This window comes from Solea solea, chromosome 4 (genome assembly GCF_958295425.1).
Source record: "Solea solea chromosome 4, fSolSol10.1, whole genome shotgun sequence".
Lineage (NCBI taxonomy): Eukaryota > Metazoa > Chordata > Actinopteri > Pleuronectiformes > Soleidae > Solea > Solea solea.
Genome location: NC_081137.1, coordinates 6,241,916 through 6,311,631, shown reverse-complemented (window position 1 = coordinate 6,311,631; position 69,716 = coordinate 6,241,916). Strand labels below are relative to the sequence as shown.

Below are 69,716 nucleotides of genomic sequence, written 5' to 3'. Positions count from 1 at the left end.
CGCACAAGCTTATTACGCCTTCTCTATAAAACTAAAAAAGAATGTTTACAAATTATTTTTTCAAAAGACACATAAAGTCAGTGCGATAAATTCACTACAGTGCAAAACAAGAGTAAAGAAATCAAAACAGGTAATTCAGTTGTATCCAATTTTTACAAAAGCTTCAGGTACAGCTCTTCTTTTCTTTACAATCCCCGATTTTATAAAGTCTGCCCCACACTAGAGGATTTTCAAATCTGACTTGATTTTAAAATCTTGGGAGATCCCAGACACAGACTTTGTAACCCATTTTTCATTCTCAGTTTAATCCTGAGCAGAGACGAGACCAGGGTTTCTGAATCCTGGTCCTGGGGATTTCTGCAGTGCTTGTTGACGATCTGAGCATTTGAATCAGGTGTGTTGGAGCAGGGAACATTCCAACACGCAGGTGCGGACCCAGGGGTGTCTCAAAGTTATCCCAGAAGTCACAACAAACTCTCCAGCACCACAAGTTACACACTGGGAATCAATGACATCAAACACACACACACAAAGTTCTGCGTCAGTGTTTGTCGATACACTGACAACTTAAGAAGCCACAGGGAGAACCTCTCACTACCTGATGAGTCAGCACAGAGCACTGCAGACTCAGGGTATATGAACACTCCCCACACCTGGGCGCCAATCAACGCCAATCAGTGCCACACACACCTGATTGCAGTGAGTTGATTCTGTGCGCCCTCCCATCAACATGAAATAGGAGCGCAAACACAGGCTTGACCAGTAACATTCATTTGAGGTAAGAGTTAGGTCACACTTAAATGCTTTAACCTGCAGAAGCTGAACAATTTCTTGTTTTAAAACTGCACACATCCCCTGCATTTTCTGGATGTTTTCCAATTGAGAAATTATACTACAGCACCATGCCATAAAAACATGATGTATTAATTAAATATCCACAAAATGTATGAGAGAGAGAGAGATGATTATTATTATTATTATTTTATAACATAAAATGAACTGGTTGCACCACTGTTATCAGTAAAGACAGTATTTCAGTTTAATACGTTTCTTTAATCTACATTTCTTACACCTTTAAAACATACAGATAGTTTGGATATTTATATATTTTTTTATATGAAAACCTTTTATTGCCTTGATGGTTGCTTGTTCAGTCAGGACTTTCTTTTTTTCATGAAATAATGAATTTTTTGTTCTTTCCAGTGTCTTTTCTTACTTGAGGTTGTTAATGTGTAATGTTGGCCCACTGAGGGAAGGTGTCCATGTTGAACATGAGGTTTCCCCACGTGTTGACGGCTAACGTGACGGTCAAAACTCCAATGATGTTCAGCATGAAGCCAGCTTTCACCTAGAGGAGCAGACACACAGTAAAGTTTCTCCGTGGGAAGTTTCTGTCTCAATAAAGACACACTGTGTCTATTAAAATGGCATTTTGTACAATTTGGCACTTGTAAAACTGCATATAGTTCTTCATAGTTCATAAATGGTCTAAATTGACTAATATCGAGTTTGGCTAACTCTTGTATATTTTGTCTGCTTTAATCTCTACTGGTCTTGGGTTTACTGTTTGTCATTGCATCAAAACACTGAATATCTTGTATGTTAATACCTACCTGTCAATGAAACTGATTCAGAATATATGTATTTTAACATCCTTTAATCTAAGAATTAGATCTCGCCAACTTGTAAACTGTGCTCATGTGAATTATACCTGCGATATACTGTAGTCATATCATGTATTGTGGATTATATACTGTATGTGTGGGTGAACCTCACCATGTCAAAGACTTTGAGGTTTCCAAAGGAGAAGGCAATGGCGCTGGGCGCTGAGGCCACAGGCAGCATGAAGGCCAGAGAGGCAGTGATGGTGCAGGGCAGCATCACATACAGAGGGTGAATCTTTATAGCTGTGGCCTGAAACACACAGCAAAACAACACAGTCTGACACATGCAGAGGAAGTAGGTGTTCACACGTGTCTGTGGACACCGCACTATTTTTATTCAGTTTACCATTGAGGCCAGTATGGGCAGGAACAGAGTGGTGGTGGCCGTGTTGCTGGCGCACTCGGTAAACGCGGCGACCAGCATGGAGAGCAGCAATGAGATGGCAGCGGGAGGAATTTCCTCCAGAGGTGACAAATTGTCTCCCAACCACTTGGACAAACCTGATTTCTGCAAATTGACAAGCAAACAAAGGAATTTGAATGATACTGTTAAAAGAAACATCAGAAATTCTTTCCTTTTAACTGATCAGACATCACAAAACACGTTGGTTTTTACCTCGCTGCCAGCAGCCAGCGCGACTCCTCCTCCCACCAGCAGGACGATGTTCCAGGGCATTCGCTCATGAACCACTTGCCACTTCAGCAGAGCATCCGGAGCCTTCACCATCTTACCTGTGAGGCCCAGAGGAGCTTTGACTACTACTAACATTATAGCACTATCATTTTTGCTTGGTTTCTATCACGCTTTGCTAGTCTCGATGACCACTCAAAGCTGCTTTACAGCACATTCTGGCCATTGACCCATGCACACCCAACCACACACAAATCATACCTGTTCACACGCTGCTGACACTGCCGTCAGGAGCAACGTGGGGTTAATAGCTTTTCCCAAGGAAAAGGACTTGAAATACAACTAGTGCTACCATCGCCACCCATAATGGGATCAGCTTAAAATATTTCACCTGCGTCGTTGTAACCATATAGCCTCCAATCCTTGGCAGCTGGGAGGGGATGACGAAGAAGAAGAGCGAGACAAAGATAGCGACGGTTCCATCTGACACAAACCTGAGGTACACATGATAACATCATCAGCAAATGTGCACTTATTGTGAAAACACTGCTGTGTTTTATGCTCATTTCAGTATTTTGGATCGTAGAAGGTACAAGTATTGATTGATTTAAAAATGTATTTGCCGGTTTTAACATGTTACCACATTCATCATCTAATCTCTTGTCAACAGAGGGAAGACAATGCAAGAAACTCACGTCTGTTCCTTATTGAAGAGCACTGTTGCCCAGCCATCAATGAATCCCGGCTCCCTGGTGAACCATAGGATCACCAGCAGTATGAAGATGGTGAGAACCGCGCCCTCAGCAAACTTCATACGCCCCAGCTTTAGGTACTCCTCCTTTATCACGACGTACGCCTCCCTGTCTCTGTCTGTCTTCATGCCACAGCCAAATGACTTTTTCAGGCTGAGGGGAAAAGTTCAAAGATTCAGAGTATTCTTTTATCTGTGGTTGACTGTGTGTTGTCTTACTTGAAACCCAGGAACATGAATTGAAGCCAGAGCCAGGACAACACCAGCATGAGCACCATGTTTGGAAAAGCAAAGCCAAACCAGCTGGCAAAGTTGATCACGTCACCGTTTTCAGGGAAAATCCTTCACAGAAACAAAAGATGATGCATGAGAAAAGTGAAGTCAACAGTCAGTTATTTGCATTACATTCCCCTGCTTGATGCCTTACTCATCCATTTGAGCTTTGAGGATGAGATTAGGGGTCGTGCCGGTGAGTGTGGCCGTGCCTCCGATGTTGGCCGAGTAACACACGCTCAAAGTGATGCCTTTGGTCAGACGCTCATACTTTGCCTCAATTGCTTGTCTCCTGGAATTTACTTCCTCTTTATCTGTAGTCCAACACACTCAGTAAGTTCACATTAATGGCAGAGGAAACTCTCCAGAAACCTATAAATATAAAATGTTTTAACTTACACTCAGCGTCCTCTAGTTGACTTTTGGTGTCTGGATGTTTCTCATCTGTCGTTTCCTGACCAGTTTGTCCCGTTAGCTCATGCATGTGTTTGCTCGAGTCCTCAGCTGCAGCCGGAGACTCTCGTTCATTCGCCTCGGCCTCGGTGGCTTTCAGCTGCTGCAGCACAGCGTGGGCAATGGGCAGCATCATGGCTGTTGTGGCCGTGTTGCTGATCCACATGGAGAGGAAGGCTGAGACGGACATGAAGCCTATCAGTAGCCTGTGTGACAGAATAATGACTATGAGAGAAGTTATCAGTATTAATGTGCAGATATAAGCACAATTTTCCTATAAGGTCTATTGTCATGTCATGTTTTCCTTATAAATGCTTGACAATGATTTTTTCAAAAATGTCCAATCTTCACCAAAGAAGACCGAAAACACCTGTTGCCAACAGCCAATGATAAAGAGTAGGTGGGACACAGGATGTAGCGAAGAAAAGATGAGTAGCAGGAATAATCATCCAGCTTTGTTTACCCCTTTATACTGTTGCTCTCATTGACATGGTCAATCTTGCAGGAGTTTGCATGAGAGTTTGACAAGTTCAGTTGACTTTAGCTGGCTTGACAAATCCTGTCGTCTGTGATCCCTCATCAGTTGCAGTCGATAAATGTGTAGTTCAGTTTTGTTTTTCGACTAAAGTGAGCACAGCTGAGCATTATCACAAGTCTTTCTTACAGTGAAGGACGAACGCCGATCAGCAGCAAAACCAGGAGAGAGATTCGCTTGTGCAGGTTCCAGTGCTCCACCGCGATGGCCACCAACAGGCCACCAATGAACAGCATGTTAGAGTCTCTCAGATATTCGATACTGACCTGAAAACACACAGACACAAACATCGGTGGAAAAGACAAACAAACAGACAGAGAGATAAAGCTACAACACACCATGAAAATAATTAACTTAAAGGTCAAATTTACACTGACCTGGTCCATCTGTTGTCACATTCCAATGTTGATGAGGTTTTGGCATTTCCACCAAAGGGTTATTTGCCAACTATACATTGCTAAATGTTCATTGATACTATCCAAGTTTTTCCTTCCAATTTAATAATCTCATATCCTTTGGCGACCTTCGGCAGAGTGCTTCTAAACTTGAAGACATTGAAAAATAAAAGAATGGTCTGATCTTATGACATGTTTCAATGATCAATACTCTAGTTTTGACTGTAAAGTCAGTTTTGGTTGACTGTTAATCTAGTAGTGATGCTTTAATCAATCACTTTTTTGCTGATGCCGCTCCATAGTGTGGGAAGTCTGATGTATACGCCTCTCAGGAGGTCGACAGCAGCCATGGTCGTTACTATATCTTTTCATTCAGTAATTGCGAGATCACATAATCATCTTGTATGATAGCATGAGATAACAAGGCTTGTTTTCTGGAAATACAGGCATATATTCATGTGTTATCTAAGATGATGAGATAATTCATCTGGTTATCTGGCGATAGTGATCCCACTTATCGCAAAGGTGAGCAGGATCACTGACACGTGATCGCCTGTAAATCTTTAGCCGGGATAGTCTTCGCCATAAATGACGAGGGGCGGATCTAAATATAATGGACAACAGAAAGATAAAGTGCCTAACACACTGCTTGGCCAATCCAGGGAGCATCTGAAGAGTGTCAGTGACAAGTCTTACTGTATTTCCACTTGTTGCAATAAAGGGTTTAATTATGATGAGGGTGTTTCTGACTGAAGTCAAATGCCAGGTTGTGAAAGTCCACTCCCATCTCTCATATCGCCTCTCTGTTCAGACCAACAGTCCTATATTGACATGTATCCTGCCCAATTATTTTGTTGCTTACTATGACAACCTCTGACCTCTCTAGGACTACATTTCTTCTGGTAATTTTCCTGGTGTTTAGTGCTTTGATTCTGGTCTTCTGTTTTCCTGGCGTCTTGGTCAGTTAACAGTTTTATTTTTGTAGTTATTTTGCTTCCAGTGCTTCTCCTGTTTCCCCTCCATTGTGATTGTCTGAGTCTGTCCTCCAACAAAACGTAAATATTGATCGTATGCAGGAATTACGACCCACGTGTACGTTTTTAAAATAGACGCCCCCCAACTACAGGATGTAAAACGACAATGTACAAGTGCGAATAAATGACGAACAAACACCACCGTACCGCTCCAGCTGTCATGATGCCCATCATAGGAAAGAGAACGACTGGCAGCAGTGCGGTCACAGCCAGAGGCATGCATTCTGTGCACCAGTACAGAGCCATGAGGATGATCACATAGCCACATTTCGCCTCCTGTAACCACAAACGTACACTTTTACGGTCTTAAACTTGTGGCCCGCAGGCCATTAGTGGTCCCCAATTGATTTCATGTGGCCCACCACTCAATATCAAGTTCAAATGTCTGTATTTGATATTTATAGATTCATTTGGATAATTGTTTGTGTGTGTGGACTATATATCACTCCATATCAATACTTTTATTTTGAAATTCTGAAAAAATATTCCTACGTCATGATGGAATGTGATATAATTAGAAGCTAACATCGCCCACCCCTTCTGTTTTTTTTCACTTTGGACTTTTTTTTTTTTTTAAATTGACGGGTCTCCTCCTGACCAGACTGGATGCTCAGTGGCCCATTTGAGTTTGAGACCCCTGCTGAAATGTATTATGTATGGTAAATATCACTTATGGATTTAGTAGGCAGAGAAAGTGTCGGGCAGAAATGTATTTTACTGTACTTTTCATGGACATTGCAAAAAAGTATTTGGAAACAAAATAATGGACATAGATTCAGACAAACTAACTCACACGACACACTATGAATGTCCACATCTAAGTCCTATGTCTTGTTTTATCTCGGGTCTCTCTTTAAAAAGCAATTACACACACACACACACACACAGAGAGAGAGCGAGAGAGAGAGAGAGATAGAGAGAGTAGTGGAGTGGTAACCCTTGATCACAAAGCAAACAGTGCCATACTTCTTGTCTCTTGTGATAAAATTTTATAGGTTCTCTTTAAAATCCTGACCGTTAAAATGACGAACACTCAGAATTTTCCATTGCCACTCGTACAATACGACTTACAGTTTTAACACATCAAGAGAAAGTGATAGTTAAGAGATACAGTTTGCAGGATGTGTGCATAGATAAGACAGTGGTGGCAGGAAAATTGTTAGTGTAGCAAAATACTGTATTGTAGTGAGTAAGAATCTGATGTTGTTGATCAATATTTGCTTTTAACAAATAAAAAGTAAGGTTCATGTACAACAACGCACTAAATAAAAAAAATCCCATCTATTCAGTACTGTCAAATTTGAGGGTTGTAATAACTTAATAAATACAGTAGGTTATGTGTTTCTCAGTAAGGTGTTAGTTGGAATATGACTGAAAACACAAAGTAGTGGCCACAAAAATTTCAGAAATTAATTCTACTGCTCAAAATGTCTGTTCATGCAGCAATTTGACGGGATAAAACCTGCCCCCAGCTCTGCTGTTGTATATATTATGAGCCCTTTTACAGTGTTTATGTTCATGAAAAATAAACAAAGGCAGAATAATACTGTGGCTTTTACAAAAGAAAAATGGAATATCCAAATTGTCGCCATTTAAGTTTGTGTTGTCTGCCAGGTAATAAACTAATAGATGAATCCTCTTACATTTACAGTACTGCTTGATTATTTGTGTCTTGAGAAATTACAGATTGCACAATTTGTGTAAGGTTGTCTATTTTTGACAGATTCCATATTGCATATATTTTTGTATTTATTCATATTCATATTCAAAGGCGCAGCTCAGCTCTGCAAAAGCCTGGTAACGAGACCAGGATTGAGAAGCTTTGAAGCACTGCTTTAAAATGTGTCAAATATAAACCTATTTACCCTGGTCTAGATTTTATTTTCTTGTTTTTCTTTTTCTAATCTTTATTTCTTTTGCTGTTTTTCTCTAAAATCATATGTGCACCAAAAAACATGGTTCTGCTTCTGCTTCTGAAAAGATACACATGCACCAAAGGATCCATAAGTCCTTTTTCTTTTATGGCCATTTTTTTTTTTACATAATAACAACATAATAAATTAGAGTTATTGACATCTAATATGAATCAAAGCAGGAAAAATAGCCCAGTTAAAAGTTACCAAAACAAGAGTGCACATAATACTCACTGATGTGTCGCAGATGAGGGGCAGAGGAAGGAGAACCAGTGGAGTGACGACAATGAGGATGAAGTTCCTGTGGTACCACAGCCACTTCAACCAACTCACCATGATTCTTCTCACAATTCAAGAAACAAAGAAGAATCAAACAAGACGTAAAAGTTTCCTCAGATGCCAGCTGATCAGATAACAGCAGCAGATAAAGAGAAGCGACGATGTTCTCCACCGAGAAACCACTGAGGCAATGAGGTGGACACAGCGTGAAATCTTTTCACTGCATCAAACATTAACATGACGAGGTGATGCTCGGTGACAGAGAGGTGCATGGTCACAGTAAACGTGCAGAGAGTAGGAGGGGCTGACACATGTGGAAAGGGAGTCAAACGGCAGGTGGGTTTGTCTGACACGTTTAACCTATAAGGTCAGCAGCAGCAGCAGATTCTTGAGAACTACGTCACTTGACGCTGATTTCAAGCGTGTTTTCTCGTAGGGAATATCCCACATATCCCATTTCCTATTTCCTAGAAAAGTAAAATAGCAAGAATGAATAAATAAAGAAGAGAGTCAATTATTTGCCTGTAAACATGTTTTTGTAAGACAAAACACTTTGTGTGTGTTCTTATCCATAGACTGAGTAGCCAGACAGTTATTTATTGTTTTGCAGAACAATGGCAATAAAAGTCTACTCTATTCAAGTTTATCATTTTAATTAGATTCATTATTCTGACTATAATTCCCTGATTATTTGCTGTTTTTTTCTTTATTGCAGTGTCCCGCAATCCTGGTCCTTGCGACCCACTGCCCTGCATGTTAGAGGGTTTCCTGCTCCCACACACCTGATTCAAATGAATGTCTTGTTACCAGGCTTTTGCAGAACTTGTTGATGAGCTGACACATTTGACTCAGGTGTGTTGGAGCAGGGAAACATCTAAAACATGCAGACAAGTGGGTCCCCAGAATGATAAAAATGTGTGAAATATAAATCTATTTAGACTCCTTTAGAAAATAATTAAAAGAAAAATGAACCATGACATTATCAGTGTAGGCGTAAGTAATATACGGTTTATAGAAAGTAGTTCAAGAGTCATTGCATTCTCTGTGATGAGTAGTTATTATACTGTCACTACAGTAGAAGTCCGAGTTTTTGTTCAAATTGCACAACAGTATTAAGCACAGAGTTTTAATGTCTCAGCTTTACTATGCAAAATGATTGTAAACCTCCACTAGCCTTTATAATGTGTCCTTAAAAAGAGATATTAACATTTTCTGTCTTCATTTTTGCATTGCATAAGTGCATACTAGCACATACATAAGGCATAAGTGAACTAGCGCCTGCTTGGGGCCTCCTGGTGATCAGGTGGTGATCAATAGTGTAGAGAAGGAAAAAACAACATTTTAACATATTAATATATATCTAATATCTAAATAGTGTTGTGCTCAATTTATTTGATTTTATTTTGGAGATGCTCATTTAGCTCCAAGTCTTAACTTGAATATGACACAACTATAATTTATCGTCAAACACCGGCGACTCTGACTATATCAGAGCCACAGGGCTGGACGTTCTTCAGTTTTACTTTGAGAAATTTTACTTTTATGATTGAACAGACCCTGTAAATTTCTGGATGTCAAGAAAGGGAAAATAAGTCTAAAGCTGAGACAATGCTTTGCTATTTTCAGCATGTGTTTCTCTTTGTGGCCATTAATCTTCAATTAATCCAGAATATTTTAGTCATATCCTACATAATAATCTTGTTGTGTTACTTTGTAAGCCACACTTTTAATAGGGAGAAGCCACAATATTTGCTTTCGGGTTGTTGTTTTTTTGAACACCAGATCAATAAAATGCTGCCCCAGTTACACAACGTTTGAGCGACATGTTCCGTCGCTCTCCAGTCGTCACACGCAGTGAATGCACTGCAGTTTCATGTCTACTTTGTTCATATTTCTGGTTTCTTTGTCTGGTTTCTGACGCATTTGAACCATTTTCCTTATTGTGAAACATTCAGCAAAGCAAACTAAAGGGATTGCAAAAATGTCGAGATGATGTTTGTGGAACAGAAAGGACAGAGATCAGCCGTGACAGTTTAATGATTGTCACAGTGTTGACCAATCGGGGAAGCAGAGACACCCCGGGGTCATCCGCTTCTGAAAACTATCTATTGATCTCATCTGTATGCAGTGCGGTGTCCTGCAGTGGAACACTCAGCTCGAACTCATTTCACCAGAGTAGGCTGGTTGAATAACCTGCGTTTCTATTTTGTTGCTTATTTTCAGGGAGTCAACATGAAGCCAGCAGCGGCTCTGCTGGGCCTCGTCCTTCTCCTGGACGCTGCCTTTGCTGCAGAGCGTAAGTCTTCCACATTGTTTGTTCTAATTAAAAATGTCTGATTCAGAATACAGATATAGAGTCAATAAGTTCACAAAGTTTCCTTTTCCTTTATGATACTTCGTTACACAACAAAGTACCGTATAGTACAACATATTAATGCAGTTAACGGGTATTCATCAACATTATATCAGTGACATGCTGTACTTCTGTATACTATACTTATTGTGACATATTGTAAACATGTGTGTGTTGTAAAAATGCACTTATAAAGTAATAAATAAATAAATAAACTAAGCAACTAAACCAAACAAAGACAGCATGATGTACTTTCCCTGTTGAAATAAAGGTTTTTAAAAACGTTAAAGTGATTAAATTAAAACTCAAAGGCTTGGTCCCACTGGATGTTTTTAGAATGCAGGACGACACATCTGTCTGTAGTTCATTTTTGGGGATTTTTATGATTCCGTGGGGTTTAATGATTAAGGTGGTGATCCTGAAAATTGCATATTTGATTATATTACGTATTTGGAGAGTATGCATGACTGCTGACGGTTTGTCTGTCACCGTGTTGTACTTTGCCTGCGGCCTGCAGCCTGTGGCCTCTGAAGAGCTGACCCGGCTCCTGACATCAATATAAAGGGCAACAACAACCTGTTTAAAACAGATTAAAGAAAAAACAACTCTTTATTATTGTCTCCTTAATTTATCCCAACATTTGACACACTGTGCCTTTAAATCTATCTTTGTTGGAAACATTTTGCATAAAATACTGAATGCGGAGTAAACCTTAATGATTGTAATAACAGTGTAACCATGTCATACTAACTAATACATCAGTACTACAGGGTTTTTTTTACAAACTGCACTTCCACAGAATCCTGTGTGGGTCTCTGCGGCTCCTTTGATCCACAGAGGAAATGTCAGTGCGACTCCAAGTGTGTGTACTACGGAAGCTGCTGCACAGACTATGACACCATCTGCCCTAAGAAAAGTCAGTGTAACGAATATGAATTGTATTTTACTGAATGCAATCCAGGCCTGGTATTCATGTCTCTTTTTGTTTCCTCCCTGCCCTCAGTTGCTCGTGGCGACACCTTTGACGCAGGAGAGGATGTGACAGAAGCAGCGACGACTTCTGCTTCACCTGTTGCAACAACATTCACCACAGCTGTACCGGTGCCTTCTTTCTTTCCCAGCACCACGGATGTTTTCACGGCACCTGTCGACCCAGACGCACAGCCGTGCAGTGGTCGACCCTTTGATGCGTTCCTGCAGCTGAAGAATGGCTCGATCTATGCATTCAGAGGTAAACCTGCACTTTGAAAGTCATTTAAGTACATTTTTTAGACCTTGAAGTTTGTATGAAGGTTGTAAAAAAAGTAACATTAGGGGAATGTTCTCGGAACAGAACCTTCATACAAAAGGTTCTATGAAGGTTGTGACAAAGTAATGTTCCGGGGAAACCAAATGTGCAACCAAAAACTAACGTTAGGGGGAACGTTAGGAAAACTTTCCATATCAACCACAGGTGAACCTAAGGGGGAATCTTCAGGGACCGTTCCCACAACCAAAAGGTAACATTCCCAGAACGTTCTGAGAATGTTCAGAATCAGGTCAGTCGCAATTTAAAGGTATATCATGTCTTAAAAAGGGAATAATAACTTCAAATAAAATAAAATCAGAAGAAGAAGAAGAAGAAGAAGAGTTGGTAATGGTCTGTATTTATATAGAGCTTTTCTAATCTTGATGAGCTGCTTTACACTACAGTTTTGTCCTATTTTGCCTTAAGTAATATTATAAAAAAGTGACTTCAACTTCTACCAAAGTCAAAGTCTGGTAAGATACTACTGAATACTACTCAAGTATTCCTTTGAGGTACTTTCTACAACCCTGTTAATCTGTGCCCTGTTTTTTTCTACTTCTAGGTGAATATTTCTTTGAGTTGGATGACACGGCCGTACTTCCCGGTTACCCCAAACTCATCCAGGATGTGTGGGGGATCCCCGGGCCCATCGACGCTGCCTTCACACGCATCAACTGCCAAGGAAAAAGCTACATATTCAAGGTGGAATCTTCTATTTCTGTGTAGCCTGTGAACAATGTGTGCTGCCAATGGTGGAAGGAGAGTAATTAAGGAGTAAATCTAGGGTAAATCAGAATTGTTAGAAAGAAAGAAATCCCTTTTTAATCCATATATATAACAGATGACCATTGAATCATTTGCGTCACATGAATGCTGCAAAAAAAAGGGGGGGGGGGGGGGAACAAAAAGGAAAAGGAGAATTAAAAAAAGAGAAAGTTCAAACAAACAATTAAATTCACTTTTTTGTCTCAGGGGAATAAGTACTGGAGGTTTGATGGAGATGTCTTGGACGAGGACTTTCCGCGGGACATTTCAGACGGCTTTGGTGACAAACCAAATGACATCGATGCTGCGTTTGCAGTGCCAGCACCAAACTCCCGAGGCAAAGAGAAGGCCTACTTTTTCAAAGGTATTTATATCAAGTGTTGACTGTAAGACGTTCCGTAAAGCAGTGATTTTTGCTATTTATGGTTGCAACGGAACAAATTGTGAGGTTTCTTTATTTGACTATTGCTTTTAAACCCCATCATTTAACGTGTACACCTGGAGCAAAGGCAAGGCAAATGTATTTATCTAGAACGGTGTTTTGATTTATTTGGACTTCATTTGGTTTCTTTTTACTTGAAGTTACTGGTATTGTGTTTTTGGCTTTGCTGGTTTTTGTAAATTTCCTGTTTTATTTTGACACATCCTGTTTTGTTTGCTTTCCCGCCTTCTAGATTACCAGTCCCACCCTAATTAGTTTCACCTGTGGCACTAATTAGTTTCACCTGTGTCTACTTGGCTCTCCCTTCCTTGTGTGTATAAGTACTCACCATTTTCCTTTTGGGCTCTTTTGGGTTGTCTGTTTTGCTGCTGGTCTGTTCCTTGTGTAGTGTTTCACCATGGTGTTGAATTTTGTAGAAAAAAAACCCAAGGTATTTACTTAACCCCTGTTCTCTTAGCTTGTTCAGTTCTGTTTTATTTTTGCTTGAATCTGCCTTTTGTGTTATATCTTTAATGCAAGTTTACCTGCACATACACCTGAGTTGTCAGTACGCAACATCTGCTTCCAGTCAACTCACTCTCATTGGTTATTGTATCAAACATGGCTAAAGCTTACAATTTAAAATCCGGAGACTCTGATCCATCCAGTGACGTTAAAATCATGTCTGTTAATCCCTCACACTACAGGATAATCTGTTGGCAGGGCCACATCAGGATCGAATTCTGGCCAATTATCCTCTAGTGTGGGGCAGACTTTAGTGAATGAAGTCCAATGTGTGTTTGTTTTCTTTCTTCAGGGGACCAGTATTATGAGTATGAGTTCAAGCACCAGCCTTCCCATGAGGAGTGTGTCGACATGAGCAGGTCCTCGCCCTCCGTGATGTTCAATCATTACACAGATCTCTTCTGTGATCAGACGTTGGAGGATTTCTTCGCAGAGCTCTTCGCAGACCCCAGTAAGAATCACCTTTTTTGTTTTTGACTGTTTTTCTACTTTTTTTTCTTTTTATGCATTACCTGTATAAAAGCCCAGATGTGTAAGAATCAGTTGATCTTTATGAATATTTATTGTTGGTCCAAAAAATGTAAGGTTCTCCAAACTTTCATGGCTAACAGCCAGGCAAAACAGACAAAAATTGATGTACGTCATATTACGCAGGAATGTGCATCGCAACCAGAGAAGAAATTTTTTGATGCAAGTTTTTTAACCAAGAACAAATGCAGATTAAGCACATTGCCACTCCCCAAAAAACAGTTAAAAATTGCATTTAATCTCCCACATTTTCTGACCCATAAGAAAGTGGTATGACAACAAGAGGATTCCTCTTTTCACTCCTTTCCCAAATGTGTCATGGAACTAGATTCCACTTTAAAAACACAAAACTCTCAATCGGTCTGTTGTGGCCTGTTTCAATCATGGTGCAGTTGAGAACGGTAAAGCCCTCAATCAGGATTGCGTTTCAACTGAGAACAGAACCTTCACTTGGTAGACGGGGTGTGCGATGGGCTTAATATGTAGCCTGACGTTGTGCCAACAATGAACGACATCAAACGCAACACAACAGACAACGGAGCAGCTCGTTTTTCTTTTCCGGCTCAATTTGTGGCTGTTTGTCTCAACAAGACATTAAGCTTTGTATGAGAAAAGACTGCCAGCGTTGAAGAAACACCACAAGGGAGTAGTGCTTTTCTGTCATCAATCAGCTGATCTTCGTGGGTCTTGCGCAGCCCATAGAGAAAGGTACCAAAAAAATGGCCTCTGTGCAGCAAGGTTCTTTCCTACTGTACAATAAAGGCTGGTTCTAAAGCAATTACTTTACCTCCACTTATACACACACTTATGGGTAATTTATTACATGTCTGCTAATACACCTTTGTAAATGTTACACACTGGACCTTTTTTAAAAGCAGTTTCAGTTTTTAAAATCATTTAGTCCAGTCAACTTATGTTGATTCTCTGAATCCCTTTTTTTTTTTCCTTTCCTCAGTCAGCAGTCATCACGCAGGCCCTCGCTTCACCAGTAGGGTCTGGAAGGGCCTCAAGTTCCCTGTAGATGCTGCCATGGTGGGGCGAGTCCACCTCAGTCCCCAGCCCACGGCACCAGTTCCTCCAGCAGCGAAGAAACGGGGCAACTGGAGGAAGCGGTTCAACAAGAAGCGCCGACAGCGAGGACGGAAGAGTCGCCAAGCGCTGTTTGACGATTTCTGGGGTTACGATGACTGGTTTGACTTCAGCTTCTATGGAGATGACAGTGAGGAGAGCACCATACAGGAGCAAAAGAGCACTCCGGTTCAAAATGTCTACTTTTTTAAGGGAGGTATGAAAACATGGAGTCACCTTGTATCAGTCTATATCTCTGTAAAGTAATTAAACATTGTAGCAAAAACTATTTCAGAAAATGATTTAGTATTTACAGTTTGTTTTTTTCTTTTTTTTATCATGAAAGATAAATACTACAGATTGAATCTGCGGACAAAGCGTGTGGACTACAACAATCCTCCATACCCGCGCTCCATTGCAAAATACTGGCTGGGCTGCAAGGATGAAGGAACACCTGATGAATCCAGGGCAGAGAAGAAGTAGACGAAGCCAGCTAGAAGGAAATAAAGAGAAATTCCCTCTGTGTGCATGCATCTGTATGTGAAAGTCAAGAAGTAATTACACAACATGAATGCATGGTTACTTACACTTGTTTTTGTTGCACTTGTTTTTGTTCATAATAAATATCCCCTCTTAATTTGAGTGACATAGAGCCCTCACTCGAATAGCATCATGTGCTCTTTTGAAGCTATAAAGCACAAGATTTTTTCTTGCACTAAATATGAGGTCAAATGACACAACAGCACATGTACACACTCTCCTTTGTTGGTCTTGGACAGGAATTCTGCTTACAGAAGCTGCTGGACCAAAAACAAAATTAATGAAATTATTATTTTACCATCAGCAGCCACTATATAAAAAAAAAAACAGCATGAGTGGCACAGATAGATGGAGTCTGGTCATTCTCTGGCATCAACACGGCATTTTCACTCAGAGAAATTACTGACATTTCCTCTGTACACATCGTTGTGCATGAAAATTCCTGCAGTTCATGAAGTACTCAGACCAGCCCATTCAGAACAAAAAGCATTTAATTCTGGATCCACAATCAAACACCAAGGTGAGTGCACAGCATGACACTGCACCCTGACCAACAGTCCTTCAAGCATTCCTATTTAACCTTTGGGATAGGGCCACCCCCCTTTCCCCGCCCCTTATTTTTTCTCACACCACATTAGGTGCTTTCCACAATTAGCTCGGATCAAGCTTATCTAATTGTGACTAAAAAATCTGTAAGGTGAGGGTTTGCACCCTCTTTGATTGGTTACATTGTTGCTGTGTACGCAGTTTTGAGACTCCTCAGCTTTCTAAGCCTGACATTTTGGATGATTCCCAAATACGTGCAGGGGCATCCTGACATTTTGGGTGATTTCCAAAAACTTGAAGGTGGCACATGGTACAACAGTCTCAGCTTCAGATGCTCCTTATTGTAGCACACGAACATGACCTCCAAACAAACTCTTCAGTAACACACTATCATTGTGAAACAATACAGAACATAGTACTTTCATAATATATCTTAACAGCCTCAGGCGGAAAAGGCACCGCTGGGATTCGAACCCAGGATCTCCTGTTTACTAGACAGGCGCTTTAACCAACTAAGCCACGGCGCCACGTGGTGGAGGGAGAAGAAAATACACAATATAAAGAAACCTCCGGCGCTGGATGCAGGTTGTGTTGTTTCTATTTCCTTTCAATGACGTGTAATATTAATGACGGGAATAATTTATATCTAAATTTCATCAGTTTTTGTGCATGTTCATGCCTTAAAAAATGATATATTTGGGCAAAAGGAGGGAGGAAAAAATACTAATCTGAGGGAAAAGTCATAAAGTCTTTGTGCTTATGTGTTCAGGCCTTAAATGTAAATAAAAACATATTATGAGGAGTACTTAAAAATATTTACAAATACTATTTGCATTTGTTTTGCATCTCCATTCAGTTTTAATGAATACCAGGCAAAATATTGTATTGTAATAGGGATGTCACGATTACTTGATTTCACAATTAATCGCGGTATTAAACGCTACGGTATATTAATTTCCTCAACGCCGTCAGAAAAGATTATGCCGGAAGCCCGGAACCATATAGGTAGTTCAGCGCAACTCAAACGGAACGAAAACAAAGTTACACAACAACCGCGTGTTACCGCTTGTGTTGCTTTGTTTTTGTTCCGTGCGAGTTGCATAATAGAGCCGTTCCCCAATGTTAAAGTATGACAGAAGAATAGTTATTCCCTCCAACAAAGCGGAGTTAAACGGCATTGACTTAACGTTACGTTATACGTAATGTGTTGGCCGTTTCAATTATTACAAATGTATTTGTGTCATTGTAATTTAAACATGACATAAACAAACCCCAATAATAGATACGTTTTATATCTGGCCACATACAAATAGATAAATTATGATTATGAACGATTAAAATAAACTTAAACATTTGGTATAGATGACAATTGATGACTTAAAGAATTTAGACATTTCCCCTGGGGGATTAATAATTGTTACTATATTATAGTGTAGTGTATTTGCTACATTATTTTTGTTATGTTGGCATCAAAAGATATAAATAAATGAAACTTTAAGACCTATAAGCAGTGTTCATGTGATTTTACACATTCATAGTATCAATTAACGCATAATAATCGTAATATCGCGACTAATTCTCTGACAATAATCGTAACAAGAAAATCTATCATCGTGACATCCCTATTGTAATATACTACATATTTGGGTTCCTGAATGTTAGGCAAAGTGTTGTGAGTTCTCATGCATGTTCAACTTCCCCAAAAATGTGATCACTTGATGGGCAGGAGGAGAAAGTAATAATAATCAGAGGAAAAACCACAGGGTTAGAATAATATTTTTATTTGCATATGCTGTGTAACCAACTACACTACAAAATGTAAATCTCTGAATTGCTGTATATATATTAACATCCTTCCTTATGAATAAAAAATATCTAAAATCTTATTATAGCTAAACCTATTTACATTGCAAACTTTTTCTTTTTTTTGGAATGTTCAACCCAAAATATAATCAATCATGGTCGCAGAAATGTCCAAATCAGACAGGTTGAAGTCGCCCAGGTCCTGGAGACACAGGTCAGACAGGTCATCAGGGCTGGACAAGACCTGCTGCTGGTCCAGCTGACTGTAGACGGGCGAGAGATCGTCCACTGCAGCACAGCGGCTTCCCACAGGCTGCAGGGCTTCACATGCATCCCCAATGAAAGCCTCAAAGTCCTCTGTGAAATCCCATTCACTCAGTGGAAAAACATCCTGGCAGTAACTCGTGAAGTCTGGGGTTTGGTAGTGAAAGTCCTGGTTAACTCGATCTTGTCCATTCCAGCAGGATGAAAAGGGGGATGTATGAGTGGGCTCAGACCTAATCTGACTCTCCAGGAGTGTTGAGAGCCGGGAGGACTGAGGTAGACTTGGAGCAGAATAACCAGGTGGAGAAGGTAGACTCGGAGATAAATCCTGAGGCATCGGGGGCTGTGATGGACTGAGAGCATGAGTGTAGGTGAACTGTGGACCGTGATGGTACTCTGAAGAGCCTTTGGAAACCTCTCTGCTTGGTTTCTTGCTCTTGAAATACCGTGCCCGTCGGTTTTGAAACCAGACCTGTTGAAAAGAACAAGAATAGAGGTTAATTTGGGGGGAAAAGTGAGTCATTATCCAAAAAGAATCCAGAGGATGCAAAACTCTGCCAGGGATGTCAGTTTCCCACAGTGTTAGTAAGCTCCCATGTGTTGCAGGTTCAGCAACTGTATTAATACTAACATCCTGTTCACATTTTATGTAGTCACATGAATAAATATTTAACTTGGCAAAGAATTCCTTCATAATAAGTGTGTAGCAAACTACAGATCTATTTAGAATGTCCAAATAACCTAACATTAATAAATTGCTCCGTAATAATTTACCTATAAGAACTGAAATCATAACAAATGATTTTAAATACTTTGTTTGACGTTTAATATAAAACATGCATCATAAAATCTTCACAAATACTATCTATTAGTATCAATATTAGTTCAGTATTAGGAAGTCTTCATCAGAAACAATGTAATCACTGTTTTCCTCCATGTTGCCCTTCTGCTCTGACTCATCCTCCTCCAAATCCCTATCCACCTCCTCATCTTGGAGGTCATGGCGCACGCATTTTGGGAGTGTGTTGCACTTCACATACCTGGATTTTAGACTCTGGCAGCCCAGTCAAGGAAGCGAGAGCCTCCTTCATCCTGATGTCCGGGTAGTGTGTGACAGCGAAGGCTCTCTCCAGCTCGCTCACTTGCACTTTGCTGAAAGTCGTGCGCTTCCTGCGGCGCTGGGTGTCCGAGCTCTTCCGATGTGTCGCAGCCTCATGATGCACTGCAGGGAGAGGACAAAATGTTACGTTTGGGTTATTCAGAAGCTTAGAAATAGGTTAATGCACTCCTTTTTTAAAAAAGACGTGTCTGAATCCGTTTAAAAATGGCTTAAAAAACACTCACCTTTGTTGGACTCCTGTGCGTAATCGTCCCTGTTGTTTAAATCCAAGCACGCACTGGGCCAGTAATGTCCCGAGTAAACAGTGTCCATCTCAGAAACGTTAAAATCCAAACCGAATGCCATTTTATCCAAAAGAGGTCAAAGACGAAGAAAATCCCTGTGACTGTGTTACCTCGGCTCTGTCTCCTCGGCACTGGTGACCACACAGCTGACCGCAGAGGTTTTTATACTTTTGACAGACAAAAAAAAAACGACCATCACCTTTCACCCCCACCCTGTGCCGCACCCATGCGCGTGCCTTTGAAGTGCTGTTCACCTGTTAATGGCTGTCCGGCTAATGGGTGTCACAAGACACAATAATGAACCCATTTCACTAAGACCAGGCTTGTCTTCACGCTCTTCACAACCTAAGAGATCGTCTAATAGTAATAATTAATTGTGCATTTTCTAAAAATCTTACAATAAAATAAAATCCATGCAATGGTTCAAGTCATGTCAGAGAAGCACCTACAATAATAAGCTTGTGGGGAAAATAGAAGGAAGGAGCAAATTGTTGCATATGAACTTACTGTGCCAACTTCCATCAGACTGGACAATGGCTGATATACACACTACACCAGTACCCTTTTTAGGACTCTTTATTGTTTTATGTAATACTTAAACAAATGATGCAAAGTCAACAGACATAACATTACAAAAACTAAAAATGATCCCAAAAAATCATGTTGATCAAATTCAACAAAACCACAAAGTGGAAATAAATACATGTAATAGATGAGATGTGGTGCATGACATGCACTGATGCTTTGACACAAATTCCTGATGGTTAAGTATATTCAAATTTGAATTTCAGATTAGATAAGTTGTTACAGCAGCACAAATGAAATGGAAATAATACAAATGCAGGAATATATTAATATAAATCATAAAAAGAATAACATATACATCCACTTAATAACGGGGACATGAAAATGAAATAAATTGTGACATGTACCGCTTATACTGGATATCATGTCTTTTCTGCATTTTCTATCTCTAGAAATATAATCTGCTGTTTTTTTTTAAACCCTATTGTAAATATTTATATACTTTTTAAATATAGCTGTCTAAGTCTAAGACTTGTATTGTTTTTCCTCTTCTTCCGGCCTGGTTCTCGCACATTTGGACTTACACAAGGCAGAAGAGATGGCTGCAGGTAAAAGCAACAGTCACATCAGTCTGTGAAACATCCTCTCCTCGACACACAGCGCTGTGCCTCCTGGTGCGCATCAGAGGGGGAACACGCACCGTGTGTGTTTAGTGGACGTGTATTGAGGGAGCTGTGGGAGTGTGAGGATCCAGGCCGGGTATAATAATGTGAATGTGTCGAGGTGACAAATCGGGCTACTTTTTCTCCTTCCGTGTCGTTTGCGCTTCCACTGATCGAGACTTCAAAACACCGGATGGCGCACAGTCCAAGCCATAAGCAGTAACAAGGGTCTGTAGTGCCAGACTCACAGAGGAGGTTTGGGCCATTCACTGGAATTTAAATCTCCTAACATTACACAGGACCAGAAAAAATATTTTTTATTTATTATTAACTTAGTTATTTAATTGACTTAGTTAGTTAGTTTGTTATTGCACGTTGCCAGATTATGACATAATTTAGATACAGTCCCAACATTTTAATGGAATAAAATAAAAATGCTCTACAGTACACATTAAAACACATAACGTTTGCACGGACTCATGCAACTTTTTAACTGTATTAGTGCTTCTATCTATCTATCTATCTATCTATATGTCTATCTATCTATCTATCTATCTATTTATCTATTAAAATTAATTTATCAACTACTGAGGAAAAACAGTATAAAAAGGGGTATGGGAAAACCAGCTATTTGGCTTATATGGTGACTTTGATTTTATATTGTATTTCAAGAAAGTTATTTTTTAAAACGAGTTAATAAGTCTGTATGTTACCAATGTATCCGTGGTCACGAGAAGAGCACGTGATATAAACGTTTATCGACAATGTGGTGGACGGTTTACTAACACGAGCAGCGAAGTGTTCCACATTCACTGCCACTCAGCCGAACAATGACGCCGCAGCTCACCGTCACATGACTTACACGCAGGACAGCAATATTATGTCGATACCAAAAATGAGAGCAACAGTCGAAACTGGGTCACGTGATTCCAGCGTGACTTCTGTCAATCCAGACAGACGTGATGCGTGTGCTTAGTCGCCAACCTCAAACCCCTGCAATCCTTTAACTCATAAAGTAAACTCCTGTATTTATTAATGTTATTATTTGAGTTATTTGTAAATATGCAGTATATAATAAAACTGCGTCTGTTGCTCTGGAGGCATGAGGAGTAAACTTTAACCACTAGGTGGTAGCACTAGGCAGTTGAATAAATATGGCACTCATAAAGTAAACTCATGCATTTATTATTTTAGTTATTAGTAAATGTACATGGCATGAGAAGTAAAGTTTATTCACTGGATAGATTGTATCCATACATTGTAATACATCAAATACCTTTATAATTATATTTATCTATATATATATATATATATATGTATGTAATATATACACTTATCTATCTATCTATCTATCTATCAACACAGGATGACTCATTCACAGGCCCTTCTTCGCTCATATTTGTAGTAAAGGAAGCACAAGACAAACATTGGCCAGCAGTGGAGGTCTCTTTCACTATTCTCCTTGTCACCTTCACTTAGATAATGATGTCATGCCAACAAGCTTGAGTGTAGAATCTGTAAATGAACGGGTGGGCATCTGCACACGTGTCTATCTGTGTCTGTACAGAAGTACAGAAGTATTACCTTATCATCTGAAGTGAAGACCTTACTGGGCCAGAGGTTTCTCTCTCTTTTATTGAGACATTTTATTGTTCCATCCACCTACATATAAACATTTATCTTCTTTATTGCTTTGTATATGACATGAATGTACAGAACAACACAGATAGCAGCTCAGCCAACGTGGAATTGGTTTTCATGTGTGATCATGGCCAACATGCATTAATGTTAATGTCAGCAAACAATAATGGATTAACTGAAGAGGCTGTATTTACTTAACTTCAGGTTTTTTTCTCCACAGTGACATGTAGAGGCGTACTGTTGTCTTTCATATTCCCAGCATAAATCCATAGCACACAAACATATACAAAGAATGCATAAACATGAATTCATAATAATAATAATAATAATAATACATATACTGTATGAATTATAATTGATCAAATACAGGAGCACCAGTGACTGCAACAACAACACAAAAATGTGTTGTTGTTTTTTTTCTTTTCTTATTTGTTATTGAGTCAACGTTATGATTCATTTTACATCACATTTTTGTAGTGACGTGAAGTAGCAATAATTGTCACAAAATAGACCGAGCCAAGTGAACTTTGGACTGTGACACATTTCCAAATTTCACACATTTTCACAAACATTTTTAGTACTTTTTGCTCAGGTTTGTTTATATAGCTGGTGGAAATTAATGTTTTTCTTTCATCAGATTGCCTAGGTTGGAAAAAAGCAGCCAAAACGCTCTGTGTTCTAAGGGTTAACTTAGTCTGAGTTAAACCTGAATAATTCAGTTTTCAGAGGTTGTCACCCTGCGCATAAAAACAAAAGATATGATTTCTTATTATAATATTCCCGAATGCTCCATAAAAAATACACACAATTCAAGAAGTGTCCTCTGTGGATCTGAATGCTGCAGTATAGGCTTCACAAACACAGGTGTGCACACAGAGAAACGCTGGTCTTCTGTGTCCACACTCCTCCCTAAGAAATCGGGATCGACACTCAGGTGTGAATGACGCTCTGCCTGCCTCTACCTCACCAACATCCTCGCCCCCTTTCTTTGCAATACACAAACACCATTCCTCGGCTCGCTGTTAGATGTGGAAACTGCGTCCACATTTCCTGTCAACCCGAGAGATTTTTGAGCCTTGTCCGTGGGCTGCATGGCCAAGGTGATGGGGTTTCTCCCCGCTTGTGTGTACTGTGCTGGAAAAGGCCTCTGAAAAATAGAAGATGAGTGTGATTCCAGTTTGGCTGTGGATGAAAGTGCTTCATATTCTTCAGGGAATGAAGAGGATGTTATAAAATAAATGGATATTATGGTTCAGGAGGAGAGGACAGATTCTGTCAGTGCCGTAAACGGCCCGATGATATAACACTTTGGTGTGAGTGGTTGGCTAGATTAAGTTTGATTTTGGAGGAGAAAGCAGGCATGCAGATGATATGAAGGATTTAAACAAATGTCATTTGTGCTTTTAAATAAAAATTAAATACCTTAAACAAACACTATTGTTGGCATAGGGCAAAAGACGAGGTACACCCTGGACAGGTCGCAACCATTCACTCTCACACTCACACCTACGGTCAATTTAGAGTGTCCAATTTGCCTAATCCCCAAATCTGCATGTGGGAGGTAACCGGAGAACACAGTGTTTGTGTGTGTGTAAAGTTCTATTTAAACTTAATATTAGTTATTTAGTAAGTTAAGAAGTTAGTTTGTTTGGTGTCCACTTATTGAAATTCATTTCACAGTTTTCCAGTTGCATACCTCACAGCAGAAAACATAAGACATAAAACATTACATACTGTATATGGCTCTGTTTTGTTTAAGGTGGAGATGGCTGAGATGGCTGAGATGGCTTTATTGCATTTCATACTTTTGAATCTCCTTCCTGAGTTGGAAATGATGGTTGAATGGATGTGTGGTGTCCTGCGATGTGCAATGCGTGTGATGACGTTGCTGTTTTGTTCTTGTAGGTTTGGAGTATGTCGACCAATGATTTTTGTGGCAGTTGTTTATCTGAATGTTTTCTGCGTATTGCTGAAAGTCTTTTCTTGCCTTTTTTCCTGGATATCTGTTGTGTGATGATCAAAAATTCCTTTTGTTTTGTTGACATTGAGGTAAAGGTGGTTCTGCTCACACTATTGGGTGAAATGAGAATCTGTGTTGTGATATCTCTGAATGGTCATGGTTTCCTTTTACACCACATACTTCTAGTCAAAGAGCAGCAACAATAGGAAGGTCATTTAAACTCACTGCACCGCAGTGAAAACAGGTTTTTAGGTGATATGGTGATCGTCCAGATCTGCCTCCCTAGTGTCGACTGCTTCTATTCATACTCTTCCAATTAAAGCAGTGACATTACATGTCTGACGAATAGGCAAATGTGGGCTGTCTTCTAATGAATCAACATCAGCCAATTATTTTATAATGAATCAGCCAATTATTACTTGAAATTTAAAAAATCAGTTTAGTCAGTAAAACTTATCTTATCTGACAACAATATACATTATGTTTTAGTAGTAACGCTAGTGCTACTACTTTTAAGTAGCAACACTATAAGTGCTACTACTTAATGCTAGAAGCAGTGCTTACTAAACATGCAGAAGCATCTTTACTCAAGAAATTTTGCGTGGCATTATTTTACTATTACTATTACAATTAGTTTACTGTTACTATATACTATTTAAAAAAACAGTATAATTTATTGGCCATTGGGTGCATGGATTGTGTTATTCTTATCAGTTTACCTGTTGATCCTATACATTATGTAATTAATTTAAGGGTTTTCTGTTCATAATCTGTAAAGCACTATGGCACTGGGGGGCGCTAGGGCAAGAGGTGTGTAAGTGGAAGGTGATTACACCCTTTCTGTAACACATATTTGTGTTTGGACCTGCTGGATGCTGCCTGACCTGAACTTAAAAGGACACTTGATCTCCTAACAGCCATTGCCACAGCAATCACACATTGTGAGTCCATCCGGTGCAGCTCCAAGTTGTGGAAAATGGGTGTTGACTAGAAGAGACCACACTGTGCAACTCTCAGGTTTGTGTGATCGCTGGAGCTGCTTCTTAGCTGCTTCACAAGCCTCTCCCTCATGCTTAACACCCCAGCTGGTCGATTTGGTGGACAAGCTCTATAAATGGAGGCGTACAGTGTTGCACCCCATATAGTACCTGTTATTTTGTTTTGTTTGAAGTGTTTTACAAGCCCCCTACACCTCAGACACTACATGAGAACAATTTGTTGCGTCGACCTGTGTCAATTAAATTAAACAATTGATTTATATGAATGTCCTGGGGGGGCGCTGCTTCTAGCAGCGCCCCTGTACTATTCATTGTACAAATACTTTGTTACTGTACAAAAGTAAGTACAAAATTCACGTACCTGTACTTTATTTTGTTATTTATATTTCTAGCACATTTTACTTCAATACATTTCCCATAACTGTCTTGTTACTATCAAATAAAATCAGAAGAAGAAGAGTTGGTAACGGTCTGTATTTATAAAGCACTTTTCTAGTCTTGATGAGCTGCTTTGCACTATAGTATTGCCATTCACCCATTCCAACACAGGGTTACAGAAAGTGTCTTGCTCAAGGACACACAATATGTGTCTATATTATAGACTAGTAGAGCCAGGAATTGAACCTTCAACCTTGCATTTGAACGACAACTCGCCCTACCACTGAGCAACCATAGCTCCTCATTTTCAAAATACTTTTACTTCTAAAACTTTATTTTTTTGTCTTATGTATATACCTTAAGACTTTTAATTAAGTAATATTGTAAAAAGTGACTTCAACTTCTACCAACTTTCTAGTCATTTTCTGGTAATATACTTGTACTTTTACTCAAGTCGTATCCCTTTAAGGTACTTTATTCAAGACATGGATATTAATGTAGCCGTGGCCTGTGATTTGGCCCCGCCCCTCTGTTGGTGCGAGCTAACGGGGAGGAAGGAGCCGGTTTTCCTCCTGTGGGCTAAAGGGACAACGTCCTGCTCCTGTGCTAGCTGATTCACTGTGGACGTCGAAGCGTCAACACCTCCAGGCATTAATCTTATCTGCAAACCAAGCAGGTAGGATTTTAACACATTTTTTAAAAGCAACAACTGCTTTTGTCTCTGTGCTGTTCTTGACGTATAGGTCTAACTGCGACGAGCGGAGCCGTGGCAGTTTGGATATCCGCGTATTACGATTAACTGAATTTGTTAAAGAAAAGAGTAAATAGACCGTTAATAACATACATTGACTAGTTTAAGAAACTAATTTGCTATTGTATGATAACTTCAGAGTAGTTATGGTTTAAGTACAATGTAATAAGGACACGTTTACTCGCAGACCGTGCAGCGTGTGTGTGTGTGTGTTTAAAGTGCAATCGTAAATATTATCTGTATCGGTTAAGGCTGCAACAATTATAGTTTCGTTGATTAATTTAACAAAAATAAATCCTTAAAACTGAATAATTGTATGTTTGTGGACAAAACAAAACATTCGAGAACATCATCATTTCCAGGTTTGAGAACTACTGATCAACATTTTATGACATTTTATGGACCAAACAAGTAGTCGATTAATCGAGAAAAATATCGATTATCAAAATTATAATAGTTGCAGCCCTAAACTCGGTGACCTTGTAATTACCATGGTTTCCTTTTACAACATATTGTCTTTTTTTTTAGTCAAAGAGCAGCACAGTACAGACAACAGTAGGAAGGTCATTCTATTCTACACTTATATACTTTTTATTAAATCAGTAACATTCGTGTTTATTTTTCTTCACTTAAGCTGTCAATACTGTGAGGAAAACTCCTACAAGGGGAGTTAGACAGACTAATTGTTAAATCGGACTGATTATTGCTGTATTTTATTAAGCTTTGTAGCTAATAAACGGCCGTTTATTTTATTATTAATCGTTGTAAAATCCTGCTTAGTCAGTGAAACTACACTAATTTGACAAAGTTAATTTTTTTATGGACTGCATCATGTACAGCATGTAATATTTAGCTTATACATTGTTTTTATGGAAAATTAGTGTTATTCGACATATGTTTATTTTAAACTGTTTTATATTTTGTCAGATGTTTGGGGATCCCATACAATAGGTCATTTTTTGGGGTGGTTTCTGTTCATAGTCTGTAAATCCCTATATGGATGATGAAGATGATAGTGATGATAATTGTTGTTATTAATATAATTTTCAAATGCACCTGTTACAAAACTGTTCCTGGTCTCTATCTCTCCTTTATCTTCTTCTCTCCTTCCCACTCTCCTCTACATCACTACCCCTGTTCCCTCCCCTTCCTTTAACTAAGGCTGTAAACTTAGAGTTTCCTTCCTGTAGGCAGCTTATTTATCTTTGAAGCAGAATATTTTTTCAATGGTTAAATCAATTCTTGAAGTTGCTTCAGTCCCTTCATCCTGGTGACTGCCTGAACAGATCCAAAGTGACACACTCACAGAAAATACAAACAGAAGTATACTTAATTGGAAATATTAGCGTTATAAACTACTATACACAGAACCGCAGTTAATGTTATTTCTGCCCAAACCCTAATTACACTTACGCTGAAAAACAGCAAATATTCCAATGTTTCTCCCAAAAAATGACAGTAACTTTGAATGGATTATTAATCCTTGGAATCCTTCCATTACAATATTAAAACTTATATACAGAGACTATATTATTGTGCAATATAGTATCTTATATCTTTAATTTAGCAAAAACCTATAGGAAATCTGATTAAATCTTTTTTTTTCCACTTTCACCAACTATATTAACAAACCTGAGCAAAAAGTAGTAAAAATTTGTGAAAAATTCTCTTCACTTGTTTTTATGAACAAAAATAGTCTTTTTTGTGACTTCAACACAACACAAATTTTACTACTCTGTGATATAGAGTTGACTCAGCAACACATAAGAACATGAAAAACTGCATTTTGTAGCCTGAAGATGTCACCTATAAACATACACCCCATGTCCAGTTGCCAGGCGGCAGGAGTTGGCAAAACATGCTCGAGTGAAAATCTCCACAGTCATCACCATTAATAATACAACAGGAAAATATGGATTAACCTTGTGTACTTGCCATTATATTTCTATTATTTTAAAGTCTCATTCCTAACGCGGTGTGTTTGTTTTTGTGCTCTGGCTGAGTTGGAGCATCACCTGAAAAATGGAATTACCAACAGCACAGTACAGAAGAGATAATAGCCCTCCAGAAAGCTTCTTTATCAATTCAGTGCAACTTATAACCAGGTCTAGTGTTTCTGTCACAGATAGAGTTGAGAGTGTAATAGAACAGGGCAGTAAAATCATTCTGTGATCTTTTAAATTTGCAGCCACGATGTCCAGGGAGCAGCAGGCAGTAGCACGTGCCAGAAAAGCCTTTGAAACAGGCAGGTCCAAATGTTTAGAACACCGCATCCGCCAGCTGAAGAACCTGAATAGGTTATTCACTGAGAGACAGAACGAGATATCGGATGCCCTCAAGAAGGATCTCGGTAGGGTGAGTATTGATTCTGAAGTCATCATTATCTGGTCTTAAATGAGTAGCGATGGTATATCGAGGTTTTGTAATTATGTATGTAATTATTTGTTTAAATGTATTTATTCTGTTCATTCACTAATGGATCACTCATTGCTGAACCTCTCACGCTTTACGCGGAGAATTTTGGAGGCAGAACAACAATTCATGATCCCACATGCTGCTTTCAATGTAATCCAACTAGGTTTTCTGATATTGTTTTGATTGAGAGAGCTCAATGACAGAAAATACAATATGTGTGTTTAAAAAAAAGTTGTTGCTTTCACCCTCAGAGTGATGTAGGGGCCCAGCTGTATGAGACCCTGGGTCTGGAAGGGGAGATCAACCTCGCCATCAAGAAGCTGAAGGAGTGGGCCGCCCCTCGAGCCGTGGAGAAGAGCCTTGTGACCATCTCAGACACCGTCTACATCAAGCCAGAGCCACTGGGAGTGGTGCTGATCATCGGGTCCTGGAACTACCCGTGGGCTGTCACCATCCAGCCACTCGTTGGTGCAATCGCTGCAGGTATTGTAGCGTGTGTGTTTGTGTGTGAGAGAGACATAACGGTGTCAGAGTTCACAATTCTATCTGATCTCATTGACATTTCCCCTCGTTATCACTCAAGGTGAGGGTGGCACCACCATGGGTGTAGTTTGTTAGTATTTTTGTAGCAAAGAGTGTTGTTATCATAACCACAGTTCCCTTTTTTGTCCCGACATTTCCTAACCTGTGTCTGTGTCCTAACCCTAACCTGTGTGATTAGTGTGGGCCAAGAGTCATTCTGTGAACTATACACAGTCATGAGCAACGAGATAAGCGTAGATTCAGTCGTTAAAAGATCTGCCCTCTTTCATGTAGGTATAGGCAGGAATTCAATAACAGTATGTATGAGTATTATTTTAAGCCAATATAAAAAAGGTTCAGTATATATCAAAATAAAGTTTATGCTTTTTAGTTTGTTGCTTGTCTGTGATTGGTTTAGATCACAGCAGTGCAAGAGCTGCTCCACGTACAGGGTCAATTTGTATCTGATTTGAATATAAACTAATTTGTCACAAACACTGGCAGCAGGAGTATTGTAGAGTCCAGTCACTTCACCACCGAGTGTTTGCAAAGCATGGACTTTATCCTTTGCTCCATTGCATCATATCTTGAATGCCAATATCTGCTTAGTAGGGCATAAGTCTTTTCCTTTGACATATTGGCAGTAGTCTCATTACAGGCATCATAGAAAAACACATTAATACAATTTTAGGTTTAGTTTACTGATGCTATTTTTCGGTGATGTGGTAAGAAGGTGTATTCAAATTTGCATCAATAAAATGTAGTTTTTATGAAACTGAAAAGTTCATGTGACAGGAAGAAGCAGAAAGGAAAAAAGCTGAATTTAACCCCGGACAAAGTTGAAAATAAGATATAAAATAGAAGCATGTTTAAGCATCTGTTTTTCACTAGAAGAACAGCTGATGCAAGAACTAAAGGAGATTAAAGCTTCATTCGTAACGTTTGATTAATTTTCCAACAATTAATAAACACCGTGGTTTCTCTTTTTGTAATGTTTCATTTAAAGAGATATTTTTGAGACATTTCTGAAGTAAATTTAGTGTATACATTATTAGGAGACAAACACAGACAAAAAAAATGCAGATTGAAGAGACAGACCATAATTATTGTAAGTCGCTTTGGATAAAAGCGTCTGCCAAATGAAATGTAATGTAATATTTACACATGAACGCAATTATTCCCCTGGTTGATTAGAATAAGGGCCTTATTCAATAGAATCTTTGACCATGAATGTTGAACATTTGGTGTTCGTGGAGATGATAATGAGTGAATGAGTGATTGTGGCCAGTGAAGGCCTCGGGAAACATGAAAAAAATAAAGGCAAGCACTGACTTGCACATCGCACTTATGACTAGCACTTTATAGTTTGGCTTACTTGAAGCACTTACTTACTTCTAGCTCTTGTTAGTACCCAAATGTTTAAATGCACTTATTGTAAGTCGCTTTGGATAAAAGCATCTGCCAAATGACATGTAATGTAATATTTACACATGAACGCAACTCAGTACTGTTTTATGAAGATACAAAGTATGTGTCTATATCCTATAAGCAAACAGTAACACAGACGTGTTCCATCCACCTCCTCCTCAACTCACCTGCAGCACTATCAAATCTATGGAGTGTGTGATTTGCTTGTCACATTTGTTGCCTTTGCTGTTTTCCTGTGCAGGTAATGCAGCTGTAATCAAACCATCTGAGCTCTGTGTTCACACTGCAAAGCTCATGGAGGAGCTGCTGCCCATTTATATCGACAAAGTAAGGCTGGATTACATCGTGTCATCAGCATAACACAGCGCCATAACGATTCATTTTAGTGGAGGATGAGACTATTTTTCATTAAAGATTATTTAATAAACAATGAGCTTTAGTCCAACAATGCAAGACTATTGTTATTTATTGAGTTGTGACATTATTGTGTAATTAAAAGAAACAAAAATGAACCCCTTATCAGGATTTTTTAACAGGTTTTGTTTCTGTTTTTTATAGACCGCTCCGTTTTTTACTTATGTTTTTAAGTACTTTTGGACGACATGCCTAAAACATGACACCTAAATATGTGTTTTTGCCCTGCATGTCAGGAGCTTTACCCTGTAGTAACTGGAGGAGTATCAGAGACCCAGGAGCTGCTGCGCCAGCGCTTTGATCACATTTTCTACACCGGAAACAGTATGGTCGCCAAACTGATCATGGAGGCTGCCTCCAAACACCTGACACCTGTGACTCTGGAGCTTGGTGGAAAGAGCCCCTGCTACATCGACAAGAACTGTGACATCAGAGTAGCGTGCAGGTTAGAATTGTTTAAAATCAATATTCTCCAGTTCTGAAGCTGTTTCTCCCTGACACTTCCTTGTTTACTTTGTCACTGCAGGCGCATCACCTGGGGAAAGTACAGTAACTGCGGTCAGACTTGCATCGCCCCTGACTACATCCTTTGTGAGCCCAGCATCCAGGACCAGGTCATTGAAGAGGTCAAGAAGTCCATTAAGGTACCAGAGACCAGAAAACACTATAAAAACAAATTCACTTTTCATAGTCTCACGACTAACAACGAATCTAACAACATCTAACAACTGATACATTTTTGATAGTCAACTAGTCATCGATTATTGAAATGTTGAATTGACCTTAGTTCAAGTTCAAAATATACAGCCCAGAAGCACAACAGTCTCTTTGCAGTAATTTCCAAGTTGTCCAGCAGATGGTGCTCTGAGCACAGTTTGAGCACAACAGAGGGGTATTCCAGAAAGCGGGTTATGTGAGAACTCTGAGTTTGTTAACCCTTAGATGAGGGAAACTCTGAGTTATCCGTTCCAGAAAGAGAGGTAACTTAAAGTCTGGGTCTGTTACTGCGGTAACTTACTCTGTGAACATAACCTGCTCGCTGGCAGGTTTACTATAAGAAACCCAGAGTTTCTACCTGTCTTCTCCCACACAAGAAAGCAGTTAGACATGGATTGCCCATTCATTAGAAATCCAATCGACATCGAAGCCGTATTTATTAGAAATGCATTACGTCTTGAGAGAATCTTCCGACCCAGATTAGACGTTTTGATTAAAAATAAAAGACAAATTCACATGTGATTTGGTTCTTCTTTATTCTCTAAAAGTACAAAAGCAACAGTCAGGATTTGTAACATAGTTCCAACTATTAACATATTTCACATATTCACCTGTTTCACCATGACAATGCACCCACCTCAACTGGCGTTCAAGTAATAGAATTTACAAGTCTGTTTTTCTGATTTGCCGGTCCAGGTACACCATTTCTTTCTCGGTTTTTTGAATGGTTTTCATTAGGTGCACCCTGTACAACTCTTTTACCGGCAACTGGGAAACATATGGACGACATTTAATTCCTGCAGTTCTATATACAGATTTAACATGGTATTGACTGAAAATCTCACTGTGTCAAGCTGTGCTCTAGAAGTTGATGGACCCTCCTCTTGGTGATGCCCAGCCATGTTCTGTTGAAGGACAAGAATGTGCTAGTTTGTCCATTATCTATGCTCATCACTTCAGTGTACATGTCAAACTCCAAATTCCACTCAAGAATGTAAATGAATATGAATGGGTAGAGCAGTGCCACTAGCTATACATAATATTAAGACACACTTCAGTAGGCCCCTCCGGATCTCTCCCTGTGGCAGCAGACAGCGTCGTCGTCTCCTCCTCATATATATATATATATATATATATATATATATATATATATATATATAAAGTTTTATTTAAAAAAAATACATAAGTGTATACTTGCATCTGATGTATGCACTTGTGTCCTGGGGGGTGACAGGCTCAGATGAGCTTACCCCAGGGATGCCTTCAGCCACAGGGCGACCCCTGTATTGGCTGAGAGCCAGCTCCTCAGCCTCTGTCAGAGGTGGTGGAGGTGGCCCTCCACCCGTTTTTCGGGCCTCTGCCTTCTTTCTGTTGGCTGAGCAGAACTCAATGTTTGCAATCTGAATTAATATTTACGTTACGTTTAATAGCCCAAGTCAATTAAAAATAAAAAAATAAATCAAAGTGAGGTGCAATCATAGCCTAGCAAAATATGCCTTACCTTTTTGAATGATGTTTTTATGTTTCATTTTGAGCTGCTTCCAAGTCCTCCTTTCTCCTGTTGGATTGCACCTAAATGAAAAACTCAGATTTCATTCCTACTTATATTCATAACTATAGGCTATGCTACGATCTTACGGTTAAATGTTACGTCAATGGAATAGTACGTTCAAACTTACGCGTTGACTCGGGCAGCAATTTTCTCCCATGCGGTCTCTCTCTCCTTCGCTGCTGCAGCTGTGTTGCATTCGCGGCGAAATATGTGCTCATATTCTCCGTAGCCCAGCATAAGGATCTCCAACTCCTTCGCACTGAAATATGTTGATCTTTTTTTTTCTCGGTTGTCATGGTGACTCGTGGTATCGGGGCTCCATTGATGATGGCTTTTTTCAGTGGTTGTGCACGCGCGTACCTCGAGGTTAACATACTCAGAGTTGATTGAACTAACTCAGATCAGCTGTTCTGGAACCGGATACTCAGAGTTTCCCGACTCAGAGTAAGTCAACTCAGAGTTCAGGGATAGACTCAGAGTGTGTTGAACCTGCTTTCTGGAATACCCCTCAGGTCATACATGTTAGTTTGTTCAGAGTGACACACAGTAATGACCACCATTAATTCCAAAGACGGTTGATTCTGGCTACTAACCATTTATTATGAAAAAAGACTGAGAGCAGTAAGTGTACATGTCACTGAGAGAAAAACCCTGACGGGAAGTAAAAATAGTCTCCAGAGGTTAATCCATAGTCGTTTGCCTCACACGCATGTTTACGTAATATTATATTACGTTGTTTCCTCTGGCAGGAGTTCTACACAGACGACCCAAAGACCTGCTCTGACTATGGACGCATCATCAACCAGCGCCACTTCAAGAGAATAATGGCCATGATAGACGACAGCACTGTGGCTGTCGGAGGTGGCTCTGATGAGGCAGACTGCTACATAGGTAATACATGTGTCAACCACATACAAAAACGTATCTGGGAAGCCCACTCCAAACTGGTTGAGCTCCTTTCTTTTCTCTGTTTCTGTATGTATATATGGAAAATCAATAACAAACAGGAAGAACAAATATTGTTTCTCTGCTGTTTATATGTAGCTCCCACTATTTTGCGTGACGTGAAGCCAGAGGCGAAGGTAATGCAGGAGGAGATATTTGGACCTCTGTGTCCCATCGTGTCTGTCAGCGACCTGGATGAAGCAATAAAGTTTATCAATAAGGGAGAAAAACCCCTGGCCTTGTACGTCTTCTCTTCAGATGATAAGGTATGTAAATACTGTACAGACACAGATGGACACGTGTGCAGATGCAGACCTGTACATTTACAGATTCTACATTCAAGTACTACTTGTGGGAATAACATCATTATTTCTGTGAAGGTGATAAAGAGAATGGTGGAAGAGACCTCCAGTGGAGGACTGCTGGCCAATGATTGTCTTGTGCACTTCTCTGTCAGCAGTCTGCCTTTTGGAGGCGTAGGTGAGTCACACAGCGCTGACTCCTCATAGAAATGGTACAACAAATATGAGTTAAGAAGGGCCTGCAAAAGGGAAGTAAGATGGCTTATAGTTTAAAAAACATCCATGGTCCCATTGCTTAAAGGCCTTGTCACTTTCACAATTGCTCATTGTCAGATTCAAGTATTAAGATAGAAGGACATTGCTTATGTATAATCCACAGTGGTCTGCCATCAATCCTCTTCCCAGACAACAATTCCCATGACTTTTATGCTTCTTCACAACAGTATAAAACTCAAACGTCTGTCATTGTTTTGATTGAAACTACACACTCTGAATTATGTCAGCGCTCTGTGATCAGGAAAGCCACCCTGATCACAGAGGACCCATCTCACCTCCTCCATCACTCCTTTCAAATACTGCCATCAGGCAGACGCTATAGAGTCCCAGTGGCCCATAAAAAAAACATTCACCAAAAGTTCTTTATTCCCTCTGCAATATTCACCCTGTATGTTTAATTTGCCTAATCAAGTGGGTGAAACAGCTGTTGTGAAATCACTTGCTTGTTGGTGTGTTCAAGAAAGCACGGATGTCAGACAGTTTGGGGTTTGTGGTCAAATGAACTTCAGTAACCTCTATCATACAAAACAACCAAATGTGACTCATCACATTTCAGATTTTAACTTCTCTGGCAGCTTTTACACAAATATGTCAAACGATGAAATAGTCTCGAGGTCGAGTTGCAGTGAGACATTTTTTTTTAGTAGATGCACCAACTTTGATACCAGAGAGAGACCAGTATTTGTCTGGAGAGTTAACCAGCGTCTGTTTGTGGTCGACAGGGAACAGTGGTATGGGTTGCTACCACGGTAAGTTCTCCTTCGACCAGCTGAGCCACAAGCGCGGTTGTCTCATCAAAAAGCTGAACATGGAAGGCGTCAACAGCATGCGGTATCCACCTCACACGCCGAAGAAGCTCAGCAGAGCACGCTTCTTCCTTTTGAAGACCCTGGACCTGGGCTGGATTGGGCGGATGATGCTCTTAGCCGTCCTGGGTGTAGTGGCTGCTGTTGTGCTGCAGGTGAGTTGAGGAGAAGGTGGATGGAACACGTCTGTGTTACTGTTTGCTTGGAGGATATGGACACATACTTTGTATCTTCATAAAACAGTACTGAGTTGCGTTCATGTGTAAATATTACATTACATGTCATTTGGCGGATGCTTTTATCCAAAGCGACTTACAATAAGTGCATTTAAACATTTGGGTATTAACAAGAGCTAGAAGTAAGAAAGTGCTAGTCATAAGTGTGATGTGCAAGTCAGTGCTTGCCTTTTTTTTGTCATGTTGCCCGAGGAGGCCTTCACTGGCCACAATCACTCATTCACTCATTATCATCTCCACGAACACCAAATGTTCAACATTCATGGTCAAAGATTCTATTGAATAAGGCCCTTATTCTAATCAACCAGGGGAATCATTTTAAATTAATTTGTATTACGTACATTGTTTTTACTGTTTTTCTACAAAACGTTGTTACATTTTTTGGTCCTGTCTAAAAGACATTAGTCACATGTCTTCCACTACCATAAATACGATCCCCATCACCCACGGCAACGCACCGCCTACAACTCTACAAAACATGACATGATCTTCTAACACGGGGAATGTTTACTTTGTTTATTTTCCAGAATTATCTCCTTTGAAATCACCCTGCTGCTTCCTGGACGATAAACTTGTCATTTCCTTGAGAGACTTTGGACCAGAGAGAAGAAGAGGTGGTGTTTCAAGCTTGTGCATTAATCAAACCTAATATTTCAAGCATCACTGGAATATGTTGCGTGTTGCCTTAATACATTAGAAAATACACGTCATGAATTGACTCCTTTTTGTGATGGTGATTGTTTTATTATGAAGCTCTTAAATCTCTTTTACGATCAGGTTTATGTGTTTGTTTATTTAGAAAATACATTACAATGCAGAGGTTTTTGGGGAGTCTGTTGCCCGTTTTAATTTTACTGTGAATTTACAACATCAGTTCTTATTCTATTAATATAAAAGTTTGATTAACTTGTGATTTTTATCATATTGTTTAAATATAAGATTCCACCTGTAGTATTTTATTTTGAGTCCATTCCATTTCAATGATGGATCACCCGTTAACTCGACAGAACTTGAAGGCACTTAGATAATTTCTGTCGAGTGTTGGTTCGGTGACAACAAAGAAGAAAAGACCTGTTTATGAAGGACATTTTTTTTCATAAAGCTAAAGCATTTCATGTCTGTAAGGAACTACATTTAATCATGTTAAAATTGTTTAATAACAATAGTTGCTGAATGTTTTTCTTTTAATCTCACACTAAGCTCTTGATTGAATAATTTCAATCACAATAGTTATATAATACAGTAGATATACATATATATTGAATTATTGGAATAAACATATTTCTGAAGGCGCCTGATGATGTTGTGGTTGTTTTAGTCAGTGTTCAAGGGCAATGTGTTGTTTTATTTTGCTATATCATTGATTCTATATTTACCTGCCACTTGATTAGGTACACATGACTGAATAAAGTGGCATGAGTGACACTTGGTGTGTTCTTCCACCTGGTTGTAATGAGTGGTTGTTTGAGTTACTTTTATCCCTCTATCATACTTTTTTCTGCCCATTGAACGCCCATGGATATTTTCTCCTCTAATCTAGCTAGATCAGCAGTTTGTGTAATACTCAGTCACTTAAATCAACTTACTTTGACATATCAAGATGCGTGGAGTCGCTGCCATGTGAAATTATAATAAATTAAACTAAAATAATAATTAGAGTCACATTATCTTTTGCTTCATCTTAATATACTTTCATGTCACTTTGAGAGCATCATATTTTTTCAGGAGATATTAAACACTGGTTTGAGAAACACTGGTATAGAAAATACATGAAGTACATTATAGTACGTAAGCTGTATGTTTCATTATATCAGTAGTTTACTATAATGGCCCCTGTCAGAGCCATTTTTATGTGTGGTATGTGTTGGACACAAATCGTCCACTAGGTGTCACTGTTGTGTTGGGGATCACGTGAATCTTATTTAGCTAGGAACCTTCAGACAGGTAACAGGTGTTGCTAGTCGGAGGAGCACTAATAGTTTTTGACCGCTGTCGAACACAACGATGCGCTGGTTAATGTTAATGTTTGGAAACAAATTGACACCAAATGATTATTGCATGCGGTGACAAATAAACCAACATAAAGCTGCAGAGGACGAAGTTGGACTGTGTTATTTCTAAACACTGCGGGGAGCGGTAAAGTTGCAACGAGCGCGTCAGCTAAATAATTAGCCATTGTTTACTATCTGTTATAAACCCGTCTAGGGGGCGCCACAATAGGGGAAGAAGAAAAAAAAAAAGGTGTGACTTAAAGTATTTTTATACTAAAACTATTAAGTGCTATTATTTCTTACTAGGAAAAAATAAGTCCACATTAATTTAATTTAAATAATAATAACACTTTATTAAGCGTCAGTTCATGTTATGGAGGGGCCTAACAGCTATTATGAAAAAAGTAATACGCCCACTTCCCTTAGATCTTTTCAGCAGGTGTTAACGTTTGTCTACATTTTAATTTTTTATTTATTATATGTGAGCTAACGTTTGCTCTGCTTGTAACAGTTAGTCAAATGCTATTCCATTCACACACCTTTATATATTAGAGTTGTAAGCCTTGTTGTTTGTTGTGTTACAGTTCAGTATAAATTGTCTAAAGTGTGTTTAACTTTACATCCATGTTAAGGTGCACATCATTAATGTTAATGCTTTTCCATATGTTATATTATACTGCAGTTTACTGCTTCATTGCATTCTGCTCATCAGCAGTTCACTGTAATGACTAAGATTAAATGTAATCTAATTTGCATATCAGAAGAAATGGCACTGTATATCATTCATGTACAGCACAGCGGAAGTAATGCATTGCTTAGGTTTTTCATTTTTATTATTTAATTTTATTCTTGGAATAATTGATTTTATTATTATACTGTAACACCCAATGGTGTGACGTACTCCTCTTCTCTCTTAATCCACCTCCTGCAAATGCATCTACAGACGTCACCGCTTCAACAGCATCAACTGATCCTCCTGTCACCTCCACCTCAGAAGAACCCAGGGATGCAGCATCAGTAGGGCTGCACCAGTAGACCCTGCTGCCTGGCCATCTCCTCTAACTGAAGACGTACAAACAAGGTTAGTTCGCAGAGGTCTATTTCAAATGGATAACACCTTGATTATCACTACAGTTTTAATTTTGTAGGTAGTTACATTTTATACTTTGTGTGGGCTATTTATATTACATTTCTTAAATTTAAAGGCGAGTAGAGTCGGTGGAAACACAAGAAACTTCTGTGTTGGCTCAAGACCTAACAGAGACTCTGCAGCTCCCTCTAGTGGCTCAAACCCCTCAACATGTGATGTGCAATTGTTCCAAAACCTCTTTTTCAATGAAAGCGGGTGAGATATATGATAATTATTATGCAGACTTGAACCAGCCTTTATGTGATTCATGCAAAGCTTTTATTCTAGTCTGATCACTGAGTGAGAAGCTGATTCCATCATGGAGTAATACAATCTGTGAACATACAGTACCTGGTTTATCCACCAGGTGTCAGTCTTCACACATACACCTCCACAAACCTGTCAGGTGAGGACATTTTGTTTAAAGACAGTTTTATCCCTTCTCCTTGTCTTATACACACACACAGTCTGGTTTCTATGACTTAGGAGGACATTACATTGACTTATCTTTAATTTACTAGAAGCTCAACCTTAACCATTATTACTACTGACCTTAACCTTAACCTGACCCTAACCTCATCCTAACCATACAACATGTCTTCACCTTAAAATGGAATCATTTACGTGATGGGGACTTGCTTTTTGTCCCTGTAAGGAAGACACGTCCCCATAATGTGATTGTGTAAAGAGATTCAGGTCCCCACAACATGACTAATACCTGGACCTCTCTCACACACACACACAGACACATTTCCCTCCCACCTTCAAACCCTGCACAGAGTCAGTATGTGAACGTGAAGCCACTGAAATTTAGTCCATCAGGATCTTGTCTGGTCTTTGTGCTGGTCCTGATCATGGGTGTTTGTCTCTACCTCCTGACTCTACTTTCACTCTTCTCTCAGTCCACAGGTAGGACTCACACACACACACACAGAACATATACAGTATAAAACCTATATACTGAAGTTTTGCTTTGTTTATCACACATCTGCACCCAAATCTGTTACCATGACAGAGTTTAACTTTATAAATCCTTATATATATCCTATTATATATCATTAAAATCATTGTGTTGCAGCTACTTTAATATATTAATACATTATACTGAAGATAACGTTTCAGATTAATCCTGGACGTGACTTCAAACATTCACAAACCCCTTTTTAAATCTAAGTAAAGATCAAAAACCGAGACCGAGACTGGTAGAGATTTTTTACATATTAAATAAAGAGACTTCAATGATAGAGCTATATACAAGCATTACCATTTCATCAGACTCTCTGTCTATTTATAAGGAAATCTTGATTTTTATCCAGATTAAATACAAAAACATTTCTGTAAACTCTGTACCTAACAATTTTTTTCCAGTTGGTTTTTGGTTAATCAACCATGAATGAATGGATATCTTTTTTTTCGGTTACATTCATATAAAAAGTAAACATAGAGTGAGATCATTTAACACAAATGTGCCAATACACTAGTGTTTTTATCACCACACAAACTGATTAGTCTATTCCAGATATCCAACTTTATTTATTATTCTTATTACTCTACTTTTTGAAGTTTAATTATAGGATCTAAGTTTGATTTACAAATGTAATTGTAATTGCAAAAAAGTATTTGTAAAAGTACCAGAAAATGACTTTGATAGAAGTTTAAGTCACTCTTACTTAAGGAAAAGTCTTAAAGTATGTGACATTTACTGTACTTGCGTATCAAAAGTCTTTTTTCTGATATAAAATGTACTTAAGTTTTAGAAGTAAAAGTATTGTTGTAAAAATAGTCAGTACTAAGGATTGAGCAATGGTGGCTCAGTGGTAGGGTAAGTTGTCTTTCACCTGGAAGGTTGTGGGTTCAATTACTGGTTCTGCTGGTCTATATGTGTCCTTGAGTAAGACACAACACCATGTTCAATTGTGTGAATGGCAAAGCTATAGACCATGATAAATACAGACCATGACCAACTCTAGAGTAAAAGTAAAATAAAGTAAAAGTTGCTAGAAATATAAATAACAAAATAAAGTACAGACTACTTGAATACTTAAGTACAGTATCAAACACCAGATTCAAGTTTCAGTGCCATACGATGCAACTCGTCTTAATACATAACAGGATAAATAATGTAAATTCAGCAAAATTAAGTCACATTCCTGTATATTTAATTGCATCCACTCAGCATTAAGTAAATCAAATGAGTCGCTGACATCAGCCATGATAAGCTCCTGGTCCCTAAGTGAAGCGATAGATTAACATACAATGTTTTTACAGATTATTTTCTTGTTGTTGTTCATCCTCTGAGAAGCTGACTCATCCGAACAAAAAAAAAAAGCACTCAAATTTAAAGAAAATAAGGAAAACCGAGTAAAGCTGTTCAGATTTACAGTGACGTGTCTTTTCGGTTTGGTGAATGAGTCAGGTGGAGCAAAGCCAACCTCCACCTGTGCATTGTTCTCTGCTGGTGAGAACTGCTGTCTGCTTTCAAAGAACGGCATTGTGGGAGTCAGCGAGGTTAATCTGTGCTCCTATATTAGCTAAATGGTTTCTCTGCAGCACCTTTTCATTCCCACCACGTAGTCAGACACTGGAGTTTCACTCACATCTGCCAAACAATGCACGAGCACAGATAAATGACTTGATGTGCACCTGCAGTGTGGAAATAGTCCACCGCATGAATAAAGGTTTTATTCTGAAGCAGATATTCACTTTTCATTGAAAATAATCCACATTACATTTAAAAAAAATATATTTTTTTCAATTTATATCCATCTTATTGTGACTTGTATATACATACAACTGATATAAAAAGTAGTTAAAAGTTGATATACCCATCATAAACAGATGTTTATGAACAATAATTATGTTGCATAAGTGCAAATTCTTCTTTAATACTTCCAAAAACTGATAAGCACTTCCTAGAAAAGTTGGAAACCTTACCTTACCTTAATAGACTTTGACATATTAGTGTCAAAAAGGACATACAAAAATATTATTGTTTCCTGTCATAAACAATAATAATATGTTTGTTAGCAATAATTACATTAACATTTAACATTTGTTGGAGTCTTTGTCTCAATGTCCAAAAACTGGAAACGATGTACAGGTATTTTTACAACTCTTTCCGCTCTGGCGGACACTGATTCTCCAAACTGGCAACCCTCTGATTGCAAGCCAAGTTCTCTTTCCGCTTGGCCACGGGCTGTCGTAACTGATTCATATCTGTTTTGTCTAAGCTTATAACTCGATATAATTGTTGGATTTCTGTATTTTTGCCTTACTATGTACAGTGCCTTGAGCTAATGTATGTTGTGATTTGGCGCTATCCAAATAAATTGAATAGAATTGAACTGAAATGAATGTGTGTTTGTGTGTTCCAGCTCAGTGGTGTTACCAGAGCCAGTACTCCTGTGATGACACGTGCAGAGGTAAGACCACTTAACCCAGGTTATAATAGTTTGGAACTTTTCATTAGTTTAAAAATGAGACAGTTTAAAGCCCACATAGACCGGAAGCTCCAATTAACGCTGCGTTTGTGTGTGTATCTGCGTCATTACCTCGTTTATGAAACCCTAAAGCTTCAGAACAAACAGTTCAGCCACTGCTGAGAAAATAGTGTTGTATTGTTTTCCTGGGCTCTGCGAAGCGGATCGGCACTTCCGTAGTTTGATGTCGTCATCAAAAATCCTCACCACTCCTCTCACCACCGTAGCGCCTCCCGGTGCGGGCACTAGTCCGGGCACATCCGGTTGCGTACATTCAACCGCAGAAGAAGAAGAACTACTCTCGTTGTAGCTGCTGAGATGCAGAGCATCCACCGTGCCAGAGGGGGAGCTGTGTATCTGAGAGCTGGCCTATCTGTTACGTCACTTCCAGGTACCTGGCCAATCACAGTACAGTAGGAAAGCTCTCGTTGGCTGGCCAATCACAACACAGTCCTGGTTCTGGGGGGGTGGTTTTGGTCTGAAACAGCGCGGCTGACGAGAGCGTCAGTGAGGAGATATTTTGATCGGCTCGTTTGCAGCGATTAGGAGGTTTTTAATCATGAAAACAAGTTTATATATGTAAGTAGACCTCCATAACTAACATATATGTGTGATACAAGCATTCTATGTCGCCTTTAAATTGTTGAGTGGGTTTGCTTGCACTTTTGTTGTGCTGAGTGCTATGAGTGTGAGTAACATTCGACCCAGCCCTAGATTTAGAAAAAAAATCAACAACAACAAAAACAGTTTTTTTGCCATTTTGGATTTTTGCTAGGTCAAGAAATTTCTTTTTTCAAAATGTTTGTTTTTGTAATGCTGCATTTGGCCGTTAGGGGGTGCTGTGCCTTGGGAAGACAGGCGACAAAGAGATGTGGAAAAACTGCTCCTATGCAAATTTTCCGTTTGAAAATGAATGGTACATGGAAATATATGATATTTAGTTACATGTCCTTTTCATCTTTTACTCCTAATTTTTACCGTTATTATTAACTCTCTCTTCCTGCCTCTTTTAATCAAGTGGTAAAAATTATAATGCTTTATTATACAGAGGGACTAGAGTGATTTGACCTGTTCTCTCATGAGTTGCAGGGGAACATATTCTTCATATAGCATCAGTGAGGTAACGCCGAGGTGCTACAGTCAGCAGAGTCTGAAATTTGATGATGTCGATGCTGCTGTTTTGTGTTCTCTAGACCCGAGACACTGGGCCGCTCAGTTCCCCAGCTGTGGAGGATTACGCCAGTCTCCCATTAACATTGTGACCAGTAAAGTGCACGTCAACAGCGCCCTGCCAACCTTCGACTTCATCGGTCACACCAATGTCCACAACATCACAGTGGAAAACAAAGGACATTCAGGTAACAAGAAGACATCTCACGGTTTTGGTTTCTGCCAGATGTTGTAACATCTGTCGTCAACATTTAGTGTTTGTGCCGCAAGAGTTCCAACAAGTTCCTATACAAATCCCTGCTTTGGCTTGAATAAATATTGCGCCTTTTGCAAATTGAAAATTGTAGTCAGCCTTATTATAATTTTATTAAAAGTGTGATTCATTGTTCACCCTACTGGAAACACAGTGAGGGGGACTATATTCCATAAACAGGTTCCTGTTCCCCTGACGACGTCACAACATCTGCATAAACACAGACAATCTTTCTTCCCCACAGCTCACTTTGTTCTGCCACAGTCAGTGCGACTGACCGGAGGAGCTCTGCCCGGTCACTACAGAGCTGCACAGTTCCACTTCCACTGGGGCGGGAACGGGAGACCGGGATCAGAGCACACCATCGATGGAGAGAGATTCCCCATGGAGGTACATCGGCCTGGAGGCAGCAGTCTCCTGGAATAAAAAAATGTTTTCTTCCCAAAGGACTGCATTGTTGACGCACTGAATGTTGTGGGGGAAAACAGATGTAAATTGGCACACAGATCAGAAATTTATCTCAAAATAAATATGGGAAATATGTAAAAGTGGTGCAAAATGGCTCAGTAGCGCCCCCAAAAGTGGAACCCATTAGGACAAAGCAGAAACTAAGTTGCATAAAAGTTTTGTAAAACTTGGTGGGAACATGTCAAAAACGTGTCACCATAGAAATTGGAATTTGGCATCCATCTTGGCAATTTGCCACGTTTTGTAAATGAACAAACTTGTACCAACCTAAAAAATACGCCATTATTTGTACTAGACATTATCGAAAGGTTTCGCAGGTCCATCAGAGCACGGCCACAGCATAATTTGGAATTTATTTTAAAATTATTTTAAAAATTTTAATAAAACATGATGCCCCACTTTTCAATTGACATATAAATGATACTCATCGTGACTGCTTTTCTAGGATTTTGCATCTCAGTATGGTAACAAATGGTTATCATAATTATTTATTGGTAACACGAACAAACTATTTTAATTTCTCCGTTATCTGCTCACTTAAATGTCATGTCACATGATCTGAGTGTGTTTTCTTGTCACATTTGACACAAATCCATGTTTTTTGGATTGCAGTCTAGTCTGCGTGGACTTCATTCTAACCCTCTCCTCTCTTTTTCAAGTTGCACATAGTCCACATTAAAGAGCCGTATGGTTCTCTGGCAGAGGCAGAACATGACATGGCAGGAATTGCTCTGCTCGCCTTCCTGTTTGAGGTACTCTGCATTCTTAATCACTTAATAACAAAAATACACTTGTGTCCTAACACTTACGGCGTCCTCACAGGAAACAACAGACGACCATCCTCACCTGGACACAATAATCGGCGCTTTGGGCCGAGTGCAAAACAACGGTATAAGGAAATCATGACATAATTAACTTTTATTTGATATAATAAAGAACAGAACAGTTTGACACTTCACACTTCTTTGTGTGTTAAGGCAGCAGCTCAGTGATCCCAAACTTCAGACTCAGCGACATTATCCCACCTTCCAAGGACCTTCACATGTACTATCGCTACGTGGGCTCCATGACGACGCCAGGATGTGAGCAGGCCGTGGCCTGGACGGTGTTTCACAGGACGCTGTCCATCAGCAGTCGACAGGTGAGCGAGTATGAGCAGCCCCAGTGTTTAAAGCGTAACTGTTGGTGCTTTTTGTTGTTGTCGGGGTTGTTATCCTGCCTTTGTTTGTTTGGGTCTTTGTGAACAGGAAGGATGTAACATTATTTCTGTCAAGCAATACTATCAGACCCGACCGAAGGAGCATTTGTGTGTATACAACGTGAGGGCATGAAGCTTTGATCCCATTAGACAGCTGAATAACTGCCTGTTTTGAGCAGGAGAATTCACTTTTTCTGGACACTTCTTTGTGTTTTCAGTCAGACTCCAACCTGTTTGCAGTCGTCTCAGTTTACGAGCTTGGCTCCTTCTTTCTTGACATAAAACAAATGGCATCTTGTGTGCAGCATGGGAATATTGCCGGGTAACGTGAGATCCAAACACTGCTATACTGAGAAACACAAAGAGAGTCATGTGATAGATCAGTTTTGTAATTTAGTTATAAATTGCTGTAAAAAACGAAAATGGACGTTAGACTTTAAGAAATACTTAAAAAAAACAAAGCATTTCAATGATTTGTTATTCATTCATAATATTTGCACTCAATGGTAATCTGTTTATTTTAATTCATAAAAGCACTTTGTTGAGATTATGAAACTTTCAAATATGACATGGAGCTCAGCTGTAATACCGTCAGAGGATTTTCAGATTTCAAAGAGGGAATGGCTGTGACAATGGTCGGAATGTAACTGACATTTGTTTATAATGTAAAGTTATGCACGACAGCTTTAGTTACATACAGTACTAAGTTAAAAACTTGGTAAGTGATTACACAAAAACCACACACTTTGAAAATAAATGTTGGATTTGACCTTTTGACCCATTTTGTTTGACCTCTCTGCTCCTCACTGTCTCTCCCCTCCTCACCAGCTGGACACAGTGGTGAAGCAGTGTAAATTCTGGACGGGCCAGCCCATGATCGACATCTTCAGACCAACACAGCCTCTGGACGGCAGAGTTGTCTACCGCTCCAAAGCTGCTGCGGTTCTGACGAGTGCGATGCACTTGTGGTTTGGCGTTTTCTCACTTGTGCTCGTAAATGTATAAAATGCCTGTGTGCTAGTGAAACAACTGTTAACTCATTTTTTTCTTCCGTCAGAATGACTACTACTGAATACCAACACTAGTGAATTAATTACAACTGTTGTGACAGTGAGAGAAATATTGTGTGAAGTGAACGTTACTTGTTATGTTCCATAATTTTTCACTTTATAGAAACATTTAGAAAAAACTTTTATTTACACTTAATGATCACTTATATGATAGATTTTTTGCCAGATTAGCAGGGATTTAGACACTAAACGGACTTCTCCAGCAACATCATCACATTTGTGCTTTTAAAGTGAAATATTGACTTTTACTTTGAAACTTCTTTGTTTTGCTGTCAGATTTGAATTTGGCAGCCATAACAAGCTGCTAACACATTTGAAAACAGCCCTTTTGCTTCTTTAAATGTAGTTTTCTTCAACTAATCAAATATACCGGCGCTGTAGTGATAATTTTTCCGGTGTTCCGGTATGAGATTTTAAGGTGAATAAATCTTTTCCTCCTTATTTTTGCATCAATCTATTTTATATTCTTTCTCTCATCCAATGTTTTGTCAGGCTTAAGTGTGATGACTAAAAATATAAAATAAGGATGTTTTTTTCTTTCTTAGAGTCATAGACGTTAGGGGAACATTTGTTATTCTTTTTGATTTCCAGTCAGTGTGATTAGAACGTGCTCGGATAATCATGCATGCATTTAAAGGAGCTGTGTGTAAGAAATGTATTAAAACTACCATGATATAAATGTCCAATTAACTGGCTCCTTTGAAAACGATGCTACATACAGTTAATCCACAGTTCAGATTTTAATTTAGAGCCTGTTTATGTTGTGGTATATGTATAATTCCTCCAAGATCTGGCTTTTGGTTCATACAGGATTGGATTCTAAATCTACCAGTTTTAAAAGCATACCTTACATACAGTCCTTTTAAATAACACGTGTTTGTGAGGGACAACATGGGGAAATGTGATATATATTAAATGACATCACCACTCATTAGGCTGGAAAAACACAAGTGGTCTTTATTGTTTGCTTTTGTGTCCCCTATTTTACATCAGTCTGGTCTTGATTTCATTGTTTGCGTGTGACCGTGTGAAACATGGGAGGGTGTTGAGTCAATTCATGGGCAATTAAGTCACTTCAATCTGACCCTAAACAAGAGGCTCCTTCAAAATTGATGAGATTGAGATTCTACACCCTGGACAGGTTATTTTGACCTTAATTTGACCGTTCATTAAGATAAGATAGTACTTTATTGTCTGTTTGCACAGAAAATTGTCTTGCATTTACCATTCTGACAATCGCAGACAGTAGACAGACATACGACAAAATCAGAGCCAAAAATTCTGCTATAAGTCTATAACGTGCATTCAAATTCTAAATATAAAATAGAAGTCCCTAAAAATCACTGAATGTGGTTTAGGCGTGTGATTGAGTAAGGAAGGAGATGAATTGTGGCAGTAAACCTGATTCTTCATTTCTAAGGGTAAAATTAGGCCATGGTCAATGTGTCTGTTTCTTAAGCCACTTCCTCAGGTGCTCCACCTGTGCAGTGATGCTACTCTTGGCTGTGCCTCCAGGGGCGCTGTACTGCTCCACGCTGCTGCTGTAGTCCCACACTGACGACACGTCACTGCCAAACAGCGGGCTGCGGAACACGAGAAGCACAGGGAACAAGCACAGGGAGGTGATTATGGTACAAGAGAGACATTTTTATTTGAATCGATTTTTGGCAGATGTTTATGTCCATGGTTCTCAAACTGATAACGGTGTTACTTTGAGAGCTCAGCATTTCCTCAGGTGGTACTTGGTATCAAACGTTTGAGAACCACTGGTTTATTTGTTAATGAAGAGAGAGACAATCACCTCAGGGCACTCAGGTCTTCCACGGTGAGTTGATTCAGTGTCACGTTTTTGGATTCAGCCATAAACACAGCTTTACCGGAGACACCGTGGGCTTCTCTGAAAGGCATCTACGACAAAGATAAACACAAATTGTACACTCTAAATTCACTGGAGGTGTGAGAGTGAATGGTTGTTTGTGTCTATGTGGCCATGGGTTGGACTTCCAACCTGTCCAGGGTGTAACCCGCCTTTCATTCTATGTCAGCTGGGATTGGCATAGATGAATGAATGAATGAATGTAACACTGAGTAATGAGTACGAAATAATTAAAACCCAGAGATTGCCGACTAGTATTTTAGCTTGAAGCGCCCCCCCGACCATAAACCATGTGATAACACTGATTTATATACTGATCTATAATGAGTTAAATGCAGATTTGACACCACATCTTTCATCTACTCACCCCTTTCCTGACGAGGTAGTAGGCCAGATCAGTCGCCAACATGTCAGGACTGAGAGCCGCTTCCATCACACTCTGGTTGATCTGAAACACAAAGCATGGTCAAAAAGTCGCTCAGCGTTATTTATTCCCGCCCCAGATATACAAAGAATATACACATAGGTTAATGTAACATCATAACACGTTCGTCCTAAAACAAGCACGTGAATTTCTGTCTTTCTGTCTTCCTGTCTGCACTTCATCTGTCCTGTCTCGTCTCGTCTCGTTGATTCCCTGATTGTCTGCACCTGGTGTTAATTAGTTCATGCTCCTTTAAACACGCCCTCCTCCCTTTGTGTTGTGCCTGTGCGTCATGTGTGTGTTTCCTTGTTGGAGTTCCACTTCCGCTTCATCTTGTTCCCTGCCTGACTCACGCTCGTCTGACCCTGTTTTGGATTTATTGTCTGACCAAGAGTAAAAAAAAAACTCCTCTGTTTCGAACTGAGATCTCTGCCCCTGCCTTGTGCTTTTGGGTCCACACTGTGTTTGAGTGCGTTACAGCCTTGACAGAGTAAAGTAAAAACTTTACGTTCTACTTCAGTAATGTATGTGGACTGTGTCGTCTTTAAAATGTCTTTATGTGGGGGAATAAAAAAGTAACTTTACGTAACAGTAAGCAAACAGCAAAATGTTCACAATTAACGGGGAACCTCTGACCTGCAGAGTTGACATGACCCCGGACGTCACCTGCAGCACGGCATGAACAGTGTCGAAGCAGTCAAACATGGCCTCTTTATCTTCCTGTAGAGGGCAGCAAACACATGGACGGTGTGACAGAAAAAGAGGGTTCAAGAGCGCGGGGAATTTTTGTGGATGTGAAGTGAGGGCACAGAAACGCTGATACCTGCAGGTCTTTGTTGTAGGTGCTGGGCAGGCCCTTCATTGTCATCATGAAACCTGAACACTGGAAAACGGACAGAAGTTTGAATGTGATTCTAAAGATGAAAACGGTCTATTTCTGAAAGGTAATCGATCACGTTAATCACTTTTGCTGCTTTTTTGTTGTTGAGAGACTTTATGGATTCTAGTATTGATAGGCAAATATTTTAAACATGGTTTTCTGTCGGGATGGGACACTTTTTTTTTCCCTTTTTTTTTTTGTCCGTTACGATATCACAAACTCCATACTGATATTAGTCCGACACCGTGATTTTATATCATTAATGAACTTTGAAGCTGTTAAGAACACATTTGTGAGTCATTTCAAAGACATCGTTCTCCAGCTGTGTGACATGATCTCCCAAAAAGAAGAAAAAACAGCCTAAACATGACTCAGCTAAAATGCTTTTGCTGATTTGTATTTACATTTTTACAGTGCATAGTGAAGCATGTGATATCTGACCGATAACAATACTTATTCCCATCCTGAATTTTCTCCTACTGCATTTATTTGTTTATTGTTTAAATGATAATTTTTTAGTATCCCAACATGTTGTATCGTCATCCCTGTATCGGGCCAATTCACTGCCCTATTTACTTTTTCGGCACAAAAAGAATCACCTCTTCTTACGTCAATAAAAGAGAAACACAGCAGAAGGAAAGGATTTTCACTTTAGCTGCACTAACTGCCCTAGGTTGAAGTCTCAAAACATTACATTTCAAAAAGAGGAAAAGAGAACAGTAGTCTATGTTTTACTCTTACTCGGCCAAAGACGCGACCTGCTTTGCTCCTGATGAGCTCCAGACTGTCAGCATTCTTCTTCTGGGGCATCAGACTGCTGCCTGTGCTACACACACACACACACACACACACGGGTAGAATTATTTGAATTGCATTAATTGGTTAGGAATATTAGGCTCTGCAGCTTTGCAAATACAACAAAATGAGCGACTTAACTGTGATTTACAGAATAAAACGCAGGCTGACCTGTAGGCGTCGGACAGTGTGATGAAGGAAAACTCCTTTGTGCTGTACAGCAGCAGATCCTCAGCCATTTTACTGAGGTGAGTCACACACAGAGAAGCCCAGAACAAGAACTCGGCTTTAAGAAGCAAAACACAGCGAAAACGCAGACAGAGGCAACTTTAAATACAATCTTTCTTCCAGTCTTTATCTCTAATAATAACGTTTACATACCAACAAAGTCTCGTTGGCCTGTTGCATCCATACTGTTCAGACTGATGTCCTCAAACGCCAACTCTGCACATGCACAGAAGGAGAAATGGTGCAGAAACATGTCAACTTGCAACAGTTGACATGTTTGGCCACTTGGGGGCAGTGAAAACATCCTGTGAGCCTGTCATTGACACATTTGAAGTTTTGCGTCAACCTCCCTAACTCAGTGTATGTGAGAAACTCCATACAGTGGCTCTCTGGTTAAATATAAACAAAAATGATGGTAAAACATGGAGGTCTCCATCAAAAAAGACCCTTCTTGGCTTCTCCCGCTCTAATATAATATTATTTGCAACTTGTGTTGTTATACGCGCCCCAAATCCTACACACTGGACCTTTTTAAGGTAAATATTCAGATATTAACGTGTCTTAATTAGGTTAAAATGTGATTTTGTTTTTGTACCTTTCTGCAGCAGCTCCCTGTCTATGTCGAATGGTGTTCCAGCGATGGCACCACTGAAAACGACATGAAGCCATTTCATTAACGGACTGTGTGAAAATCAGACACTGTGAGGCAGTGACTGTGTGTGTGTGTGTGTGTGTGTGTGTGTGTGTGTGTGTGTTCACAGTTTACCTGCCAAGGGGTAAAACATTAACTCTTTTCTTGATTTCCTGAAGCCGGTCCACATCTCTGCTCAGAGCGACAGCGTGACTGCAAACACATGGAAGAACAAGCATGAGACTGGAGTGAGCCACACATCGTGTGAGTAGAAAAGGTGGGAGACTTGCACTGTACTGAAAAGTTTCGCGGTCACCTTAGAATCCAGTGGCTCCATCTTATCGGCTGAGCTCTTTGCATGTGAGTGTAACCCGGAAATAGGACGTCAATTTCCCTGAGAAACAGAAAGCAACACGTTTTAAGAGAAGTGTGAATGTGAGGTTTCATGTGCCACTGTGTCTTTGTCTTACACTGCTGCTCGCTCCACCATGGTAGACACGAGCTGTAGGGCATTTTCTGTGAGGGTCGTGATGGCATCTCTCAGCCACAGCCTCATGTCAGTCACCACCTGGTCAACCAGAAGAGAATAATGCACAGACTGCGTCCTGAAAGAAAAACGCAGTGGTGACACTTTTAATGTGGTTTCGAACAAACCTGGTCGTTTCTGCTCCTGCCGGTGTGCAGCTTCCCCGCGGGTGAACCAATCAGCTCCTGAGAAAAGAGGCAGCCAGAGGACTGTGAGTGACAATATTTCACCACTGCCATCAGCAATAGATCCTAACTGAAAGAAAGAAAAACTTTATCCATTTATTTCTTCTTTTGTTGTGAACAAATCCAAAAAATAAGGATGTGTTTATCCCTTATTACTTAAAACTGTAGTGGGTAACCTTTTTTTTTAGATTTGTTTTCAATCAAAATAATATGGACAAATGGAGTAAAAATAAATAATGAAATGAATAAAGCATAAATAAAGCATTAATAATAATAATAATAATAATAATAATACTAACAATAAAAAAATAATAGCAATAAATAAATCACACAAACGCTCCCTCAGTCAGATCTGACTAAGGATGCAAGGTTTGTGGCAAATACTGTTACATTTTTTCTGTTCACAAAGACATGAGGCGGAATACTGACAACAAAAATCACCCCCAAAGTCACACACTGCAGCTTTAACAACTTCCCTACTTTTTATCTGTTACGTATGGACTTCCTGTCCATTGCTGCTGTTGTCATTCCCTTCCCGCCTAATCTCACACCGCAGAGAGAAGCACCAGTACCCAAACTGCTGACTCCTGCTGATAATAACTCCTTAAAATGTTCCTCCTACATTTATACAGTAGTGTCACGCATATTGCGTCACATATCGCTGACCCTGTAAGTATACTACGAGCTTAAGACCGAGAGAGTCCCATCACTGACCAAAATACTGGATTAGGACTATTTAACACGTGTTTTTTCACAAAAGGATTTCACTGACAGCAGCCTCCATTCACAAAAATGTCACTTGTCACAAATCAGCTCTGACGTGAAATATAATTGAATTCACTCCCACAGGATTACGAACCTCACCTTTAGCCTGCGCTCATTAGCAGTGTGAACGTCTTCATCTCCCGGTTTGATAACAAAAACACCTTTGGACCACTCCTCTGAAATCTGTAGAAGTAGAGAGACAAAAACTGTCATTGATTTATAATAATAATAATAAGCAAAATTAGTGTAATCACTTAGGTGAAAGACGCTGAAATAGTACTAGTAATCATTCCTCAACCGAAAGATTAGCTTCTCAGAGATCAGCCCGAGGTGAATTCAGTTTCTTACATAAGTTTTTGAGAGCTTTCTGTTTTCTAATTTTTATGACAGGTGGTCTTATAAATGTGTTAAGCACTGTAGGTGATAGTTTGAGGAAATGATCTGGATTGATTATGATCTGGATCCAGAATTAGGATTATTTTAAAAGACATTGAAGTGTGTATCAACACTGTGGTATCCTGAGTGGCCTTGGCGGAGGTTTGCGTGCTATAAGTACTTTCTAAAGTGTGCTATGATAACACGACCTGCCCAAACCTGGCTTGTGACTGTGTCGCACAGGGTGAAAGAGTGACTACCGTCACTTGGCAGCTCACGTCTATCACATGATGTGTTAACACCTACACACTCTTCCCTACTGGCACATTGTCAGCTATTAACCTGGACAAACAGTGAAGCTCAAACACATCACACTGACAGTGCTCGGAGCTTTATAGATTTTGGCAAAATATCACAAACATTATAGCTGAAGTCAGTAAACAGTGTTTGCTTAAACTTTTTCCTTTTTTTAGAGAATAGACATCTTCGTACACAATTACTGGTCTCACAGCTGCTAAGAGGATGAGAGCTTGTCATAGTTACACCTTATACACTGTCTGTGAGGGAGTGGCTCTTGTTATGGAGATAAAGCACAACTAGAGCCTTGGAAACAGGATTACGTTGTGCTGAAAATGAAAACATTGCGTGCAGGTCCAAACTAACATGCAAAATGAACGTAGTGAACAAGAAGCCAGGGCTGTGGACGCAATCTCTATTAAATTTCTTGCAAAAAGTGCATATAAAAACAAAACAGTCAGTCACGTGTGAAATTCCTCTTCCATGGTGTGTCACAGCAGAAAGGGACAGAACAAACGAGGACAATACAAAACATTCAACTGAAAACAAAAGGTTCCACGTGTAAAACAAATTATGGCAAAAATGAATTATACTTATTAACAGTTATGACAACATCATTGATAGTGTTACACTCTGGATGGATACAATATTGTCATTGTTTCAGACTGTTTTTGTTTAGTTTTTATTATAATTGATAATTATTATGTGTTACTTTATGCATTTTTTGCATCTTAGCTTTGTATTTCTCTTTCTAATTGTATTCTACTTAAATGCACCAAAACACCAAGTCAAATTACTTATGTGTAAATGTACTTCTGATTTCTATTTTTGTATGCAAATAATAAAACTATCAGTCACAATATATATAGCAAAGTGAACTTGCTTGAGATTTCAGGAATGTCATTAAACTGGTTTACTTGTTTGATTTTAGTGCTTCACTTTGAATATGAAGATGCATATGAATTATATGAAGTAATACTAGTGCACTTTTGTGACTTAAGTGCCCTCTAAGGTTAAAAAAAACAAAACAATCGATCCCCATAAAGGCTTGGGCCGGCCCTGGACCTTGAAAAGTGGGAGTACCTGATCCATTCCGTGTAAGATCTGGTTCATCTCATCAGTCGAGACCAGCTTCGCCCTCTCCAGAGCTTTCACATAAGCTTTGCTCCCTCTTACATCAGCATCCCACATCCTCTGGTCATAAGCGATAGATGCATTAAACTTCTCCATGATCGGATCGATGTCTCCCACGAAACGACCTCCCCACAGTTTATTTCCCTGATGAGACAAGACAAGGGAGACAGAGTTGTTTACACCGATCATGATTCCCTTCAGCTTACATTGAGGCCAGTTCTTCTTACCTCTGACGTGGCCATGTTTGTATTGACTCCGTTAAAATCACCCGGGTGAACCCAATCGAGCCTGCAGTCTGGTTTTAAGCAGACGACAGAACTGTCGCGTTCCCCCTCTCACCCGCTCCTACTGTCACTTTAAAAGAGCCACGTGACGTATTGCGTTATGTGTGGAAAAGTTCTCATTAAAACATCCATGTGTTCAGTAAATAAAAAAATATATGTCATGATTAAATATTTTCATTGATTTTTTTGTTCTTGGTTTTTTCTCGATATACTTCAAACGACGCGGTTTGATTCTGGCGGAACGTTTGACCTGGACTACCGTTTCCTTACGGACGAGTATGTACAGCGGACCAAACCTAAAAGCCTGGCATAATGGAAGTGTAAGTTTCTTTATTTTTTGCATATTTGTTATCGACGTATGTTTATTATGTTGTTTGTAATGTTTAGTGTTTCACAAAGGGACAAGCTTGGCTAAAGCTTAAGAATGGCTTCACTTTGTGGGAAACGCTGGTTCCATGACGCATTTTAAAGTGTCTTCAGTCCGATTGTGGTCGAATGTAGGGATAATCATGTTAAGATTCACCATTTTTTCAGTCACAGAAGAACATGCATTTCGTGCCAACATTGTGTATCCATCTATTCATTACAATTTTATATCCCTTTAACCCCCAGCATTAACAATTTGCCACAAAACAAAGTTCAGAGCTTTCGGCCACACCTCCTCCTTCCTTCAGTGACCAGAGAGCTCAGGTGTCATCATGTGACTTCAGCAACACATGAACATATATAGCTCACTAAATGAAGACTGTGACGTGTGGTTGAGAGTCTGAGAGTGAGAATGTTGACCCATGAGTTTAAGTTATTTGGTTCAACTTTTTCAAAGGTCAAAAATAATGAGCGTTGTGTTTTTCTCTTCTCAGGAAAAATGCTAACGCTGCTATGCTCAGTAACTACGAGGTATGTTCTCTATCTCCCTTCAACATTCTATGTTTTAAATGAGGAGATGAAAAAATACCTAATTGTCATATTTGGTCATCTGTGTGTTTCGCAGGTGTTCAAGCTCTTAACAGATCTGAAGGCACAAAGGAAAGAGAGCGGGAAGAACAAAAACAGCTCCGGGCAACAGAATTTAAACACCATCATGTATGAGGTCGGCTCACATCCTCAAATTCACTTTACTGACTTTAACCTCCTCTTTTTGCCTGATGTGTCACATTTGCACTTTTAGCAAAAGTTGTTTTTATATGTTTTTCATCACAGACACTCAATTACCTGTCAAAGACGCCATGCAGCAGACAGAGTCCAGAGGTGGTCAAAGAGTTCCTCACCACCATGATGCCTCATAAACTGACCAAGTTAGTATGAGCACACTGAGACAGATTTTCACGTTTTAAAGCTGCAGTGCATAACATTTGGTAACTTTTGTGGATGATGTTATTATTCTTAATGTGTTGACTCTTCATGAACAGAAAGGATTCAACATTATTTGTATGCTGTGTCCATCTGAAATCAGGCTCTGTCAAGCAATACTGTCAGCATTTATCCCGTCAAACTGCTGAATTACTGGATTTGTGAGCAGTAGAATTAACATCTGAAATGTTTCGTGGGTGCATCTTTGTGTTTTCAGTCAGAAACCAACCTGTTTGCAGCCGTCATGCTTTACTAGCACACTGTTGCTGTTGCCTCCGTCAGGATTGTATCAACTCATTTGACAGTGCGTGTATTACGTATCGTATCTTTAGGTACCCTATGATTCCCACCCCTATGAACAAACCACTTTTAGGATGGTATTTGCTATTGCTATTTGTATTTGGTGGATGCATACAGTTTATTGTGTACGGTGTATGCATTGTTCTGTATAACATGTAAACAGTGGTGATAATGTTTTGTATCTTCAGGGCGGAGAAACTGCACCTCCTGAACCACCGGCCGCAGACAGCAGTGGAAATCCAACTTGTAAGTTTTCCTTTCACCAGTTAGGGTTAACTTATTACAGTACCTTGTATAAGATACTTGTCTTTATCTCGTTTTAACTGGCGTATGGTGTATTGGTGTCCAGAGTGTCAGTTACTGAAACTTTCAGAACATTTGGCTGCGTATCAGTTTCATGATCACAGAACATAAGTGTCAAGGCATACAGATGTTGAGGGTTTCATACATCAAATCCCTGGTGATATTTGGACACACTGAGGTGCAAAGCATCAGCCATACTTTTACATGCACAGTTTAATCAAGCTAAGGCCATTGTCTGACTAAAACTGGCAATCAGACAACTTGCCTGACGTACTGTTCCATGATTACTTCCAGAAAACAGGATTTAGAGCTCCTTAAAACTGAAGGGAGGAGCTTGACATACATTAAACTCAAATTTATGAACTAATACTATTTGGTACTGATCGTACAGTGCATAATGTGTCAGAGAGCTTCTTTGCTGATAATGAAACATCAGCCTGCTAATTAAACCAAAACATAAAGGCTGTACATGACGAGCTGAATCGGCATTAACCTCAATACAACCCCATAAAGCCAAAAAAAAAGCTGTACATTCAGGTTCTAATTCTGTGCAGGTTCAGCACAATAAGTGGCCCCTTTTGCGTTGTCATTGGATTAATTATTATTTTTAGATAGCCTTTTTAATAATTCTGCAGAAATGGAAGACCTTTTCACAGACACAGACAAATATGGTTGTGTTTTTCTTTTCCTGCTTGCTTTTAGTTGGTGGAAGAGAGTGAGGAGCGTTTATCCGAGGAACAGATCGAGGAACTCATCCAGACAGTCTCAGGCATCCTTCCTGGTGACCCTGAGCAGGTAAACGCAGCTCCGGCTGAAGAAGAGATGGATGAAGGTGGTGAACAATCTTGACGTGACCCACGGGTGAAGAACTGGAGTGCATAAATATTAGAGGACTGGACTGGTTGCATTTTCCTGGGTCACTTTGAATCATTGTCGAACTGCTGACAGAGAAGATCCAAAATGGCTGCCCAACCATGGCTCAGTTTACCTGATCATCAAAATATTCACATAAATGTGACTCATTTCATGAATGGAAGGAAACCAGGGCTGCAACAACTTAATTAATCTATTATGATTATTGATTAATCAGTTTGAGAGTTGTGGGTTTTTTTAATAGTTAAAACAAGGTTTCTGATTTTTCAGCTTCTTAAATCTGATTATTTTCTGGTTTCTTTGCTCCATATAACAAAGAAATCGTTTTGGTTTGTGGACAAAACAAGTCATATGAAGACATCATTTCCAGGTTTTTTAGAAACACTGACCAACATTTTTTTTTCAACACCTGACGCTTTATGGATCAAATAAGTAGTCGGTTAATCGAGAAAATAACCGACAGATTAATCGATTGTAAAATCAATCGTTAGTTGCAGCCTTAAAGGAAATGAGCACGTTATGATTTCACTGGTGACTGAGATCAAATGTGCACACTTTCATAAATGAGATGTTTGGACAGTGAGTCACACAAAGACTTGTTTTGTACCCGACTCGTCTACCTTCTGTTTCACATCACATACAGTCATTTTCCTGCCGAGGCACATGTTGTATTTTTGGTTTCTGACTTAATGTTAGGTGCCAGTTTCAAAATAAGTGCTTTTGTAAAATGGATGATTTCCAGCAATATAATATACTGTGTCACTCATGCAATTAAACTTTCAGTTGGTCAGACAGCAGGATTAGAGTGGCTTTTTAATAACAACGACAGGAGACAGATTTAAAAGCAGCAGAAGTGCGTCTGCAGCTTTTTGTCACCTTTTAATAACACGTTCAGCAAGCAAGCACGTCAATGCCACATTTTGTTTTCATAAAGACCTGAAGACATTTTCTGTATGTCAATGTGCTAAACAACACCTGCACAACATATAAAAATGGGAACTTGTGGTTTTGTGTGGTGCAGCATCACAGACGAGGAAACTGAAGCTGAATTGCTACAATCTAAAGGTTTTCTGATGGCGGTGTCACCGTTTTTTCCTCTGGATTATCAGTAGGTCAGTGTATGCAACATTAAAATGAAACCACCAGTGGGAGGCCCGTAAACATAACGCATCGGTCATTATATTATTTAGGAGTGGTTTAATCATCATTGTGAGATGTTACAGATTTGGAGTTCTGCAGCCACAGATATTACACAATTATAACAAACTGCAGGCTGATGCACGAAACCACGATCTCTTCAACAGCTCTGGATTAGGTTGTTATTCTGTTCTGGGATGTTGAGAAATAACTGAGGAAGGATGTGCTCTCTGTTAGACTCATACTTTTCTCTTTTGGGTTTCCTGTTAATACATTACATCCATTTCCTGTTCTTTCATAACACCGTGTCAAGGCAAGATTATAGAGATTATATGTTATGTTCGATGCCTTTTACTCACACATGCAGGTATCTTATACATACACACACACACACATTTTAACCTAATTAATGTATAGATACAGTCCTCAATTACTGTAATTCTGTGTGTAAACTGTAAAACTGCTGTAAAAATATAGTTTGATAAAACTTAAAACCCAGCAAACCTTCATGTTAGAATGGCTCCATGGACACCACACTGAGTCTAAAAGCCATATAATTGCCATATACTATAAATACATTTATACTGGTTAAAACCTGTAAATGGTTGTTTTGATCATGGGAATAGGGTATAAGACTGCTGTGAATTGTAGGAAGGCTAAATGCAACTGGATTAAGAGGGGACCAGAGGTCACACAACTGGGGTAATGGTTCACTTTTCAACCCTCCAAATGTATGTGTGTGTGTGTGGGGGGGGGGGACTGCAGTGGCTTAGGAACAAGTCTGTTCATGCTGTTGAGTAAGTCAGCCAAAGTCCAGATTCAAATCTCATGTTTACACTTCACAAACACTTCAAATCTAATCTGACAGAGAATCTCTAAAGAAGATTAAACACAACAAATAAACAAATCCAATGGTTGCAGCAACTCTTGTAGAGATCAGCTGGATTTTTCCAAACAACTGTGTAAATTAGACACATTTCTGTTTTCATTTTTGAAGAAATTTCCTTTGTTTTCCTTTCTGTTGAATATGGACCTGTGGTCAACAAGTCTATCCACTTACATTTAACTCTAGATTTTACTTGCGTAAGTATAATTACAGCACTTCATATAAAAGACACTTAAATACCAAAGGTAAATCTGCTCTACATGCCAAAAGGCTGATAGAAAATTGATTTATTCACATACTTCAGTTTCTCATGCCCAACTTTGCTTTCCCTCTGCTTATTATTCCAGATTTGAATTATTGCACAGCACCTTGACACTGTGTTTTAAAACGTTCTATATACATAAAGAGGATTATTATTATCATTGCACATTAACATGTAGCTAAAGATTTAAAATAAATGCAGTGGAGGAAAAGTTAAATTATTTCGTTATGGTATAGGACAATAACAATAATAACAATGTTGTACTTTAAATGTTTTGCTTTGTTGCATCATTCATGTTTCTTGTTTAGTGGTCATGTTGTGTTTTTACTCCTCCACAGAGGCCGCAATCTGTCATGAAGATCCATAGGAGAAAGTATTACGCTTTTTTTTTACTTGCTGTATGTTTCTTTTTTGATTTATGTTGCTTACCTTTTGAATAATGATATTGCTGCTTGTCTTTTGTGTTCACTGATATTTGATATATTGAGGAGAGATTCCACTAAGGGTTTTCTGAATATCTCCTGCACGATGTGTGTCTTTATTGTTGTTTCACTGCTTTCGTGTTTTGTTGTGAAAAATAAAATCAAGAAACCAAAAACCAATAGTCAGACTACCATAGTGCTAGTAATAGTAATATACAGTCTCTTATCAAAGTACACCCCAAACTAAATGAATGACCCATTTCAAGTTAAGTGCTTTGCAAATTGAAATTAATAAAAATTAATATATCATAATCTATTATTTGAATAACGTGTATCTAACTAAATTTAATTGAAAGGCAGAGGGACAATTTGTCTCTATCAAGTCGATATGCATGGGAAAGTATTGTGACAGCATTATGGTATCAGGCGCATAACTAAATGTAAGTGGAGATAAACAAAGCTATACACACTTATAACCACACATACATAAAGAATGTGAATAAAAATCTGTCGAAGAATAAAATCAAAATGAATCAAATAAGACGGGTAACCTAAACTAAATCCCATGCTGAGATTGAATTTCCCCTGTGGGCTTTTAATCAAGAGAATACAAATCAATGAGGTGAAGTAATTTTAGCCTCCAGTGTGAAGGAGGGGAGGAAACAGCGGCGGAATTGCCCTTTAACACGCACACCAATCGGATTCCTCCAGACAGATGCGATGTCGAATTCAGAGCGTCCCATCGACCAATCAGCGCTCAACTTGCTCTGCCTGTCTGCGCTCGTGCTCGCGCTCACTGTGTTTTTTTCCCCCCTAAACGACAGAGACGGTACAAACTTCAGGGTGAATGTGTATGTGTGTGTTTTTTAAATCACGAAATGGCGCAGACGTTTCCGCTGTGTGACCTCCACCGGTAGCGTCTCCTCATGAAGGTAAACCGCGTCACCTCTGTGCGGAAAGAGCCGCTCTTCGTTCGTATGTCAGTAGTGTTTTTCCTCGAGATTTGGGCAGTTTCGCAGACACTGGTGAGTGAACACAATTGTTCAGTTATGAAGAAAAAAACGCTTGTTAGCGAAGCTTCGTGTGACACTTTGGGTTTAAAGGACGCAGTGACAGGTGTGTGTTGCCCGCTGGTCCTGTCACGGTGGGTTTGACTGATAACAGGTCATTCACCTGGAGGCTGACCGCCGCGGGTACATTTTTTCGCAGGCAAGACACATCCTGAATTGAGGCCAGATGTTCGTGGCTGCTGGGCTTCGCTTCATAATCCCGTTAATCTGCCGTAACACACACATCTTTGGCTGCTGTGATATTGTAGCTTTGCACCTAGTTTGTACAAAAGTCAACATGATTTACGTGCCAGTATTAGTCGACAAATATGGAAGATATGGATCTCTGGCCAATTTAGTTTTTTCTCCTTCATCTGATGAAATAGTCAAAGCAGAAGACCTAGTTTGATGATTGCGGAAAGGAAATCGTTTTTGATTTTGACAGCAAACATTAGTGCCAAACCGAATACTTGATTAATCAGTTATTAATCAATTACTAAATTAATCATCACCTATTTAGATAATTGATTATTTGGCTTGAGTGTTATTTAAATAATTAATAATTTGCTCCTCATAACAAAGACCTCATTTTTGGTTTGTGGACAAAACAAGACATTTGAGAACACGTCAAACATTTTCTGACATTTTATGGACCAAACGATTGCAGCCCTAGCAAACATCTTATCTGGTGTGCAGGAGTTTTGGGCCTGGGAGTCTGTACCAGTGCAATACCTCATTTAATGTCCCCACACGTGGTCATGCTTTGATTATTGTGTGATTAATTGTGTGCAGAAAGAGCAGTAAAAGCCCCAGCTTCTCTGGAAGGTAAAATGTGGAAGTTGCACACGCCCACTGTTTCCCTTCTTCAGCAGGAAATCAGTGTCACTGCTCCTGACTGTGAGGAACAAAAAGGCTTTCTTGACAACCTGTAGGTTACATATGTCACCACTGTGCACAAAGCCTGTTCAGTGAAAAGGCATCAGTTGTTCATGATGCAGATGCAGTTTCTCCCCACCACTGAGGAGGAAGCAGCAGAAAGCATAGAAAAGCTCATACACATGAAAAAATGTAATACAATATATCAAAATATTAACCTTAGCCTAGGGTTGCATATTTTTGTTAGACTTTGGCAGGAAGTCAATACTTCCTTGTAGGAGCCAGTATTGCATTAACTTAGTTTAAGGTTACTTTAAATGATTAATACAGGATTACTTGTTGAAGTGTAATGTTACAACCGTAACAGTTAAAGTAGTGATTAAATATTCTTGCAAGGAAAGGAACGTGGCTTTGTGGTCCTTTGATGTTATTTTAGCAATTTTGTAGGTTGATGTGTCCGTCCATGACCATCCACCCATTTTCTACCGCTTTATCCTAGCAGGGCCACATATAGAGACAAACAACCATTCACTCTCACACTCAAACCTATGGTCAATTTAGAGTGACCAATTTAACTAAATTCTTAGTTGTGTGTCTGACCTGAAGAGATAGCTATTGTCTGAATGTTTCAATTTTTTTAAAAGTTATTGTTTTTGCCTCTTCTGTAATACATGAACTGTTCATGGCAATTTTCTTTTATTCATAATGTGTATAAAACCTTGTGTGCAGCAAAGCCTATCTTAAACCATTGGCCTAAATCTCCAAGTGGCTTAATCTCTGCATAGAAGCGCATTACAATTACACATAAAGCTTGTGTATACCACTGGACTTAGCACGATTAATGCAGCATTCAAGAAAGTATCCCTGCTCCCAGGTCGAGACGTCCTCATTTCCAGCTGTTTTTCCTGTTTGCTTTGATGGTCAGTCTGAATTTTATGGGCAGGCTACTCTTGCACGGAGAGATGAGGTTTTCCCACGTTGCGTCCAGATGTGACCCTCCCTTCACATCTATTCAAACAAGATGAAAAGGGGACATATTGCATTTAGCTTCCCTACGAAACCTGCTATTTGTGTTATGAATTAGTGTGGTTGTAGAACTTTAAATGTGGCTTCCGTACTATAATGTTTATTATTGTTAGAGTTATTAAAGTCAGAGTTATGAGGATTGAGTTTGTTTTTAAGACTTGTGTGTTGTGTCATAGTAATAATAGTGAAAGGAATGAAACTGCTAATGTGCACATCTTAGGAGATACAGGGGGGAAGTAGCATGAAAGCCTTGTGTGGTAATCTGACCATAAACAAATGGCTCTGCGTTTCAACGTGGCAGAAACTGTCAGCACAAATGAAAACATGAGGAGGTTGTAATTAGTGACTGCAGATACACTGTCTCGGAGTGTGTTTGCATTTCATGCCGCAGTGAATTTTGATATGGCTTCAGAGTCTGTGGCCTGCCAGAGGGAAGTTGCAGAATTGCATCTTTGTTAACAGAGTGGATGCATTTTCGATCCTTTGAAAGTGTGTGCACGTGTTCTTGGCAAAATAATGCAGCAGCCACCATCGCACCCTTCTTGCTGATACTACAGTAGCACGTTCATGAGGGGCAGTGGCTAGTTTTTGCAGTTTTAGACATTTAGAAAAAGATGAATAATGTTTTTTTGTTGCTTAGCAAGTCATGAAATAATTATGTAAGATGTTTTACAAATTGGTTTTAATAGTATCAACTAATTCTGGTGCAAATCTTCCTTGTTTTCCATACTGTAGGGACAATGGATAAAAGAAATGGTCAGCTGTGGAATGGAACAAGCCTGGATCTTTCTCTCTAACACTTGGACCTACCAAGGAGTGAGGAGTCCTCTCTGCATCTCAGCTGCACTCTTGTCCCTTTCTGACTGTCAAACTACATCAACTGCCTTTTACTGAAATTGAAGGCGTCAAGCAGGATCCCCGTAATTCTCATGCCCTCTTGACTTCCAAACGCACCCAGCCACCATGAGGACCAGCAGGTCAAGCCTGCTGCTGGGCTGCATGCTCCTTTGTTCTGTGTCTCTGCTCTACCTGGGCATGAGTGGGATCGAGTGCCCTCAAAAAAGCCACCGGCACCGATGGATGGAGCTCAACCTGGGCTCAGTCAATCAGAGCCTGCCCCTCCCTGAACACTTCCCAGAAGAAACACCACTGATCTTTATTGGAGGCTTTCCCCGGAGCGGCACCACACTCATGCGTGTCATGCTGGATGCCCACAATGCCGTGCGCTGTGGTGAAGAGACCCGAGTGATCCCTCGCCTCCTGGCCATGCGGGCCACCTGGAGTCGCTCTGTTAAAGAGAGGATACGATTGGATGAGGCAGGCGTCACTGACCAGGTGTTGGATTCAGCGGTGAGAGCGTTCTTGTTAGAGGTGAGCTGGTCAGTGCCTCATGCTGGATGTAGACCAATTTATCTGTTGGGCTGATCAAAAAAAAATTAAATCAGCATTAGTCAATTATTATTTATTAATAGTCCAATTATTACAAATAAAAAATTGCAATGTCAGTAAAAAAATGTATTTCTGTTGTGACCTGTTAAGTTTATACATTATTTTTTTTGAAAAGGCTGAACATGTTGTTCGATAACAGGTTACTGAAGTGAAGCGATTTTTATTTTATTATTTATTGACATTAAACATATATATTTTATTAAATGGAGGGGAAAAAAACACAATTGGCTAAGTATATGGGCCAAAAAACTGGCATCACTTATCAGCCAGTTGCTGCCCTAATTTATAAAACTTGGCCACAGAAAAAGCCATATGAGTTGACCTCTGCGTCATGCAGTCTGTGTTAAAGAGTTAAGCCTGAAACGCACACATCCATCTGCTAATCTGCAAACATGTTTGCTTGTTGAGGCCGTATTTGCTGCGTTATATGTAAATAGATTTAAATGATCCACATTGAGTCATAGGGCTGCACAGTAGTGGTGAGCACTGGTGTCTCACCACAAGGAGGTTCTTTGTCTGAATCTTGGTTTCACATGTACTTGTGTTTTTCCACTCCGGCTTCCTCACACTATCCAGCCTTCAGCTCAAAGGATAAGTGGTAGTTAATGAAGTAATAACAATAATATTGATTTATCCACTTCTTATTTTCAAGTTTTCTCATCCTAAAATGTAGGTAAATCAAGCCGGTCACAGTTTTTAGAGCCCAAGGTGTTCAAAGCTGTACAAATTGTTCAAATAAATAAGTGTTAATCTACATTAAAAGTAAAACCAAGCATTACTATTCTGAGTCTCAATAAGAATGTGTAATTGAATGTCATGGAATTCAATTCAGTTCAATTAATAAAACTTTATTTGTTCCAGGGGGCAAGTAAAAGCACACAAAGTGGTTGTCAACAAAAAACACAAAACAAGAGTGCTATGTTCTGAAGAACATAGCTTTGTTAAAATAATCACTGTTTTCCCATATGTGTTTCTAGGTGATAGTCGGCCATGGAGAACCTGCACCTCGCCTTTGCAATAAGGACCCTTTTGCCTTGAAGTCTCTGTCATACCTGGCTCGCATCTTCCCTAAAGCAAAATTTGTGCTCATGCTACGAGATGGGCGGGCAACGGTCCACTCCATGATATCACGCAAGGTACACTCGTTTACTGTTACCAGGACAAACCTGACAAGTTTGTTCCAGCGCCAGTTCCATTTTGAGTTTTCCAATATCTGTGTATCTCTCCTGTGTTAATATGATCTCTCCATTCACAGGTCACCATCTCTGGCTTCGATCTGACCAGCTACAGGGACTGTCTGACCAAGTGGAGCAGCGCAGTAGACACCATGTTCAGCCAGTGTCAGGCAGCCGGGAAAGACAGATGTCTGCCTGTTCACTATGAGCAACTTGTCTTGTACCCGGAGGAGGAAATGAGGAAGTTACTTCACTTCCTAGACCTGCAGTGGGATCTGTCAGTGCTGCACCACGAAGAGCTGATTGGAAAGGCTGGTGGTGTGTCTCTGTCCAAGTGAGTATGTGCCATGTAAGATTTCCACCTGCACTGCTGTTTAATGAAACAATCCTACATACAAAAATCTTTAGTACATTACATTATACATTTGTATATATATAGACCCCCACTGACATCTCACAGAATGAGCAATCAAAACACGGTAACAACAGGTGACGCACAATGGTAGAAAAATGTGAAAAGCACTGTAAGGTAAAAAAATTTTTAATGAGCAATATAATAAAAAAATACATCTCTAGTAGCAGATTTAATTAAATAATAACCGTCCCAGTGAATTACATGCATTTTCTTCTTGACAGTACTTTATGTGGGTGAAAGAAAGGTGACACAAGGAATTTAAAACTCAGATCCGTAGATTGATCCATCCACAGCAGCAAGTCAGAGAGCAGACTCAGGAATCAAACCCCAGTCAGTGACCTCTGAGATATTTTTACCTGTTCTACCTATTTTTATCTACTGTTGCAAGTTGAAATCAATGATGCAGGACAAGAGCAACACGAAGGTGCAGGTCAGGTGAAAAAAAATGACTGATGGATAACATGTGGAGCAGTGATATTTTTACTTTAATGATTGTTTAGCCTTATACTGTAAGTTCAAACCAAAATACTCAAAACACATGTCAAATGGCTGCAAAACCTTCTTGTTTGTGTGCAGGCGATAAAGCAATATGTTAAAGATATCATCACCATACAAAATTGTAGATAATTATTTGTTTAATGCTTATGGCTTTTTTCTTGATTTGTCAGTTCATCATTTTAGATACAAAATGTGAAATTTTGTTAAATGCTTCAAGTTTGTTCATTCTTAATTTTTGTCCAAAGTATATGCAGTTTTATTGGCATAATTCTGCTTATCAATGACATTAAATTGATTAAAGTGGTAACAGGCAACTTTAATTCAGCTTTCATGAACTAATCATTTGAGCTGAAGTCTTATGTTTATCTTGATTTTCTTTAGACTGAAGACTTTGTGTCATTACTTAACTTAAATCACAATCTCTAAAATACAGAGATTCCGTTATTTAGGCAAATTGTGTTGGCTCTGTATTGGCTAATTTGCCTGTGAGATTTTCCACTTCTTTATAAAAGATGGTGGTGTTTGTGTCCGTACAGGGTCGAGCGATCGACAGATCAGGTGATTAAGCCGGTCAATACAGACGCCCTGTCCAAGTGGGTGGGACACATTCCCTCTGATGTGTTAAACGACATGGCTGAAATTGCACCCATGCTGTCTCGTCTTGGTTACGACCCTCACGCTGACCCACCAAACTACACAAGATCAGAGCCCTTGGCATCACCATTCAACAACTCACAGGTGAGATTAAGACAAATGGGACGTTTTCTTTCTCTTTTTTTTAACACGGTGTAAAACACTCAAATTTAGGAAGCAATGTATTTTTTAATTCCATTTTTGAGCCCAGGTTGCTTGTTTTGTGTCAGCGCCAGTGTGGACTTGACAATGATATAAAACAAAAAAAACAGGTATTATATATATATATATATATATATATATATATATATAAACAATGTATAATAAAAGCACTGCACATGTAATCATCCAAATTCTCAGTCAGGCTACACTGTAGCAATGTGATGCTCCATTATAACTCATCGAGATCATTGTTTACCAAACTTTTTTATATCGCAACCTACTTTGTAAGGACAAACCACCAAGACCCAATTTACACTACAAATTATTAAAGGAGCAAATTAGTTCATACTATTATTTCTGATTACTTGTACTGAGATATACTGAATGTATCACATCATGTTAAAGGAATCACAATCTTGTATGCTTGTTATGTAAAACAAACAGTAAATGCATAAATCTGAAGTAAAAAGCAGGGAAAAATTCTGTATTTGATGACCCCAAAAAAAACAAGGAACCAGATGATCATTATTGGAATCAAATTCGGAAACATTTGAGTTCAAATGCAAATTAACTTTTAATTTCTACTCATCAGTGAACTCTGAATCTTTTCTTTCTTTTAAGGGTTTGAAAACAGCCGGATCTTCAAACTCCAGTTAAGGAAGAGGAGGAAAATCCGTTTTTTTCCAGGCTCCACGATATGAATGCACCTTTAACAGACCAGCTCTTCAGTAATTACATCTCATATGAACATTTTTTTAAACTGTCCCATGTGTATTTTTGACTTGTTACTAAGACTTGAGTGCAGTGTTGGCTCCGTTAAAATCCAGATTCCTAAAGGGGTTTTGGGTTTAAATCAATTAGGCCTGATTCACACTAGCTGTGGTTGTGTTATCATTTCGGTTTCCATGTGAACAAGTAAGTGTTCACACTTCACGTGTTGACATTGTAGCAGCAATTTTACTTAAAACTGCCTCTTTTACAGTAATTTTAGCTGAATGAATGAAAAACATTAATATTATATTTTTATTACAATTTTAGCAGCTGTGCAGATTATCTCTCTTGTCTGAGTAAATATAAATCATCTGACGTTTTCTGTTTATGATAAATCAGAAAATTAAGTCATAATCATATTGATGGTGTGGGGAGACAAACAAATTGCATCCACGATGCACACCCAGTGTGAACCGGGCCTTACACTGTATCTGAACCGCTTGAGGTTCACTGCTTCTCTCTGCATTCTCCGATGTGTCCTTCACAGTGAACAGACATTTCAATGCATCTTTACACCTTGTACCTGCAAGTATTTCAGCATGCGTGCCGGTGGTTATGGCTTCTCCACAAATGTGAATGTGTCTTGACACAAACCTTTTACTTACTGAGATGTCAGTCAGTGTCCAGGAAGCATAATGACTGTATATTTTTTAAAGATGTACATTTATTTTCTTAATAAATTATTTTGGTGTTGACCATTTGCCATTCAGGAAACTGAAAAATGTTTACTCTGAATTGAGAATTTGTAATTGTTGTATGTTGTTGGACATGAATAATAAAAAAAAATGCCCTAAATGTCACCTTTATAACTGTAATTAGTGTATTTTATTTACCAATATTTTAGCTCCACACTAATTGACTGTCAGCGGAGATATACTGCCCTCTAGCGATGCAAAATTTAAACTGCCTGACAGGCAAGTAAACAGATGAAGTTCAACATTAAAACCCTTACGCTACAATGATGAACAGAGTCACATGGGTTTGGTAGTACTTTGGAATATCATTGTCAC

At 39.3% G+C, this 69,716-nt stretch overlaps 7 protein-coding genes, 1 non-coding gene and 1 pseudogene across 11 annotated transcripts; 5 read left to right on the top strand and 4 right to left on the bottom strand.

Annotated features, from left to right (window-relative positions):
* Positions 1-8,124, bottom strand: part of LOC131458960 (solute carrier family 13 member 2-like) — a 9,105-nt pseudogene extending 981 nt beyond the window's left edge.
* A 1,939-nt stretch (positions 8,125-10,063) lies between these two features.
* On the top strand, positions 10,064-15,464 carry vtnb (vitronectin b). The gene is made up of 8 exons (XM_058627573.1): positions 10,064-10,224; positions 11,081-11,197; positions 11,285-11,512; positions 12,132-12,271; positions 12,542-12,698; positions 13,573-13,731; positions 14,764-15,093; positions 15,223-15,464. The coding sequence occupies exons 1-8, from the start codon at positions 10,161-10,163 to the stop codon at positions 15,357-15,359; spliced, it is 1,332 nt and encodes a 443-aa protein (XP_058483556.1). The 5' UTR covers positions 10,064-10,160; the 3' UTR covers positions 15,360-15,464.
* A 951-nt stretch (positions 15,465-16,415) lies between these two features.
* Positions 16,416-16,489, bottom strand: trnat-agu (transfer RNA threonine (anticodon AGU)). Its single transcript has one exon. It is a non-coding gene; the product is annotated as a tRNA-Thr (tRNA).
* A 1,332-nt stretch (positions 16,490-17,821) lies between these two features.
* On the bottom strand, positions 17,822-19,591 carry LOC131458764 (retinal homeobox protein Rx2-like). The gene is made up of 3 exons (XM_058628008.1): positions 19,374-19,591; positions 19,070-19,251; positions 17,822-18,501 (listed from the first exon to the last, which is right to left on the bottom strand). Exons 1-3 carry the CDS (start codon positions 19,492-19,494, stop codon positions 17,899-17,901), a joined length of 906 nt encoding a protein of 301 aa, XP_058483991.1. The 5' UTR covers positions 19,495-19,591; the 3' UTR covers positions 17,822-17,898.
* Positions 19,592-26,132: 6,541 nt separating this feature from the next.
* Positions 26,133-37,254, top strand: aldh3a2b (aldehyde dehydrogenase 3 family, member A2b). The gene is made up of 11 exons (XM_058627048.1): positions 26,133-26,273; positions 28,537-28,703; positions 29,015-29,246; positions 30,955-31,040; positions 31,364-31,572; positions 31,654-31,771; positions 34,146-34,287; positions 34,441-34,607; positions 34,722-34,821; positions 35,642-35,880; positions 36,489-37,254. Exons 2-11 carry the CDS (start codon positions 28,542-28,544, stop codon positions 36,501-36,503), a joined length of 1,470 nt encoding a protein of 489 aa, XP_058483031.1. The 5' UTR covers positions 26,133-26,273; positions 28,537-28,541; the 3' UTR covers positions 36,504-37,254.
* Positions 37,255-37,356: 102 nt separating this feature from the next.
* Positions 37,357-47,557, top strand: ca4c (carbonic anhydrase IV c). Of its 2 annotated transcripts, XM_058627052.1 has the most exons (10): positions 37,357-38,202; positions 38,896-39,033; positions 39,158-39,297; positions 42,456-42,503; positions 43,754-43,918; positions 44,228-44,373; positions 45,111-45,203; positions 45,274-45,340; positions 45,429-45,592; positions 46,478-47,557. In XM_058627052.1, exons 3-10 carry the CDS (start codon positions 39,258-39,260, stop codon positions 46,652-46,654), a joined length of 900 nt encoding a protein of 299 aa, XP_058483035.1. In that variant the 5' UTR covers positions 37,357-38,202; positions 38,896-39,033; positions 39,158-39,257; the 3' UTR covers positions 46,655-47,557. The 2 variants fall into 2 exon arrangements, with proteins under 2 accessions (XP_058483035.1, XP_058483034.1); XM_058627051.1 differs by lacking the exons at positions 37,357-38,202; positions 38,896-39,033; positions 39,158-39,297 and adding an exon at positions 39,692-39,990.
* Positions 47,558-47,650: 93 nt separating this feature from the next.
* Positions 47,651-55,192, bottom strand: asl (argininosuccinate lyase). The gene is made up of 16 exons (XM_058627049.1): positions 55,063-55,192; positions 54,785-54,979; positions 53,129-53,212; positions 52,208-52,264; positions 52,024-52,121; positions 51,870-51,947; positions 51,689-51,766; positions 51,518-51,570; positions 51,076-51,138; positions 50,866-50,980; positions 50,641-50,725; positions 49,843-49,902; positions 49,656-49,739; positions 48,963-49,043; positions 48,521-48,627; positions 47,651-48,302 (listed from the first exon to the last, which is right to left on the bottom strand). Exons 1-16 carry the CDS (start codon positions 55,075-55,077, stop codon positions 48,158-48,160), a joined length of 1,398 nt encoding a protein of 465 aa, XP_058483032.1. The 5' UTR covers positions 55,078-55,192; the 3' UTR covers positions 47,651-48,157.
* Positions 55,193-55,288: 96 nt separating this feature from the next.
* Positions 55,289-60,834, top strand: crcp (calcitonin gene-related peptide-receptor component protein). 2 transcript variants are annotated; one of them, XM_058627056.1, is made up of 7 exons: positions 55,289-55,439; positions 55,980-56,016; positions 56,111-56,209; positions 56,320-56,414; positions 56,958-57,015; positions 57,775-57,933; positions 60,569-60,834. In XM_058627056.1, the coding sequence occupies exons 1-6, from the start codon at positions 55,432-55,434 to the stop codon at positions 57,919-57,921; spliced, it is 444 nt and encodes a 147-aa protein (XP_058483039.1). In that variant the 5' UTR covers positions 55,289-55,431; the 3' UTR covers positions 57,922-57,933; positions 60,569-60,834. The 2 variants fall into 2 exon arrangements, with proteins under 2 accessions (XP_058483039.1, XP_058483038.1); XM_058627055.1 differs by lacking the exon at positions 60,569-60,834 and having other exon boundaries at positions 57,775-58,737.
* Positions 60,835-61,434: 600 nt separating this feature from the next.
* On the top strand, positions 61,435-69,515 carry tpst1l (tyrosylprotein sulfotransferase 1, like). 2 transcript variants are annotated; one of them, XM_058627054.1, is made up of 6 exons: positions 61,435-61,584; positions 64,339-64,974; positions 66,030-66,188; positions 66,308-66,561; positions 67,677-67,878; positions 68,557-69,515. In XM_058627054.1, exons 2-6 carry the CDS (start codon positions 64,567-64,569, stop codon positions 68,590-68,592), a joined length of 1,059 nt encoding a protein of 352 aa, XP_058483037.1. In that variant the 5' UTR covers positions 61,435-61,584; positions 64,339-64,566; the 3' UTR covers positions 68,593-69,515. The 2 variants fall into 2 exon arrangements, with proteins under 2 accessions (XP_058483037.1, XP_058483036.1); XM_058627053.1 differs by having other exon boundaries at positions 61,435-61,677.
* The last annotated feature ends 201 nt before the right edge of the window (positions 69,516-69,716 follow it).

Coding starts and splice junctions, on each gene's coding strand:
- vtnb (XM_058627573.1), top strand. CDS start 10,161: ATGAAGCCAGCAGCGGCTCTGCTGGGCCTCGTCCTTCTCCTGGACGCT. Junction 10,225..11,080: donor CGCTGCCTTTGCTGCAGAGC/GTAAGTCTTCCA, acceptor GCACTTCCACAG/AATCCTGTGTGGGTCTCTGC. Junction 11,198..11,284: donor CACCATCTGCCCTAAGAAAA/GTCAGTGTAACG, acceptor CCCTGCCCTCAG/TTGCTCGTGGCGACACCTTT.
- asl (XM_058627049.1), bottom strand. Junction 52,122..52,207: donor GCAGGAGCAGAAACGACCAG/GTTTGTTCGAAA, acceptor CTGGTTGACCAG/GTGGTGACTGACATGAGGCT. Junction 51,571..51,688: donor AATGTTTTACCCCTTGGCAG/GTAAACTGTGAA, acceptor TGTCGTTTTCAG/TGGTGCCATCGCTGGAACAC.
- ca4c (XM_058627051.1), top strand. CDS start 39,789: ATGACTAATACCTGGACCTCTCTCACACACACACACAGACACATTTCC. Junction 43,919..44,227: donor GGAAAACAAAGGACATTCAG/GTAACAAGAAGA, acceptor TCTTCCCCACAG/CTCACTTTGTTCTGCCACAG. Junction 45,593..46,477: donor TGTCCATCAGCAGTCGACAG/GTGAGCGAGTAT, acceptor CCTCCTCACCAG/CTGGACACAGTGGTGAAGCA.
- tpst1l (XM_058627054.1), top strand. CDS start 64,567: ATGAGGACCAGCAGGTCAAGCCTGCTGCTGGGCTGCATGCTCCTTTGT. Junction 64,975..66,029: donor TGAGAGCGTTCTTGTTAGAG/GTGAGCTGGTCA, acceptor ATGTGTTTCTAG/GTGATAGTCGGCCATGGAGA. Junction 66,189..66,307: donor ACTCCATGATATCACGCAAG/GTACACTCGTTT, acceptor CTCCATTCACAG/GTCACCATCTCTGGCTTCGA.
- crcp (XM_058627056.1), top strand. Junction 56,210..56,319: donor TAAACACCATCATGTATGAG/GTCGGCTCACAT, acceptor TTTTCATCACAG/ACACTCAATTACCTGTCAAA. Junction 56,415..56,957: donor ATGCCTCATAAACTGACCAA/GTTAGTATGAGC, acceptor TTGTATCTTCAG/GGCGGAGAAACTGCACCTCC.
- LOC131458764 (XM_058628008.1), bottom strand. CDS start 19,494: ATGGCATTCGGTTTGGATTTTAACGTTTCTGAGATGGACACTGTTTAC. Junction 19,252..19,373: donor CGCACAGGAGTCCAACAAAG/GTGAGTGTTTTT, acceptor CTCTCCCTGCAG/TGCATCATGAGGCTGCGACA. Junction 18,502..19,069: donor TGCCAGAGTCTAAAATCCAG/GTATGTGAAGTG, acceptor TCTTTTCAACAG/GTCTGGTTTCAAAACCGACG.
- aldh3a2b (XM_058627048.1), top strand. CDS start 28,542: ATGTCCAGGGAGCAGCAGGCAGTAGCACGTGCCAGAAAAGCCTTTGAA. Junction 28,704..29,014: donor TCAAGAAGGATCTCGGTAGG/GTGAGTATTGAT, acceptor TTTCACCCTCAG/AGTGATGTAGGGGCCCAGCT. Junction 29,247..30,954: donor CGTTGGTGCAATCGCTGCAG/GTATTGTAGCGT, acceptor TTTCCTGTGCAG/GTAATGCAGCTGTAATCAAA.